Source organism: Micromesistius poutassou (assembly GCF_964030765.1).
Source record: "Micromesistius poutassou genome assembly, chromosome: 7".
Taxonomy (NCBI): domain Eukaryota; kingdom Metazoa; phylum Chordata; class Actinopteri; order Gadiformes; family Gadidae; genus Micromesistius; species Micromesistius poutassou.
Genome location: NC_140277.1, coordinates 10,512,460 through 10,584,548, shown reverse-complemented (window position 1 = coordinate 10,584,548; position 72,089 = coordinate 10,512,460). Strand labels below are relative to the sequence as shown.

The 72,089-nt window shown below is 42.9% G+C and overlaps 5 protein-coding genes across 6 annotated transcripts in view; 2 read left to right on the top strand and 3 right to left on the bottom strand.

Moving 5' to 3' along the window:
- LOC311350188 (uncharacterized protein) overlaps nucleotides 1-2,837 on the top strand; it is a gene marked incomplete at both ends in the record, with an annotated part of 12,195 nt that extends 9,358 nt beyond the window's left edge. The window contains 2 exons of the mRNA XM_084470197.1: nucleotides 1-1,146; nucleotides 1,741-2,837. The exon at nucleotides 1-1,146 is cut by the window's left edge and continues 2,584 nt beyond it. Coding sequence (XP_084326323.1) covers nucleotides 1-1,146; nucleotides 1,741-2,837 — 2,243 coding nt within the window. The remainder of the gene's footprint in view (nucleotides 1,147-1,740) is intronic.
- A 1,207-nt stretch (nucleotides 2,838-4,044) lies between these two features.
- Nucleotides 4,045-12,282, bottom strand: edaradd (EDAR-associated death domain; the record flags this gene model as incomplete). 2 transcript variants are annotated; one of them, XM_084470443.1, is made up of 6 exons in its annotated part: nucleotides 4,045-4,433; nucleotides 4,701-4,749; nucleotides 5,137-5,207; nucleotides 5,965-6,007; nucleotides 9,395-9,453; nucleotides 12,202-12,282. In XM_084470443.1, the coding sequence occupies 6 exons, from the start codon at nucleotides 12,233-12,235 to the stop codon at nucleotides 4,045-4,047; spliced, it is 645 nt and encodes a 214-aa protein (XP_084326569.1). The 2 variants fall into 2 exon arrangements, with proteins under 2 accessions (XP_084326569.1, XP_084326568.1); XM_084470442.1 differs by having other exon boundaries at nucleotides 5,965-6,034; nucleotides 12,202-12,235.
- A 1,917-nt stretch (nucleotides 12,283-14,199) lies between these two features.
- On the top strand, nucleotides 14,200-46,499 carry pdzd8 (PDZ domain containing 8). The gene is made up of 5 exons (XM_084470431.1): nucleotides 14,200-15,186; nucleotides 24,002-24,127; nucleotides 27,148-27,250; nucleotides 40,807-40,969; nucleotides 41,192-46,499. The coding sequence occupies exons 1-5, from the start codon at nucleotides 14,291-14,293 to the stop codon at nucleotides 43,549-43,551; spliced, it is 3,648 nt and encodes a 1,215-aa protein (XP_084326557.1). The 5' UTR covers nucleotides 14,200-14,290; the 3' UTR covers nucleotides 43,552-46,499.
- Nucleotides 46,500-47,703: 1,204 nt separating this feature from the next.
- slc18a2 (solute carrier family 18 member 2) lies at nucleotides 47,704-63,677 on the bottom strand. The gene is made up of 16 exons (XM_084471035.1): nucleotides 63,589-63,677; nucleotides 63,122-63,375; nucleotides 61,747-62,116; nucleotides 58,830-58,888; nucleotides 58,632-58,715; nucleotides 57,500-57,592; nucleotides 57,317-57,406; nucleotides 57,143-57,186; nucleotides 54,667-54,727; nucleotides 53,777-53,872; nucleotides 52,933-53,011; nucleotides 51,831-51,882; nucleotides 51,436-51,499; nucleotides 50,722-50,841; nucleotides 50,240-50,373; nucleotides 47,704-49,271 (listed from the first exon to the last, which is right to left on the bottom strand). The coding sequence occupies exons 2-16, from the start codon at nucleotides 63,252-63,254 to the stop codon at nucleotides 49,164-49,166; spliced, it is 1,587 nt and encodes a 528-aa protein (XP_084327161.1). The 5' UTR covers nucleotides 63,255-63,375; nucleotides 63,589-63,677; the 3' UTR covers nucleotides 47,704-49,163.
- A 3,869-nt stretch (nucleotides 63,678-67,546) lies between these two features.
- kcnk18 (potassium channel, subfamily K, member 18) lies at nucleotides 67,547-70,948 on the bottom strand (the record flags this gene model as incomplete). The annotated part of the gene is made up of 3 exons (XM_084470245.1): nucleotides 67,547-68,403; nucleotides 70,495-70,638; nucleotides 70,738-70,948. The coding sequence occupies 3 exons, from the start codon at nucleotides 70,946-70,948 to the stop codon at nucleotides 67,547-67,549; spliced, it is 1,212 nt and encodes a 403-aa protein (XP_084326371.1).
- Between the last annotated feature and the right edge of the window lie 1,141 nt (nucleotides 70,949-72,089).

Genomic DNA, 72,089 nt, shown 5'->3' with positions numbered 1-72,089 from the left:
TCAAGGGAAATCTATCTACTCCAGACCTGGGGCTGAGTTTGCCAAAAGCTGAAATCAATGCACCTGATGTAGATGCTGATCTTGACACATCTGGGAAATTCAAGTTGCCCAAGATGAAGTTTCCTACATTTGGTTTTTTGAAGCCTAAAGTGGAGGGACCAGATTTGGATGCTGAAATTGATGTCAATTTACCAAAAGCCGATATACAGGGATCTGGAGCAAAACTCAATCTCTCTGCTCCAGATGTCAAGGGAAATCTATCTACTCCAGACCTGGATCTGAATTTGCCAAAAGCTGAAATCAATGCACCTGATGTAGATGCTGATCTTGACACATCTGGGAAATTCAAGTTGCCCAAGATGAAATTACCTACATTTGGTTTTTCTAAGCCTAAAGTGGAGGGCCCAGATCTGGATGCTGACGTTGATGTCAATTTACCAAAAGCCGATATACAGGGATCTGGAGCAAACCTCAATCTCTCTGCTCCAGATGTCAAGGGAAATCTATCTACTCCAGACCTGGATCTGAATTTGCCAAAAGCTGAAATCAATGTACCTGATGTAGATGCTGATCTAGACACATCTGGGAAATTCAAGTTGCCCAAGATGAAATTACCTGCATTTGGTTTTTCTAAGCCTAAAGTGGAGGGCCCAGATCTGGATGCTGACATTGATGTCAATTTACCAAAAGCCGATATACAGGGATCTGGAGCAAACCTCAATCTCTCTGCTCCAGATGTCAAGGGAAATCTATCTACTCCAGACCTGGATCTGAATTTGCCAAAAGCTGAAATCAATGTACCTGATGTAGATGCGGATCTAGACACATCTGGGAAATTCAAGTTGCCCAAGATGAAATTACCTGCATTTGGTTTTTCAAAGCCTAAAGTGGAGGGCCCAGATCTGGATGCTGACATTGATGTCAATTTACCAAAAGCGGATATACAGGGATCTGGAGCAAACCTCAATCTCTCTGCCCCAGATGTCAAGGGAAATCTATGTACTCCAGACCTGGATCTGAATTTGCCAAAAGCTGAAATCAATGCACCTGATGTAGATGCTGATCTAGACACATCTGGGAAATTCGAGTTGCCCAAGATGAATTTACCTACATTTGGTTTTTCTAAGCCTAAAATGGAGGGGCCAGATCTGGATGCTGACATTGATGTCAATTTACCAAAAGCCGATATACAGGGATCTGGAGCAAACCTCAATCTCTCTGCTCCAGATGTCAAGGGAAATCTATCTACTCCAGACCTGGATCTGAATTTGCCAAAAGCTGAAATCAATGCACCTGATGTAGATGCTGATCTTGACACATCTGGGAAATTCAAGTTGCCCAAGATGAAATTACCTACATTTGGTTTTTCAAAGCCTAAAGTGGAGGGCCCAGATCTGGATGCTGACATTGATGTAAATTTACCAAAAGCGGATATACAGGGATCTGGAGCAAACCTCAATCTCTCTGCCCCAGATGTCAAGGGAAATCTATCTACTCCAGACCTGGATCTGAATTTGCCAAAAGCTGAAATCAATGCACCTGATGTAGATGCTGATCTTGACACATCTGGGAAATTCAAGTTGCCCAAGATGAAATTACCTGCATTTGGATTTTCTAAGCCTAAAGTGGAGGGCCCAGATCTGGATGTTGACGTTGATGTCAATTTACCAAAAGCAGATATACAGGGATCTGGAGCAAACCTCAATCTCTCTGTCCCAGATGTCAATGTCGAGGGGCCAGATCTGGATGCTGACATAAATGTGCCAAATGCCAGTATTTCTGTTCCAAAGCTTGATGTCGATTTACCAAAAGCTGAGGTCCAGACACCTGCTCTTAAGTTATCAGGAAATGCCCCAGATGCCAATGTTGGTGCAACTACTGGTGAATACAAAATGCCTCATTTTAATCTCCCCAGCTTAGGCCTCACCAGTCCTAAAGTTGATGGTCCCACAGCTGATATTGGTACACCAGATCTTAGTATTACAGGCCCTTCCGCTGACAGTAAACTAGATTTGTCCAAGTTAAAAATAGATACCCTAGCAGCAAGTGGCAATCTCTCAGAACCCAGTATGGATGTAAATGGAGGAGTAGATTTAAATGCTCCAAGTGTCAACACTGGTAAAGGGACATTAAAAATGCCACATTTCAAACTACCCAAGTTTGGCCTTTCAGGGCATGGATCAAAAACACCAGATGTTGATGTGAATGCAGATATGGACATGTCAGCTGATGTGAAGCCCAACCTCAATCTGGAAGTTGAGGGAGATGCTGTTGCTGAAGATTCCTCAAAAAGTAAGATAAGGTGGCCATTTCACTGGGGGCGGAAGGTTGATTCTGGATCTGGTAGTGGAACAGAAGAAGGCAGTGACAGTGGAACAGAGGGTGAGGTGGATGTTCCAGCATTCACATTCCATAAGCTACCCAAGTGCATTATTAATGACAACATTCTTTTGGACGATAGCTTAGCTCCACCAAAGTCTGAAGGAAGTCTTAACAAAAGCGAACAGGAATTTGTTATGAGCAAGGGAATACGCCTGGCGAAACCTAATACGCAACCAAACACGGGTGAAAAGATTGATATTATGGAGCGGTTGAAACTAGCAAGGGAGAAACCAGTGACTGTTATTACGTCACCTACCGAGGCAAAAGTGGGTGCACTCTTTGCTTCTGCATCAAATGATTCCTCACTGGCCAGAGGAGGAACTTTCAAAGTTAACACACCAGATTTAGGACTAGGCTTGGACCATCCAGTAGTTGGATCATCAGGAAATGATAAATTGTCATTAAGTCTTTCCAATATGCTTGGCCTGAATGTCAAGGACACAGATACAGATTAAACATGCTTGTAAACCGTTCAGGCAGCATAAACACTATCTATGTAAATAGTCAAGTGAAACATAAAACATGAAGGTGTCTTGCATTTGCTTAAGATAGTTCTCTAGGTCTCACACACAAATGTCCAACCAAATGAAACACAATTGCTATGTATAATTCAAATTCCAGAGAGGGAGAGAATCATGTAAAAAAAGAAAAAGTAAATATATTGCAGTTACCTGCTAGTGAAAGCAGGTCCTCTCTGTCCCAGAGCTTTGAGTTTTTTGTCTGGTCTCTGTAGGAGGCACAAATATCTGAAATTGTGAAACTATTTAAATCAGCTTTATCTGAATATTGTCTCAGAATACCTATAATTGCCTCAGTATTTTTATATGAAACACTAATGCCTTAATATGAAAAGGATGCTACAATTATTATTTTTTTGACTATATGGAATTGTATAAATTTGTTAAATGTGTGTTCAATAAATACATTTTAATGCATTCAGTAGTTATTTTATATCTGTAATAAAACATTTAACACAAGAATTACACTTTATAAACATTAACACAAGTTGTATAGTCATAATTCACTATATCTTTCATTTGGAGGGCAGGAGGAAGATAAATTAAATGAATTAATAATTGATGAATTCAAATATCTTATAGCTGGACTGTGCCACAAAAATGCAGACATATTTGACAATTAATAAACACTAACAACTATTTTCAACAAAAAACAAGTGAATATTGTTTCCGGATCATACATCACTGTCTTTTGTTTATTTAAAATCAAGAAGACATGGATACTAAAGAAAAACCTTGGCTTTAAGAAAAATAAGTCAAATTCAAATATGAATATATTGCAAAAAATGTTTGAGATTATTTTAAACTGCACCATTTCACATATATATATTTTTTTATAAAAGTCAAAGAAAACCTCAAGGTCCATTATTTCAAGAGATATTCAGAACCAAGAGATAACGTTCGTAACATAACGTAACGTATCAGCCTGCCTGATGTGACATAACATTGATAAACCTTCAAACAAATACACACTGCAACTCACACACACACGCACATACATACACAACTTTATTCACACACATACACACCACAATTCTACTCACACACACACAATTATATTCACCCATACATACACCCACCTACACACACACACACACACACACACACACACACACACACACACACACACACACATCTTGGCGGATCAGTGTGTCTTCTGCCAGCGCGACGGCCAGTCCTTCTCCAGCCAGTCCTGCAGCAGCCGCAGCACGTCGATGCGTTGGTAGATGCGGCATAGTTCGCTCAGCTCGCCCACACTCTTCTGGTTGTAGCGCAGCAGGAACTCTTGTGTGGGGCTGTGTGACAGCGAGCCCTGGGTCCGGTGCTCCAGCAGGGTGAGCTCGTCGTAGCTCATGCCCCAACGGCTGGCAAAGTTCTTCCAGTTCTTGACAGTGCAGTGGCTGGGGTCCAGCTTAAGCCTCAGGGAGTCCAGCAGGTCCTTGTCGTCCATCAGGTCGCTGATCTTGGGCGCCGGCGCCTGGTAGCGGCACTTCTCACACGGCCCGCTCAGGTACCGCAGCTCCTGGGGGAGGTCTGGGGGAGGGGGGATATAAGGTAAGCTAGGTTATGATGAGATAAGTGTAGATAAGTTACAGTAAATTAAGGTCAGCTAAGATGAGATACTGCACCACTTTATTACTTCAGGTATTACACCAGCATAAAAGGACAGTGGGGTGCAAATCAGTTCACGATACAAATAAGACTGAATTAATAGATAAATAAACAAATGTAATATATTTTTTGGAATAATAGATGCTTTTTTGTAACAATATCTTGTTAATGAAACAAAGACTGCCTCACCTGGGGAGAGTGACGTGGTGCAGATACAGTCTTCACCGTCCTCCACTGGCTACACCAAGGAAATAAAAACATCATCTTCAGTTTGTTTACTTTCATTACTTCAACCTATAGTCCCTGTAGTAGTCTAATAAGAAAGGAACTGTATTTACTTTCACTATATTTTCCTTATTCAGTGGTTATTCGCAACATTGATGAGCTAGTGTGTGTACCTCTGTCCTTTTTTGAGCAGTGCACCCAGACAAATTCCTTTTCCTTTTTGTTTTAATTCCCTACTTGGCTAAGGAAGAGTTATTTAACATGATATATTGCGTACATGGGCTTCAATCTACACAAAAGCTTTGTCTTTGCACATTGACTTAGTGGGAAATATTAACCCACATATATAATATATTTCTATGATGGGGGGCAAGGCGACCATTGCCGGAGTGAGACCGACCTGCCGTATCCGGTCGGCAGGAGGGGTGAGGTACCCGGGGGGCATGGAGGTCAGGTGAAAGGTCACGGCACCTAGAGAGGAGATACGAGAGACCCCCTCAATATCGACAGCATGACGTGTGTGTGTGTGTGTGTAAATTTAAGTTTGTCAGATTCCAAGATCTATATTGTCCATTCCAAGCTATTGTTATGACAGTAGTAATACACATGTTACAGGATATCTGTGTGTCACAGACACACAGCTATCACTGATAGTTCTATTGCTAAAGGACACAAAACCGCCACTCAACTAAAATAGATATTAATTCTACTCCAGTAAAAATAGCAGAAAACGTAATGGGTCATGGTGTGCAAGTGATACATGTTTGAGTAGATACAAATCTTTGCATTCAGAATCTAAATACTATAAAGCTTAAGCATGCTTATGCAGACTTGATGGTTGCATTCACAAAAGGAGAACAGGGCTACTAGAAAATGCAGCTAAACGTTTTATTAAAGAGTAAATGCCCACAAGATAATACTTGCTTTATTGCTACCCCCTATAGGTTGGTTATTATATAGCTATAAACTAAGGCTTTATGCCAAGTTTATTTTTAGATTGTTCATGTCATTAATGAGCAGGTAGAGGTTAGAGAATCTTGCTCAAGGACACTGCAGACATCGGGGTTCGAGCACACAACCTCCGGGAGTCAAACCCCATACCTGCTGATTGATGACCAGGTTGCTTTGGAGTAAATCGTCTGATAAATGGTACAATGGTAAATAAAATAGAATCAAATATGAATTGGTCTGGTCCCCAAGGAAAGAGATATCGTGCAGCTGGACTTACCCTGAGGATCGGTCACTTGTACGGGGTAGTTGGTCTCGAGCGACTGGGTGGGAGGAGAAATAAAAACATCCTTAGTATGAACAATGAAAGATTCAATAGAACATTGTTTATTGTTTAGATTAGCTAGCGTCATGATTGGTTGACGTGAACATGTGAATGGGTGTCATTTGTTGGTGCCATCATTTGCTCATAAATATTAATAAGCAACCTGTGGTTGTTCGTGGTTAGCTAATTTGTCAATCAAATTTGTAGCTTTAATATTTATGAGGAATGGACCAAATCTTCTCTAATTAGGCTTGTGTAAGCAACGGTCATGTAAAGAAATTTTGCACCAAAAAGAAAAAATATGTTCAAATAGACACATTTTTGAATGACACAATGAATCAGAGGGAAATTAAAGGTCTCATTCCACCGTTTTTTCATTAATTTTGCGGTGGTCACTAGTAGCAATAAATTAGCCAGGCTAGCGCCGCCTACTGGTTCCGGCAAATTTAATTTGCCTCAACCATATAGTCAGGGAACTAGCAATGCGTTTCGGTTTGCTCCGTCCGCTCTGGCGGACGGAGCAATCAGCGAGCAGATGTGGCGATGACGGGCGATGACGGGCGATGACGTCGAACTGAAGCGCCCAAACTGAAATACCGGTGTAGTTCCCAAGCTGCGGTAAACAGTTGACGAGATGGATGTCGGCGAAGCTATACGCTCTGTGCTTGAAACTATTCCGGATATTGAAGACTTAAAGCCAGAACAAGAAGCATGTTTGACGAATTTTTTGGAGGGCAAAGACGTTTTTGGACTAATTCCTACCGGGTTTGGGAAAAGTTTAATTTACCAGCTGGCCCCGTTAGTGGCGAAGACATTATGCAAGCCAAACGCTAATGCTAACCCTATTGTCATCGTTGTGTCCCCCCTGCTTGCCCTGATAGAAGACCAGATTAAGGAGGCAGGGATACTGGGTGTAACAGCAGGCCAGCTTGGCGTTAGTGATGACCAGGACATAATAAACGGAAATAAATAAACGCATAGCATACGTCACCGCCAAGCAGCAGCGATTAGTCGAAGCAAACGGAAGCAACCGCCTCCCGGAAGCAAACGAATCTCTACGGCTCGTGTTCAGACGCTATATGAAATGTAATGAAGTAAGCGGCTGATGCATCAGGCTAGCAATAAATGCCCTGTGAGTCGGTTTTGGTGAAAATAATGCTCTGGTGCTCCTGTTTCACACTGTTCTAGTGTGGTAGTGGAGGTGAGCGGGGAAGAACGACCCGATTTTGGCTCTTATTCATGAGATGCAAATGCCTCGCCTCGGATTGGCTAACAGCACTGTCCGCCACAGTAATAATACCAATTCAACTTACAGAGAGAGACACACAGAGAATGGGAGAACGAGAGAGAGACAGAGAGAGAGGGAGAAGGAGAACCACTGGGCTCCTTGTGGGTTTCTGGTTGATTGAATACAGAGAAGAGCTGCCTCAGGGCACCGCGTCCGGGGGACCGTGCACCGATTCCCGCGATCGCCGGATCGGTGCACGGTGACTGGTCCCCGCGGTCGCCGTGCCCCGTCGCCGTGCACCGGCCGAGCTCCCGGACTCCGGCGGTGCACTCCCGCGAGCACGGGGAGCTCAGCTCCGGCCGCCGTGGTGCCCCGAGGCGGCTCTTCTTTCTGTATTCAATCGCCGTGCCCGAGCCGCGTAAATGTTGAACTAGTGGTAATGTCCGATCCAACCATTTGTTCCCCAACTCTTTTTTCTTGGTCAAAAGACGCAACGTTGCGTCTTGTTATAGCCACAAATAGCACAGGCACAAACTCAATGCTGTCTTCCCGTGGGCCGTCGCAAGCCAAGGTTGTGCGAGGCCATGAATACCAACTGACGTCGGTTGGTGAGGCTTTTCGAATCCGCTTGTTTGTGCGTCTATTTTCTTACATTTGCTAATGCAGGCAATCGAGGTAGGAGAACGTTTTCACGTTCAGCATGCATATCTAACTCCGAGTGACCTATCGTATTTCAAAAGGAGGAGTAATAAACGGTTTTCGGTGGAATAAGAAGACCTTTAAGCAGCAACTACGTCCATGTATGAGCACTAGCTCAATCCCGACCCATGAATAATAATTTGACAACGCTACGTAGCAGTGTCACCTTATCCAGATTGGCTAATTTTTTCTGCCTTTTTCTTTTCATTGGCTATTGCATACAGCATAGATTTCAAATTTACCACAGGTCACAAACTTATTCTGACCTATGTTATTTAACAAACAATAGGAAAAATGGGATTTTAATAGCATGGGATCTTTAAGTTGACCCGGAAAAAGTGCAATCAACATACAAATTAAATTCTACAAATCCTTTGCGTGAGTGGACTAAGCAACCATGCATTTATGTTTACATCTATGTACAGAGGAAGAGTAATATACTCCATATAAAATATACATTTACACATTTTATGTGTGGATTGATGTATGGGTTGGCAGGATAGTCTTCTATAAGTGAGGGTGCATGACTCCCACCCTCCAGCTGGAAGGTTCTAGATTCAAACCCAGTTGTCCACGGTCTACCCATCCAGAGCCCTAACGCTGCTCATTCATGACTAAGAAAAAATGCACTGTAAACTGCTAGATGACGAGATTAAAAAGAAAAGATAAAATAAGTCCAAATGTAAAGACACGGTAGGTATAATAAAAGAGTGAGTCAAGGTTGGTGTGGTGGCAAGGAGAGAGAGAGAGAGAGAGAGAGAGAGAGAGAGAGAGAGAGAGAGAGAGAGAGAGAGAGAGACACACACACAGACACAGACAAACAGACACACACACGGGCACGGCGTTGGAGTGTGTAACCACAGAGAAGACTCCAGTGTGTTTGGTGTTGCGGAGCAGTAGCCTGCTAGAACTTGTTCTCCCAGAGCCTTTAGGCTAGTAGGGCTGTGTGATGGTATGTTCTGCTTCTTGGCACTCTACTGTAAGTCTCTTTGTTCATAAGCAAAAACAATAAGAGAGAGAGAGAGAGAGATGATATAGATAATTATATTTTGTTTTATAACATGCTGTTGTCTGTCTGTCTATCTATCTACAGTATCTATCTATCTCTTTCTGTCTGTCTGTGTTGATCGATCGATCTGTCTGTCTTTCTGTCTATTTGTGTGTGTATGTGTGTGTGTGTGTGTGTGTGTGTGTGTGTGTATGTGTATGTGTCTCTCTCTTTCTCTCTCTATCTATTTATTTATGTTGATTTATCTCTCTATGTTGATAATCATTATCCAATACAGATAATATTTTCATGTTTGCCATGTCATGACATTTGGAAGTTTTGAAGTATTATCTTTTTGGAATGAGTTAACCACAAACTATTATTGGATTGTAAATGGCAAAAGAAAACTTCAAAACCCCCCAATGATTCATATCGACTGCGTCTGAGATATGTTAAATAGGGCTGCTTACGATTCCTGCCATGAAGCTGCTGGTGTCTGTATCCTCCACCGGTTCAGAAGTCGTTTGGCCTGTAATGACAAAAGATAAAGCAAACATCCTTAAGGTGTAAGATAAGATCAAGCTATACGATCACTTCCCAAAACATTGATACAAAGGTCTGTACCCAAACTTAGAATCCGAACCACAGATGCCAATTAAAAGGTAGAACAAACAATCTGTGATGTTACCAGAGTAGGAAGACGTGTTTGAGAAGGTTCTGGGGTAAGTGAGTGAGATCCGGTGGGCAAGGCCCTTGCGTTCTGCCTGAGAGAATCCTTGTTTCACGTAGCCGGGAGCAGAAAAGGTGCATTGCTTGGAAGGAAGAGTATTCACGGATGAGTTGCAGGAGAGCGAGACAAGCACGCTCAAAACACAAAGGCACCTTTTCAGCCTGTAGAAATGTACCCTGGACGAGGCTACGCAACGCCTGGTAAGCCTACGTCACTGTGGAGCCATTGTTCCTCGGACCAGGCTAAGACCCCTCCTGACCTTTCTTGGGTTTCACGCTCACGGCCCATCCGACCGGCTCTCTTACCCCCTCAGGGAAGTCTCCTCCCCAGGGTTAGGAGACACACTGATGATGATTGGGTGAAGTTGTTGTCGGTTAGTGTAGCACTCTAAGCTCAGATCCTGGTCTGACGAGGTCAAGCAAGGAGAAGGGCTCCTAACAGGCTGCCCTGGCCTAGTGATGAACTCAGCTCAACCACAGGGGCTTCAGCTGCTGCCCGTGACGCTGTGTGTCGTTTGGTGGGCGGTTTCCCACTCAAAGGGCCTATGGGCGACCCAATACTTTCCATTGACGCAGTGAGGAAGCACTCAAGAAGTAACCGACCGCGGTCCCACACCGTCAGAACTGAAAAGGTTTGATGGAAAGAAAATGGTTTCAAAGAAATTAAGGAAGTCCTCCACATTAGAGGCCTGACCACAGGTCTAGTGTTTTACAGAAATGATTGTTTACTGTAGCGAGTTTCACAGTAGAGGAAGACATGAGGAGGAGCTTAGTAGACGATATATTCAAGGGTTATTGAAAACCACCGACCGACAGTGAGTCCCTGTTATTGGTGAATGGTGAGTCAGCGGTGGTGAAGATGATTAAATGTTAAACCGGAAGAGACACTACATACGTATATATACATGGAGAAAGAGAGAGTGATAGAGAGATAGAAAGAGGTAGAGAGAAAGAGGTAGAGAGAGAGAGATTGAGGGGTAGAGAGGGAGAGATAGCGAGAGAGGAAGTAGTGAAATGTGATTGGGTGTGGTTTGTTTGATTGTGTTTTTTTGCGTGGTAATCTATTTGACGATTTCCTTTAAATAATAATATTAGTAGGCAGTGTTTGTGTAGCTCCCTTGCCATCCATACATGCAGGTGGCCGTTGTGTGTGTGTGTGTGTGTGTGTGTGTATGTGTGTTTGTGTGCGTGCATGTGTGTGTGTGTGTGCTCAAACGTACAGCACTGTACAACACTGAGTCTGTCTCTACATCATTAAGCGTGAAGTCACCCCTCCACATCATTATCCCAGCATTGTCTCTCTCTCTAACGGAGAATGTAGCTGGCGTGTTGCGGCACGCTGTGGATCAGGCGAGGGGGGGGTGCGCGAACAGAAACCACATCACACTGCGTTGCTCGGGGCAGTCCACTCCTCAACCCGGGTGAAAGCAGCTCCTCCTCCCTGTTTGACCGCAGATGCCTCGTGGCCAGGCCGGCCACCTGCACACCCAGGTGGCGTGCACAGGTGGCGTGCACAGCTGGGCCTGCACAGGTGGCACGTTGAGGCTTTTGTCTTGGTCACATGCTTCTCTCTCTCCGCACTCTGTGGCTGAAAGCGGTGGAGGGCTTGTGGTGTCTAGGAGGCCCATGGCGATGTCTAGACTGAAGCTGAAGCTGATGGGGGGGTCTGTGCTGTCCCCATGTATGTGGTGTTAGATGATGCACAACCTGATGGATGGGAAATGTGACGGGTGCTCGTTTTTCTTCTGACTTGTATCCTGCCCAGTCGTCAAGGGTTTTTGACTTTTTGACACACGCATACACGCAAGTACACACAGATACACAAAGGACATATAACACACAAACACCTGCACACACATAGGGTTTGTAACCCACACACACACACACACACACACACAGTACATAGCACACACACACACACACACACACACACACACACACACACACACACACACACACTACTTACACTACTAACAAATACACAAACACACACAGTACATAACACAAACACACACAATGCACACACACACACACACACACACACACACACACACACACACACACACACACACAGACATAGGCACATAGGCTACACACAGTTCATACCACACGCACGCACACACACTACTCACTACCGTGCTTCAAGAACAAACAAGCAGATCTTATGAACAACGGGGACTGTGAAACAAACAGAATTCAGGTGAAGCTGAAAGAAGACTAGTTGAATACGGAGAGGTGTCTTTTGGGAGCCACATGGTGAGAAACACCAATGAAGGGAGAGGTTTCCGGACTTTAACGAACGACTTCATCCTCTCAGACAACGGGACCATTCAGCGCAGAATGTTGATATAATTCCAGTTAGTATATAAATTAATTAAGCTAACAAAACATGCGTTGAATGATTCTAGTTTGCCCCCACCCCCACTTCAAAGCACTTTCACCAGACAAAATACAGTACAACGTCAAAATATCCTAATATTATTCAAACGATAGTGCGAAAACTGTTTTTTGTATGAGGGACAAAAGGGGAAACAGATGCTTTACTCACCGAATGGCTCCTTATACGTCCTCAAGCTGGTCATTTTAGGTGCACATGTAGACAATGAAAAGTGTGTAGCCTATTAACGACTAGTTAAACACAGTATGTTAACTATGCCACTTTGTGCGCCGCGTTGCTCTCCAGCATCTGTATTCGCCAAGACAAGTGATCAACCGTATCATCAACCACAGCTATAGCATATCCCAATCCTATAATAAACTATATGTAACCGTTTTTGAAAGTGCAGAAAAAAATCCTAAGTGCCGGAAGCTGGTAGAAGAAGTGCACAGCGCACACTCTGCGTGGTGCAGGCATGCTCTGGCAGCAGCACACTGAGGCTGGAGACCTGCTGCTGCTGCTCTAGGTGCTCACGGGTGGGGGGATTCCAGCTCATGTTCATGTTCACAGCGCTTTGTGCTCAGCTCAGTTATAATAATAATAATAATAATAATAATAATAATAATAATAATAATAATAATAATGATCAGTATGAACAGTAATAAAAACACAATTACAACAACTACTACTATATAATAATCGTTATCATCATCATTGTCATGTCATCATCATCATCATCATCATCATCATCATCATACTATTAATACTACTGATACAATAAAGTCCATCTAAAATAAGTTAATTATATGCGTGACACAGATATGTTAGCTTGGCTATTGAAATATAGAACATTTGTGATGGCTGACTTTATTGAAAAGGCGTGGGCTAGGGGGGATTTGTCAATTTATATTTAGAGTGTTTATCCGGTGCCGGATGAATTGTATTGTATTGTATTGTATAGTGTATTGTGTATGTACTACACTCTCTATGTAGTTGTGTCTGTGTCTTGTAATCCTGTGTTGGATGGGCCACTTGTGTGGCATGACACGAAAATAAACATAATCAAACAATTAATCAAAAACTACTACTATTACTTACGGAAGAGGATTAGGGCCACACATAAGAAAATAAATTGAGTTCTGACTTTATTCTCAGAATTCTGAGTTTAAAGTCAGAATTCTGATTTTAAAGTCAGAATTCTGAGAATAAAGTCAGAACTCAATTGTATTTCTTATGTGTGGCCCTAATCATCTTTCGTAATTACTACTACTACTAGGCCTACTACTACTAACAATAATAAAAGTATTGATGATGATGTTAACTGTGATGTAACCAACCAACCACCAACCTCACACCCCAGTTTATCACTCCCACTATCAGCGAGGCACCCCAACCTTCCACGGAACGCTGAGGACATTTTAAGAAAGCAGCGACGGAGGGCCCTCTAGCGGTTCTAAATGGGTTTGAAGGTTTGAACTCGTTCTCCAAATCATAACGCAAACTCAAAGTTGCTTTATAGAAGTGGAACAGTGTGGTCGACTCGGAACCATGGACGAAGGGTAAGTCTATTTTAATAATTTATGAATGCAACTCATTCAAATACATCTTCATATACACCATATTTTATGAATTAATAGACACCGAGAAGTTTTGTCAGTTTGTGCAAAGTGCACTTTCTAAAATGAAAAGGATGTAAAAAAAAAAAAGTTAATAGGACATGTATTTTATAACCCTCTGGATATCTTAAAGAGGTAAACTTGACAGAAGTAGCCTCGCAAAGAAGAAAAAAGTATTAAACTCTTAGCTTAATGATTTCCCCCAGGGATCAATGAAGTCGTGTGGATCTGAAAGCTTGTACAGTACTGAACTAGAATCATCAATTATTTTACGGCTTGAAACAAAGAAAAGCAAACACAGCCATTGGTAATTAAGCTTTTTTGTATTTTTTTGACGTGACACCGTAGGAAATACAGTCAGGTGAATACACATTTAATTTATATAAATATAAATAAATGTTAATATGCTGAAATAAATAATTGCCGGTTCAATTAAAGCAAAGAAGCCCTTCCCAAGCGCCGCTTTGCGTCATGACGCAGAGCGCACGCAACGGGCACGTTCGTCCAATCAGCGCACGAGCCTGAACAGCAGGAAAGCAGCAGATGATATGGCAGCTTTGTGAGCGACCAGGTGGAACTTGCTTTGTTTAAAACACCGTGCAGTCTCCTTGCCATGGCCACCTTGTAGCGTTGGGACGTTGAAGATGATCTACTTGATCCTGATATCGGCGATCTCCGGGGCGATCGTCACGTTGATCGTGGAGTTCCTGCTGGTCTACCGGAGGAGCCCTGAGCCCGTAGCCAGGACAGTGCAATATGTCAAAGTAGTGCCCGATCCCGCACTGAGGGATTACTTCAACAGCCAACATGTTGAGACGGGTCAGCTCCAGCCAGACAACACGGCGTCCAGACAGCAAGAGGCCGTGTCGGCCAGGCACCAGGATGCGGCTGTCCCCACCACCACCACCACCACCACTGCTGGCCCCAAACCGCAGCAGTCGTCCCCACCTCCCCACAGCGAACCCCTCGATCCGTCCAAGCCGGAGACGTGTAATTTCCTCAACGCGATCTTCTTGTTTTTGTTCCGGGAACTCCAGGACACCCCCGTCGTGCGCCACTGGCTCACCAAGAAGATCAAGGTGGAGTTCGAGGAGCTGCTGCAGACCAAGACGGCGGGTCGGCTGCTGGAAGGGCTCAGTCTCCGGGACCTGTCCCTGGGCAACTCCCTGCCCGTCTTCCACACAGCCAGGCTCATGAACCCGGTGCAGTTGAACGCGGACGGCATGCCCGAGGAGCTCAACTTCGAGGTGGACCTGGAGTACAACGGTGGCTTTCACCTAGCAATCGACGTGGAGCTCGTGTTCGGCAAGTCCGCGTACCTGTTCGTCAAGATGACGCGCGTGATGGGCAGACTCCGGCTGCAGTTCACGCGCACGCCCTTCTCCCACTGGTCCTTCTCCTTCCTGGAGGACCCCCTCATCGACTTCGAGGTTCAGTCGCAGTTTGAAGGCAGACCGCTACCCCAGCTCACCTCCATCATAGTCAACCAGCTCAAACGCGTCATCAAGAAGAAACATACCCTGCCAAATTACAAAATCAGGTACGTCTGGGTAAAAGGGGCTCACAAGGTGAACTGCTTTCCAATAATAAGGCCATCTGGCTGCCAAAATACATTTGAAATGTTAGTATCAGCAATATACCAACTGTCAAAAGCTTTCAAGGTGCATGTGTTTACAGTCATAAAGTTTGGTGGTATATCAACTGTACATACATCTACTTTGTTTTAAGTGGTAACACCCTCAGGAAATTGTGTTTATTGGACAGTAGTGGACTCCAATGGTAAAGAATGCCCCAACTTTTAAGTGGAGCCTATAAATAAGACGGGACAGCATGCAGGCTGATCACAACAACATAGCTAGTGTTGCTGGTAACAGTTGACAAATGGCCTTGAGAGATCTCCTCACACATTTCATACAACCCATTGCCTACCACACTTAACCCAGACGATGAGGGGGGAACCAGACCTAAACCAGACTGAATCCTGTAACCCAGGACAACTGGTAGGCTTACTTGTTGCCCAGTTACCCAGTTACAAGATTTGGGCAGACTTGAGCTCAGTCCAGTAATGGCTGCCAGTGGGCTGGGTATCCATAGCAACCAGGATGTAAGCACTAGCTACGCCGTCTCTGTCCTGGAACCAACATCCAAGGCACTGAACTAATCCCAGGGTAGCCTTGTGGGCTACATTTCAGCTGGTTGTGATTTTGAGCTAACCCACACTTTCTGATCTGCTGTATTGGTTGAGTTCTATGGTGTGACATAAAGACTCTACCACACTTTGTGGATAGTTAGGTCTAAAATGAACCAGGACACCTCCTCAAACCTTTCTGGCTTCAGTCCTAGATGCTGTACGGTCTCATGGCTCTGTTCTACGATGAATGTGTGGGTATGTTGTTGATCTCAGTGTGTGGGTTTGTGTGAATACATTTCCAGGCACTTGACAATTGTGATTCTATTTTCCAAATTTGTGTTGATTCTCAAAACAACATTGTTTATCTCAGAATGTATAAATAGATAGGAGAGTAGTTTATTGTGAAGTGGATTTGTGATATGTTTGAGTACATTAATCGCGGATTCTGTTTACCTGGTTCGACTCTAGTAGGATTTTACCAGGTTGGGATTGAGGATTGATTAGAAACATTTGAATAAAAGGTTTTGGTTTATAAACCATTAGACTAAATTGTTACACTTAACCTAATAGAAAGCTATTTACAATAAAGCAAAAAGAATAAACTAGTATTTCATCAAATAAATTATTTACTAATGGTTCCAAAAACAGCCATATAAATGAATGTCATACGAACACAGCCTTTAAGATAAAGAAACAATACTGTTGTTTTACACTATAATAACAACACATTCACATTCATTCCCAATTATTAGTGATATATATTAATAAACAAGTGTACAATTGAGTCAAAATGTATGCCCTCACAATACCACGAGTGCACACATGAATGGCCCATTGAACCCTTGACCCTGGTAGAGGTAATTGCCTTGCTCCCCCTGTCGAGCCTGACAGGTTCACAGACCTATTAATTGTCCAGCTCTATTTCCAGGGTAAAGAAAAGGCATTCTGACTAAATAGATTTGAAAAGATGGACACATGTCACACAAGCTCACAGTAATGGAGAGTGAGGAGAGAGAGTGCGTTGAGCAGTTTACTTCCTCTTGCACCCACTTCCTGTGTCCTTTCCAAGGAACACATGAGCAGTGACATGGCCATTTGTTTTATCGTCATTTTGTTTGATTTTCTTTTTTTCCTCTTCCTTCCTGATTTGGTTGTGTCTACTCTACAACACGTTAACAAAGCAGAGAGCTCTCTGCTTGTGCCTCTATCTTTATCTATTGTGTTGTATTCTAGTTTTTAATATTCTGTGATTGTTTTTTTTAATGCATGTTAAAGCACAAGTTTGTCGTTCCCCTGCTAAACAACCAGATGATTGGTATTACCGGCAGACATCAAGGAATGTTGGTTAGTTAGCCTTGTGGTAGTTGGTCTGCCATATTTGCTGTTTCACATCAGTAAGGCCTGGTACAAGTTAAGTCTAGTTTATTATGCCATTATTACAATAACGGTCAGAGGAGCTTCTTGTAGCTGTGGAGAAAACTGGCCTCAGTGGATGTACGTTAACTGCTTGCTAACCGCTTGCTAACCTCTTTTCTCTATCAACAATGTGCTGTAGCAACTTTCTGATCATAGACTGCTTTGACACAGAGAATGAATCCCTAAACCTGTCTTTGTATCTTGTTGTGCTGTTATAACTTATTCTCATTTGCTTGTTGGCCAGACATACTTTCATGAGTCAAAAGTTCTTTATTATCTCATAAGAAAGAAACAAGGCACCTTTTTGAATAGTAAGTTAATAGCAGGTTAAAAATACCACCAAAATGTTTGGTACATTCAATGTCACAGGATTACAACAGGGCAACATGCCAAAGACAAGGCATTGATTTCAGAGTCAATGAAGAAAATTTGAGTTCATCTTCCTAAACAACATCTAAACCATCTAACCACACTGGAAGTCTGGTATTGGGTTTTTGGTCTTCCGACAAAGTCTCCTGTTTCAGTCGGAATTATTCCAGACCACTGGATCTATAATGGACAAAAAAAACAGCTGTCTGCAGTATCTTCTTTCACTGTCAAGTGCGCTGACTTGTGATGTTAGACAGAGCTGATAAGCATTTCCCTGAAATATCTCTTGCAAAATCAAAACATGGAGATGTGACCTGAGAACATGTAATGCTAATTTTGGCTTTGCCACTTTTAAGCGGTATCTCAATTGATTTGGCGTTCTATGGGCCTGGAAGTCTGTCTCTCTCATTAATTATAAAGATACAATATGCTAAGTTAGTCAGATATTCAATATTTCCAATAGCTAGCTTAAAGAGGATGCTGTTGTTCTGTACAGGGCATCAGGTACTATACCAAAAATAACTGGAGAGAGCCCTGAGGGGATTCATTATAGAGGAAGTTTTCCAAGGTATCCGCAAGCTAATTTCACAGCTTTTAAATCTAATATGATACAATTCAACATTATTGTCATGCACTTCAACAAAATGTGATACATGTTTACATGTGTACATTTAATAAATTAGTAGGGGAGTCTTGATGACTATGATGATGATGAAAGTATAATAACAGACATTTATGTAAAGAACGGTCAACCTAAAAATAATTGTATCTCTGTAAATTGCCTCCATGAAAGACAGTCCAAGCTGCCACCAAGGTGAATCTTCTGTACAGTGTACCCCTTTTACGTACGAATGCATCCGTCAGCCTGGAGACAAAACGCTGTGACAGCATGGGCTCCAATTTAGCATCAGTGCCCCCAATTACCCCGCACATCGACCCATACCTCACAGGCAGCTCACCCAGCCATGCTGACCCACGCTGCAGCTCCTCTCCCTGGGTACCTTCTCAATGGGTGGGCCCAGTCCTGAATGATGGACCGCAGACTGGAGGGTCGTGCTGCTAGTAGTAGGGTTGATTTTATATAGTGACAAACATTTTCCAAGTTGTATTTTTGTCTGATGCACTGGATTACTATTAGTACTACTTGAACATTTACGAGGACTAACATTGTCAATACCTGTCTCTAGATGTTTTTCTTTAGCGTGCCACAGTTTAATATGTTAAAATGAATTGACATTAATAAGAAAAAGAAGTGACATATGCTGTCAACATGACAACGCCTTGCATCTTAGTTTCCCTAATTTTTGCAGTGCATGACAACCCGACACCAGCCTGAACAGAAGGGGATGGAGTTTCCTTGTGTTCACACATCATTACTAATTCCACGGGAGTTAGGCTTTTGTAGTTGTGATGATCACACACAGTGCGTGGTTATCATGTGCTCAGGGACGGATTGGAAAGTTGTGTCAGTTCATATTCTAACAAGGATCAGATTGTTTGATGCCAACCCTCAGGAACACCGCACAGTTGTTCCAAAGAGAAGAACAACTCTCTTTTTGCTTACCGTTCAAAGGCTTTTGGTGTCGATGCAGTATCAGTACTTTGAGTCATGCTTGGGTTGAAATGCACTGGCTGCAGGATCATCTAGCAGTGGGGGTGTTTGAATCGCAGCCCAAAGGTGGTAGGGTTCGATCCCCAATTTGTGAGTTCTACTGTATGAAGCCTTGAGGGAAAGGTCATACCTGCTCCTTATCTCTAAGTTGACTAAATGTGTCTGCTTTGATCTTCAGATGGCTTGTAAGCATGTGTAATTGCATGCATGCATGCATGCAATATTACCAAGAAGATATCCATACACCAACACTCATAACAATATTCATTGATACCTTTATTCTAATCTAGCCCTATCATAAGACATTTTGGAAGTACAGTGATTCTGTATTAGCTCTCTAACAGTTTATTTAAATTTATACAGTAAGGTTATTGCATTTTTAGGCATCATCAACTAACCCTAGTCAGCTCATGATGATTTTAACTGCTGTCAATCAATAGTTTGTATTGAATCACGTCCCAATGCTACGTTGCCAGGTTCCTGCAGATCTCCAATTCTGGTGTCAGGCTTCTCGCTGTGCGATGATGTAATGCTGATGATGTAAAAACTCTGCCAGCCATCACATGACCAAGCAGCTCTGACCAGGCCACTGCTGCTATAGGCTTTAGTGTGTGTGATATCTTCATCCTTCCGGAGATTAACCCCAATATATATAAATATATATATATAAAACATGGAAGTATCCTAAATCCTAAACTGGATACAAATAAATTGATAGTCAGATCAGCTATTGGATTTCAATTTTTTATTGTATTGTTGGGGGAAGATGCAACGAAAGGAAACTTATGTGGGAACGGAATCCACTTTCCCCACACACACTCTGCTCCTCACATCCTGGTGTCCAGGGTTGTTGCATGTTACATAAGGGCTGGACATCTGCTTACTCTCACCCCTGCGACCCAGCCTTGAAAATCCAATGGTTGACCTTTTTAACATGATGCACACGATGTTTATCAAGCTCTTCATAATTCATTTGTTTTTGTGTTAATATAATGCAGTTTGGGAACAAGGTACATCCTGCCACCTTTTAGCTTTGGTGTTAATACTTTAATATATATGTCTATGAAGGTATCTTGGGGCGTGATACTTTAAAGCCCAAGGGTAAATCAATCAGTTTCCAATGTTTAGTATTGAATCATTTAGTGTCCAACGTTTAGTTGTCTCATTGCCCTTCACCCCCCCTGTGCTCCACATGTGGTCATGAGGATTAGCGTCTGAAACATTACTCTGCATCTCTGTGCCAGGTCCCTCCATAACGTTTAATCCTCTACCTCCGACTGTAGCTTGATTAAACTGGGATTCAACCCATCTTCCATAGTTAGCGAAACACAGACATCTGGGAAAATCTCTCACAGTATGTTTTGTAGTTGAGCTTATTATATAACCGTTAATTAGTTGTATAAACAACTAAAATGATAGTCCACCGAGTTTTATATTTATTAGAAACGCGTATGTTTTTTGTTTGGTTTATTCTTTATCCAATGTGCGTGACCTGTATGGATGTTTTTCTGCTCTTGCTTTAATCCCCGTGAGCAGGCTTAGTGAGCCGCAGCGGTCACTCCATCATATCCCACTCTGACTTCATCACAATATTTCTCTGCTCCTCTAACATAAGGGTGTTCCTCCTCCTCTCCTTCTGTTCCATCCCATCTCAAACACCACAACTTCTGACCAAGTCGAGGGAAGATGTAGTGGAGGATGACAAACTTCAAACTCCTGAGGGGGGGGTTAATCGAGTTTAATTTTTACAGTTTAATCGAGAGCAGAGCAATAGTGACAGAAAGGATTCCTCAGGATTCATTTAGTCTTCTGAGTCTGTAATGAAAGGCAACCTGCTTTTTCTTTTCACAAACACAAGTACAAAAATGAAAACAACTTGAGTAAGACCAGATTCTCTGTATATTACTCTTGTATGTGCCAGCAAGTCTTTTTCCAAAGTGTTGACAAGGGGGTGCTTATCTCATCAGAATGTTGTGATTAGAAGCAGGAATGTCTGGCTCTTTGTCTACTTAAACCCCCCCCCCCCGAGTCTCATTACTAAAGCACCTGTAAGCCTGCTCACTACGGGACATAAGTCTGCCTTTACTCCTCTGAATAAATCAGAGGAGTTGGGTTCACATGTGTTGGGGCCACACTTTTAACCCACACTCCGAGTAAAAGGGCATGGTAACACAAGCTAAAACCTTGTTCAGAATGTCGTAAATGGGCACATTCAATTTTTATAAGACAAGTGTTATCCCCCTTGTTTGAAAGGTGAAGTGGTGCCGTGTTGCTACAGGGTGTGATGGGTAACTTAAAGACCAGCATTGAGGACAGTAAGTAAGGTATCGTATGGTGTGAGTATAGGGGCTGTGGCCGGGAGAAGGCTGCAGACAGCCTGTGGAACACGCGGGCCAACGTGCAGGGCGCAGAGGCGTCCCAGAGGAGGTGTCGGCTAATCCATTTTTAATAGAGCTCCGCTGGCCCGGGCTAATGGTGTCTGAGGAACGAGATACGTTCCTGTCTGCTCGCTTGTTCTGCAAAGCGGACAAAATGCAAGCTTGTTCTCCAATTAAGAAGACTTGACAGTGTCAAGGGTCTTTTGCTTACAAACTACCTTATCTGGTTGTTGGCAACACACTCTTTTCACAAACTTATTTATTTATATTGGTACCTGAACTCCCAATGACCTGTTCTAGCACATGACGGGATGTGAATGAAGTGATCTTGGTTGGCCTATGACTCTCTTGTCCTTTTTGTCAGCTTTTGTCGGCTTGACCTTTACGTTCTCTAAAACACTAACCAGTTTGCCACTGAGGGTCAAATATGCATCATCATCCAGATACATTTCCATACAGTATGCACTTTCAAGAGTTATGTGTGTGTGTGGTCACTCAACTTTTTAATTGATTGGGTTGTACCTCACATTGTTGAGGTACAACACTTGTTCAGTGAATGATGAATGTGTTTATGAATGGAATGTGATACGACACAAATGACTTGGTTGCGTGGGGATGCAGTTTGTTGGAATGTAGCCCTGCTGCTGCTTGGGGCCTTTGTTTGTCTTCACAGCCATGCAGGTAAGGATAATGAAAGGTGTGTTTCCACCTCACATAGTTGGCACCAGGAGCCCAGAACTAGCAACAGTTGCTTTTTTCTGTAGCGGGGGGGGATCGAAAATGCTAAAATTTAATCCGGGAAGGTCAGTACCTCTTTATCTCCTCTTGTCACAAGATGTCCTTTCTCTATTGACCCCAAAGAACGTGGATTCAGTACTGCACTGTACCAGCAGAACAAGTAGATGTTTGTGTGAGGGGTCAGGGGGGTAAAGTTGAGTGTCATCTGCTAGGCAGAGATACCGGGAGTTAGACAATAAGGACTGATTACTGCACAGTTGTGAAGCGTTCTGTTTTACCCTCAGAACCGACAAACATTTATGCTCATTCAGAGCATTTCATTTTCACAGTTATAATACTCAAAAACATATATTGTTTGATACTCTTATCTTGTGTTGTTCTATTTTCAAAACATGAGCAATAAATGTTCTGTATTTGCTTTATTAATTTACAATTTCAAAATTGAGCATAAGTGACAGAATAGCTCCCCTTTATATTTTGGCAATAAGCTTTCACTTTCTGAAACTTTATAGACACCAGGCCGGAGCAAAGGTTATCACACAGATAAGTGTAATGGAAATAGGGCTGGTGTACATCATGAGCTCCAACAGTATGCTGGTAGGAGAACAGTTTTCTCTCAGGCCTTTAGGGCTTCATGTTCCACCCTAATCCTTATTGCTTCCACACCCACTGAGGACCCTGGCTTGGCCTTTTGAAGTCTAAGTCAACATTGACTGTTCACTTGATGTTAGACAGACTGTTAAACTTTGTTGATTGAATTATAGTCTATAAGACTACTGGGTGAGAATAATGTATTCAACACTTTTTTATAAATCATAAATTTAAGAAATTTGTGCTTAACTGGCATTTCATGCACTTTTGAGGCATGGCAGAATAGTTCTGTTACGGGGGGTGGGGTGGCCTTTTGGGTGTACCTTGATACTTGCTAAACGTGTTTTGTTAAAATCTGTGTCTCTTTCTCTTGACAGAACCGCCTTGAAACGTGTTGCCTGTCTAATAAACGTAAAGAGTGTTAAATGGAATGGGGAGGGCTGGAATCCTAAAACTGGTGTCGCAACCTTCTGAGCCATCCAAACATGTGCAATACTAATGAGTGCTGCACTGAAACAGTTGGAACAAGTACACAGGGTGTGTGTTTGCTTGAAAAACTGAGAGATTGCATGTATGTGGCCTTGATGGGTGTGTGTGTGTGTGTTTGCTTCCATAGAAGATCACATGTCTCAAATGTTTCTCAACAACCTCACCACACCATCATCTTGGTGCTCCTGTCTGACTACGAAATAGTCATATTCTCCCCTTGTTCTCTCTGATACTTCTGATAAATGAAGCATGTTGAGTATTGCTGTTGTATAAGATTCACTAGAATCAAATAAGGTTACTCTACATACAAGGTCCATATCAGGAGTCTGCCGAGTACTAATTCTGTGAGGGTAGAAGTTGTATTCTTTCTGACCCTGAAGTCTGGTCTTTTATCGTCTGACTTTTATCGTATTTTTATCGTATGTAGCCTAATTCGAAGTGGGTCAAAAGTGTCTTCTGTAACTATTGACACCATGCCAACAAATCAACTTAAATTGACAAACAAAAGTGTTTATTTTGTAGTGGAAAAGTAAGCAGGTTTAAGCTTTTGTTTAGGTTATGTTCGCTTAGGAGACAGACTAGCCGAGTGTTAGGCTTCCCTTAACCTCCTTCTCTCCTCCTCCTACTCCAGATACAAGCCCTTCTTCCCATTTCAAGTCCAGCCGCCCCTGGTCCCGGCCTGCGACGCAGACCTGTCGGTCCACGATGACGCTCTGGTGGAAGGCCGGCTCAGGGTCTCCCTGATCGAATGTAGCAGGTAAACCAACCCTGACCGCTGACTCGATGAACTTTAACCTTCTCATTTTCTCTTTCTGTGTGACAGAAATTCAACTTTTTCAAATTCAAATATGTTTTCAGAGCATTGTCTGGTGTATCACACAACAGAGATGCCTCAATGAGAGAAACAGATTTTTAAAGTGTCTGGCCCTTCTTTCTACCTATTATATGCCAGTATAGCAAAACGTTGTCAAAATGATCCATATTCAACTTGTGGGCTGTTTGGTCTGGTCTGTGACATATGTTCACTGCTCAGACTGTGCGATGGGTTCAGATCCCTGCATAGGTCCTGTCGTCAGACCTTCCCTACATGTTTCTCCCCAAGAGGTGAACCGGATACAGGCGATCTGGCAGACCTCATGGGAGTAGCCCTGATCACAGCACTCTTCTCATGCAGTAAAAGAGGAAGTGAAAGAGACTTTATTATTAAATCTGTGTTCAATCTAACACATCTGGAAATACGTTACTGCCCCACTTCACTTTCACTATTAACTCCGACACATTTATGGATTAACATAATCTGTCGGTCTGTCTGTAAACATTTGAAATGGTAGCAGCTGCAGGTAATAGTAAATGTGTCCCGATATCTGGTGACCCGATTGGATGGCAAGTATTTTGAATCAAACAATGCTTTAATGTGGTCTATTCAAAATACAGTCACTGCATTGCTAGCTCCTCACTAATTATATAGCTGATATTTTTTCAGTAGTTATATGTTGATTTGTGTAACCATGCTGTTCTTTAAAGCCCTTGGTCGCGTCCAACGTATGTTAAGGGAATGAATATAAAGAAAACATGCATCGGTACACTTTTTTAGATTTTACGGTTAATACGCACAAAATGCAATTAAAAATGTACATAAGATATGCATATACTTTAAATATCCATAACTATACAGTATGTAGACATGCTACCACTTTCATATACGAGCATTTCCATGTCTGTCCTTCTTAAATAGCTAGCGCTGGTGCTGCAGGCCTCTTACAGCATCCCTCAGAGTAACCCAATCCACAAAACACAAAGCTGCCCGTTAAAAAGCTCAGGCTGGGCTACCGCCACACTGTCTCTGATTCTCTGATGGACTGTGCCCATCCTCGCCCGCCTATGCACTCTGGCACGCACACACACACACACACACACACACACACACACACACACACACACACACACACACACACACACACTCTTTCTCTCTTTTATATGGTTAGCTTATTAAAATTTAATCCTGACTGACTCCACACTATCACAAACCATGTGAGGCCATGTCTGTGGTGGCAGACGGTGTGTGAATAGGGAAGTGAGCCGTGTGTGTGTGTGTGTGTGTGTGTGTGTGTGTGTGTGTGTGTGTGTGTGTGTGTGTGTGTGTGTGTGTGTGTGTGTGTGTGTGTGTGTGTGTGTGTGTGTGTGTGTGTGTGTGTGTGTGTGTGTGTGCATGTTGGTGTATGTGGTTCATGGACCAAATTTTTTTTCGGTTGAAATGCATTAAATATGTTCTCCCTTGGTCCCTATCCATCTGTCTTTATTGTCTGTGCATAATGCAGAGGTCATAACATTTATTAAGAAATGCCAAAGTACACTAGGACGTAAAATAATTTAACTTTAAAATATATTTTTTGCAAACTTCCCTAATATCTTTTAGTATGTCGTCAAATGTAGTCACAGTAGCTGCAATTGTCAAACACCAGTAGTCTCCAACAGAGGGAGACACACTCCGTGTTTGTCTCAGCAGTTGATTGGTGCCCTGCAAACACCAAACAAGCACCTTACTGAACAGAAGAAGAGAACAGAAGGTATTACTGACATTATAATCTTATCTCAATTAGGGGCAAATAATTGTAAATGTTGGGAACATTTTACCATAGGGTTTGTATTACTCTGGACAGGTGTCAAAAAGAAATAGAAAACTTTTGACTTTTTGAAAACGATTGGTCCTTTTGTATATTTGTAGATATTTTTTGTGCACATTTTATTTATTTACATACTTTTTTTGACAAATGCCTATTTATTTTATGTTTGCATATCATCTCACAGTAGTAGCCTACTACTTTCTTTTATTTTGCACTTATATTTATGCTTGTTTGATTTGATTTTTTATATATATATATTTATCTTATATATATATATATATAAGATAATCTACCATCAAACAATTATCAATACAGTAATTGGAATCTAAATGGAGCTAATTCAAATGAAATCATAAGATAGATCCTGTGTGACACCAGACTAGCTGCAGCTGAGAAGGAGGACATGATGACACACCTTGACAGTGTGGGTTGTGAGGAGCATCTGTGCAGCAGTGAAATCTATTGATGCTTACTGTTTTGAGTTTTGTCCTTTCTCAATCTCCATGCATGACTGATTGAATATGTATTTAAATACTTCAAGGGGATGTCAAACTTTACGCCTTCTAACCCTGTTATTGAGTAAAATAACCACATGTTTTGATATTTATTAGCATATAATATTTTGGGTCTCAATAAATGACAGTGCAGTGATGCAGTAAATGCGACTGACATTTTTAAGGTGTGTAGCTATTTCATTACTTCCAAAAACATTGCATTGGATGTAATACATCGGCCGCTAGAGCAATCTGTTTTAGTCCAGCAGGGCGCGCCAGTGATCCGTTTCTGTGTACCTCATCGGTTTGCTCTGTACCGGAGTTACAACACTTGACACATGAATTCTGTCCTAGTTCATAAGGTTTAAACAGAAGCTATGGCTGCCAGAGTCCTCCATTAATATTGTGATTTCTGAGGGAAATAGCTTACTTATTAGCTATTAATATTAGATTATTTTCCTCAGATCGTATCATGTTTATGTGAAGTTGATGTACGATGTGTACATTGATTTTGTGACAATTTGCAGGTTATCTATGGTGGCCTCAGACGGCTATCCGGCTGACGTGAGACCACGGCAGCTGTTTAATACAGAACTATAACCTGGACTTTAGATTCACTAGGAATCCAGTGGTGTAACATGTTCGATCTCTCCTCACAGGCTGTTCATCCTGGGCTCGTACGACCGTGAAACCTACGTCCACTGCACCCTGGAGCTGAGCAGCTGTGAGTGGAAGGAGAAGACCAGGAGCTCCATTAAGAAGGTGAGTGTGTCTCCTCCTCCTCCTCCTCCTCCGGTCTATTGTTCTACCTGTCTTGTGTAAAATGTCCCCAGACACTCCCCGTCTAAACTCAACCAATGGTGCTGTTGAGTCTTGGTTCACTGTAGTCTCATGTGTTAAAAGGCCCCCATGTTATTTTCCCACTAGGTGTTCTCATTGTCATCAGCCATTTCAAACAATGTATACGTTAATGACATCTCATGTGAGTGTGAGTGTGCACAGAGATGTAGGATAGCTAGAAATGTACCAGCCTATCCAGTGGTCTCTACCGACTGGGAGGTTTTCTCTATCCATCAGGCATCAGAGAATATGACTATATTATTTCTAATCTCATGTGACAGTCAACATTGGATTGTGCTTGTATTCAACAGAGTACTATTAATAGATCTGGAAGCCTTACGTTCAAGTGATCACTTAAAGATCCTTATAAGAGATATAGGAAGAGAACATTTATGTAATGTCTACCTAAATGTATGCCTGACACACGGTAAAATCCCACATTTAAATTCATCCAATTTTGATGCCAATGATTTTGGTTGAGGAGGTGAAAATGAGTTGAAAAGGTGAACAAGCTAATTTTCATGTGTTGTCTCTAATCAGCAGTTTGATATGATAGAGAGTGATACGCCATGACACCTGTGACGGATGCAGTAGTGTCTGAACGTAAATGTCAGCTCTGTTGATTAGCGGAAACAAATCAAAAATAAGAATTATTCCCGACCCCTAACTCCCCACTTACCCTAGCAAATTGGATTCCCTCCATGTGGCATTGCCATTTTAAACCGCTAAGGAAACCCAGTAAACCCGCTTCTAATTGCAGCAATTTAGAGATATTAAAATTACAACTTCGGCTTGGCTAGGAAGTGACAACCATGCTAAAGTGAAATGTCACGACTGATTGTGTCTCTACAAGAAGGGGATGTATCTTTTAATCTTTTGCCTGTGGCACTTTTGTGAATGACATTTGTATTATCCACATAGGAGATTGTGAAATTTGAACCACGGAGGAAGGCATTGTTGCGGTTTGACAGTCGTTTTGGGGTGCAGTCTGCTGTTCCGTCATCAGGGGGCAGTTATGCTGCTTATTTTGATTCTGCCTTGTTTTGCTGAGCTCAAGATGAACTCTAGTACTACCCTCTCTTACATGTGGCATTATATTTAATACTAGGTTTGATTCCACTTTAATGAAATGCATTTTGGAGGCACTGTGTAATATCAGAATGTTTGTATTAGATATTAGAGTTTCATACAAAATTCTTGGTTAATTTAACTCTGTCTGATATACTAAATCTAATAAATTGAATTGCCAACAAAGTACATTAAATAATTGCTTGACTCAAAGCTTTTTCTGGCGCTCAGATTGAGGGCACATTTTGAAAAACTTTTGCGTGACTATAGAACCTCCCACTGTCCTTCTCTGCGTATATTGACTGAAATGGAGGTTACAGCTCCGCTCTGAAACCCTCACTTTGAGCTTCAACTGTCGCTGCTGCTTGGCGACCAACATGGCCACCGCTTCTGAAGGACGCTCCCCCACCCCCACCCTCCTCCCACCCTCTCCCCTCTTGAGCCACTTCAAAGGTGTGTGTTATTGGTGCAATAGATGCAGATGCAGGCTGGCATTTGGGGGTGGTTTACCAGACCTCTCCAGTCCACTGTTCCCTCTAGAGCCAGGATTACAGATACTACACCGGCCTTAAAAAGGTCACCCCCCTCCCCCATCCACCGCTCCCTCTTGGACTCCTGTCTCTTAAGTCCCTCCTCCTCCTCCTCTTCCTACTCTGTCCTTCCTCCATCCAAATAAGGTTGATCAGCAGGTGTGTGTGTGTGTGTGTGTGTGTGTGTGTGTGTGTGTGTGTGTGTGTGTGTGTGTGTGTGTGTGTGTGTGTGTGTGTGTGTGTGTGTGTGTGTGTGTGTGTGTGTGTGTGCACGTCAAATGTTTTGTCAAGGTTTTCTTTGTATGTTTTGTTTTTGAATGGAGAAGAAAGACTTGCAGCTGGCCAACAGGCTCACTCACTCCCACACACACATGCGCACGCATACACATACACGCATGAACACACACACAGTTGATAATGATAATATTGGCTTTGAATGGACGATATAGGCTGTGTGTGTGTGTGTGTGTTATTGTCTGGGTCTGTGTTATTGTGTGTCTGTCTATCTGTGTGTTTTTGCGTGTTAATGTGTGTGTGTGTGTGTGTGTGTGTGTGTGTGTTTGTTGTTAATGTGTGTACAAAGCTATTGAGTGTGTGTGTCGTCTTGTATTTGCTTGGTGTTATTACTGATGGCCATCTGATAGTGCGTCTGCCAACCTTATTGGACGGAGGCTGATAAGACACACACACACACACACACACACACACACACACACACACACACACACACACACACACACACACACACACACACACACACACACACACACACACACACACACACACACACACACACACACACACAGTGTCGTCCAATGACTCAATATCCTCATGGTATCCACTCCAAATGAATACATCAATCTACACATTATTCAAATATATAAATATATATTGTGTTTTACCCTCTAGAGAATAGTGTTGCAAAGATTTAGTTAAAAAAATGGTCCTGGTATGACGTATGAAACACGGTAGGACATATCAATAAGCATATCTGCCAGCTTCATTACCATATGGAGCACTCTAGTGAGGATCGGGGATAGTGAGAACATCGATGGTATTACGGGGTGAATGGAGCAGTGTGGATCAGTGTCTGAGTGGGGCATGCTTGGTATTTCATGAGCACGGCATCTCGATTAAGTTATTGTATCTCCATGGAGAGACACACACACACACACACACACACACACACACACACACACACACACACACACACACACACACACACACACACACACACACACACACACACACACACACACACACACTCTTCCTGTCTAGTATGGTCTTCAGTCCTTATCTTTTCTATGAATTGTTTTCAATGCAGAAGGATTCCCTTTATTCCTATATTTCCTATTGGCTTGTTTGCTGTTTGCTTAGAGTACGTCACTGTATATTTTGTATGCGTGCGTGTGTGCCCCATTTCAGGTGGTTGTGTGTGTGCATTATGTTTCCTTTTTGAGCTGGTTTATTTGTGTGTGTTGTTTGCACATCTGCGCCACTGATTCCATCATTAACCTGAGCGTTGATGTCTTCTGACAGCTTGTCAGAGCGGAAGTGTGTGTGTCTATGTGTACGTGTGTTTCTGTGCTTTTACCCGTGTGTACATGTTTGTGGGAAAAGATGAACAGTTCAGTTCATGTCAACCCTTGTAAATATCTGTGAGTCTGGCTGAACAATATTTCAGATGGAATATACATGTATATAAAAATCTAAATATAGCCAAGACTTTCTGATAGTGAAACCTGCAATGTTGCCTTTTTCCGAAAATGTATCATTTGCATGTATACATAACAATGATAGGGCTACTTAAAAATGTTAAATGCATCATAAGTAGACTTTTAATTAATAATTACAAATTGTGATATATATATATATGTATGTGTGTGTATATATATATATATATATATATATGTTGAAATATAAATGTTGGCTGATCATAGGGTTAAGATCACAATTGTACACATTAGCGTCTTCAATTTTAAAAGCCTCTTTGTCACTAAAATATTAACAATGATACTTATTGATAATAGCATTATATTAGTTCCTAGGTCACTCAAATTTTAATTATGATACTTAATGATAATAGTATAATATTAGTTCCCAGGTCACTAAAATATTAACAATGATGCTTAAAGATTATGGTTTAATATTTGTTCTTGGGCCACTACAATGTTAATATTTGTGCCAGCTCAATGGAAAAGACTTGTGATTTGGCGAGGATGAAGGTGTGGTGTGGACTTTTCCAGGGTCCAAGCCGTGGAAAGCTAAACATGGGAGCTTCCTGCAGGCCCTCTAGAAGACCCCCTGTGGTCGCAAGGTCTCAGCGTTGAGATGAAGACGCACAAACATCTTGGCACCCAGGGGAACTGAGCCGTCCTTCCAGATGTTTATGAGTGGACTTCATCATGCATCTACACGTGTCTTTCTACATGAGCAGGCACGCAGAGTTTTAAATACATCAAGTTGAGTTGTTGTTATTCATAATTCATGAATGAATTCATCATCCTATCAAGTCTTATCATCTTGTCATAGCTCCAGAAATGCAAATATTTATCTACTTCCCCCTTAGTTTTTTCTTGGCTCACATCAGACATAGCAAGAAAGTATGAGCGCTGGGTTAATGTGTGACGGCTATTTGTCATTAATGACATTTTATAGACTAAATCTACGATGCCATGAACGAAAAAACATTTGGGCTAATGAGCAGTGTTTAGTTGTTAATTGCCCACCCTGGTAAGATAAGATAACACTTAATTTATCCTATGAGGCAAATTTGGCTTAGGGCTGAGCCATATGGAAGACTAACTGTGAGATACTCATGGGGGATCTTTAGATGAGCTGATGGCTTCGCTTGTATTTCCCCTGGTCTTGGCGGAGGTCCACAGCTGAGCCATCCGTTGCTGTTCCAATACATTCAGATCTGATCTGATGTCGCTCCAATGGCTCTGTTGGAAGAGATTGTGAGTTTCTAGGATAGGTGGATTAAAGCAAGCAGTTAAAGCAGGCCCAATCCCCGATACACAGTATTGTTATCTGTTCTCAGTTCACAGTCCGAGCATAACCTGTAGCCTTCCTTGAGGAAGCTGTACGCTTATCTTCTCCTAAACATCCATGGTATGGGTTCCTGCCCCGTCTAGACAAGCTGCAGGACGGTGGGTTCTGTAGTGGTGTTGCTTTGAGTTTGAGAGATTTCATTAAAGGGTTTGAAATCTGAACAATCCTCCATTGTGGTCTTCCGGGAAACGATTAATTATCTCTGATCCTGTTCATTATCTATTATCATTAACTCTATCACAGCTGCAAACATTTCAGTCCCTGGGAAATAATAGTTAATATTACAGTGAGCAGGGAAACACTTTACAATAAGGGTGCATTAACTAGTCATTATATAACATTAGTTAATACAGTCATTTGTTTTATTGTATGGCATTATTATAGGGGTTAGGGTTACGGGTAGGGTTGAGGTTAGCGTTAGGGTAAGTCGGTTAATTAATGACTAGTTAATTCTTATTACTGCATTAGCTAATGTAAATTAAGGGTTCATCAACGTGCCTAATGTGCCTGAAGCCTAAAATATTAGAATTCAAATATGATTACATATTTTATTACTTCAGCTGAATATTAAGTTCTTAACGCTTTATTCGAGTCAAGTCAATTTGATTTGTACACTCTCAATCACATGATATCACTGCAGTTACAGTCTCAAAGTGCATGAGGAGACGCATCACATACCAAAAGGATATAGAATCCTGCATGAACGTGGGATTTTAAATATGCTACCATGTGTACACACCACTGGTCCTGAGAGCCCAGACTGTCTTCTCCATAGCCCGGTCCCACCAGGGGGCTGCGGCCAATGGGATTGTCTAGAGCATTATCCAATAACGGCTGAAGCAGGCCATCAGTGCCAAAGGGTTTCACCCTTTTTGTTTAACGGACTAAATGAACCTCTAATAGCCACTGGGGATGCCTGGCCACAGAGCAAGCACTGAGTGGATGGAAGGAAAACGCAAGGAGACACCTGTGTGTGTGTTCACCTCAACAACAATCAATTCCTCAGGATTGTCAAGCCAATACGTTCATGGCGCCAGCACCGCCCGGGCAGGTTATGTGTCTGGTCTGATGCTATGCTGCTAACGCTCATTATGCTAACCATTTCCTGCGAGGGGTCTCCAGTCGATGCTCATCTCCTCCACGCCGGGTCAGCTAACCATCGTGGGGGGCTAACGCGGCTATGCTTATAGTAAACGGATACTTAGCACCGCCGTGTGTGTGTGTGTGTGTGTGTGTGTGTGTGTGTGTGTGTGTGTGTGTGTGTGTGTGTGTGTGTGTGTGTGTGTGTGTGTGTGTGTGTGTGTGTGTGTTGAGACGCTGTTCACCATAATTTAATTGCTAGATGTTCCTGAAATATCTGTGATTATCTAATATCTGTTTCGATACCTAATACGTTTCTAAATGGGTAAAAACAGCTCAATACTAAGCGCTTAGGGAAAACATTTATTGGCCTGGTGGATATTGGCCAGCTTTAATAAATGTTATCAGCCACGATCTGACAGCAGGCCTGTGTTGTGTCAGTTTCCAACATATAAATTTCATGTAAAGCAATTATCTCTGACGTGAACATTAATGACACTGACGTCTGTACGGTTTGTGTTTTTGGAAAATAAAGCAGCAAACAGAAAATACAGTTGATTATCAAAGACTTACTGTGCAGGGGCAATGGTAAAACCAGAGCCAAATAGAATACAACTCAATTTGTTGTCCCCCCCCCCCCTCCTCCTACACACTCTGGCTGATGGGGGCAGGGTCCACGGCTGGTCTAGAAGACATGTTCTGTACAAGAGCAAAGGCTGGTTGTTACGTCCTTGGTCGCATCTGATCGAATTGTTTTCTGTGTTAAACTAACTAGATGATAGTTAGTCAATCATCTATAAAAGTGGATCAGCAAAATTGCAAAGAAGTGTGAGACATACATTTTGGGAAGTAATCAAACAAACAAAGTTAGGCGTTTTAGAGTGATTTAGACCGGGAAAGGACCTCTGCCCCATCGACATTCATTCAGGTGGGTGGTTACCCCGCGGCAAGATGGCAGCATTGTTGACGCATGCTTAGAAGCCAAATGCAATATCTAGTCAGTATATATATCTATGAACTTGATGGACAACCCGCTAAGGTGCTAGCAAGCTGGGCTCAAACAACAACTTGATGGACAACCCGCTAAGGACCTCGCCAGGTTGAAATGCCAACTAGATAAGGGAAATGGTTTCCTGCTATCCTTCAGAACGTTCTGTGTTTGTGTTCCCCAATGTCGTCCTTCATTTCCTTCTATTTTTTCCTCCTCTTGCTTCACTAGAACAGGAGGAGGTCGTCACGGTGCCGATAACGGAGTGTATGCTTTCCAAGGAAAACAGAGGAAAGAAAGCCCCACACGACTGACTGCTTGGGCGTTGTGCGGTTTATACACCTATTTACAAGTGCAAATTAGGCAAACTAGCTTTTGTGCTCAGTGCTCTGCGGCCGGCGTCGTATCCATAACAACTCCTTTGCCTTTTTTTTTTTTTTTTTACTGCTTTTGAAAGCCAGTCTCTCAGGATGAAAGCACAACTTGAAATCTAAAATCACAACGAAACGCCACACACACACACACACACACACACACACACACACACACACACACACACACACACACACACACACACACACACACACACACACACACACACACACACAGAGGAGTTGGAGACACGGAGAGCTTTGTCTAAAATAAATTGGAGAATTATTCGAGGCACAGAGGTTCATTCAATCATGTCTTTGATCGTATTTGATCGCTGGGACGAGGAAGAGAAAAATTGCTGTCTTCTACAAGTGGGAGGTAAAACATGGGCTGGAAGGTAATGAATACACACTATGACGACTGAAGAGTCAATGCCTGCCAGACATCCCTGCTGTTGCAGTCTGCATCAGTAATAACAACTAATGTAAAAAATGACATTTTGAAATGTGTAGTCCGTAAGCCGTGCCAATTTTTCTTTTAAATGCAACGGGTTGCAACTAAACGGAACATAAACTGATTATATAATCACATTGGGTTCTGATGACCGATGGGCATTTGCCATGATTGATGACATTTTATACACTGAATGACAAATTGCTCATTTAATAACACCTTTAGCTGTTGAGTGTTTTCTTTGGGCCGGTGAACCCATAGGATAGGAGTTTATGTGTTCCAGGAAGAGAGGCAGAGTTTTTAAACCCCTCCCTTAACCTCTTTCTGAACACTGAGGCCACCATCTGCTCTGCCACAGTCTCTGTTCTATTGGCCCTCGAGCTCCATTAAAACAATGAAGGACTTGCCTCATGTTTGACCAGGGATGGTTACAAGTGGGCTAGGGCTGCGTGTGTAAATATATTGACACACACAGACACATAGACGCGCGCACACACACACACACACTCAAAAAGAATAATTAATAGTATGTCAAATCCTTACATTACATGCAATCAAAGTATTTGAAAGCGTTGGATTAAAAGTGATTACAGTCCATGTCATTAAAGGTTACCGTTTATCCAGAGCCGTGGGGGCAGAGGAGAGGGAAGGTGTGTGTGTGTGTGTGTGTGTGTGTGTGTGTGTGTGTGTGTGTGTGTGTGTGTGTGTGTGTGTGTGTGTGTGTGTGTGTGTGTGTGTGTGTGTGTGTGTGTGTGTGTGTGTGTGTGTGTCTACATCTACTGTTGATCATCCTCCGCACTCACACGGTGATGATTCTCCTTCCTCTCGCCCCATCCCCCTCCTCCTAGCTTCTCTCCTCCCTCTCCCACTCCTTCTCCTCCCAGCAGCAGAAGCACTGGTGTCTCTAATTGAATGTGGCAGCGATTGGGGCCGTGTGTTGCCTGTGGGGGACTGCTACCCTATAACCATACACAAATGGATCTGACATGTGCTATTAGATTAGATTACCGGCCTGCGCGGTGACAGAGGGAAAGGATTTTCTCCTCCGTCCAGTGGAGAGGCCGGCCATGACTCCGGCCAAACTCAGTCCTATGTCCAAGACCTCACGCTATCATCTTCCTCCTCCCCTCTCCTCCTCCTCTTACTCTTCTTCCTTTTTTCTTCTTCTCCTCCACCATCTCTTATTCTTCGTTCTCCTCCTCCTCCTCTCTCGCCCTCTCTCACCCTCTCCTCCTCTCTCCCCCTCTGCTCCTCCTCTTTCGCCCTCGGCTCCTTCTCCTCCTCCTCCTCCTCTTTCGCCCTCTTTCCCCCTCTGCTCCTCCTCCTCCTCTCTCCCCCTCTGCTCTTCCGTCTCTCTCTCACCACCTATTCCTTTTTCTCTGCCTCTCTTTTGCCTACTTTTCCTTCTCTCTGGCCCTGAGATGAGCTAGCTGCAGCCAACTAAGGCAGGACTCTCCTCCCTGCAGCCAGAGGAGTGTCTGTATTCAGGTGTTTACTAAAGAGACGTTTCTACTGGGGCCAGGGTGTTCAGGTGTTTGAAGAGATGTTTCTACCGGTGCATGGGGTAAACTTCTTGTAAAACCCCATTTGTTTATGCCAGCCAACTACAGAGAAATCACCTGTATGTCCTACTGTGGGTTGCCATTCGTAGTTTCTCCATGTTCACTCCATATTTAGTTATCTCTTTATCGTGTGTGTGTGTGTGTGTGTGTGTGTGTGTGTGTGTGTGTGTGTGTATGTGTGTGTGTGTAGGGAATAATCTTGCGGTTGAGGTCGAGGCAATGGGGCGCGGCGCAGCCATTGGAACACATTAACCTTTCATCTTGCTCTCTGCTCCCTTGTTAAGATCAAAGCCCCCCAACCTCTGTCCTCTCTTCCGATTGGTGGTTGCTACGCAGCGTGGTGTTAGTCCAGCGCTCCCGGATGCCGAGCCACTGCCGGGCTGCCATGCGTCTCCCGCTCGATCGTAACCACGTTAGCGCCCCTCGCCACCGCAACACGATGAAGCACCGCCATTAAAGAGTAGAACAAGCTCATTTAGGGAGGGAGGGGCAGGGCAATCAGCTGGGATGGAGAGAGAATGGAAGTGTGTGTGTTTGTGTGAGTGTGTGTGCAGTTTGTCACTTGGACGAGTTGTAACAAACGTGATTCCATTTGCTTTGCCATCTCTGGATGCATTACATAGGTAACTTCTTAGATGTATGTATGCAACAGAGAACGTACGCGTATTTAACAAGGTACCTGGGATGAAGTGGTGAAAGATGGCTTATGACGGCGTAAATAACTAAAATGAGGAGCAAACTGAAACCCTGGAGAGAGAAAGAGCTGCTCTGGAAGATCTGTGAGATCTACGCTCTTTAATGCACACCTGCTGCAGAGAGTGTGTGTGTGTGCGTGTGTTGGCTTGTGTTCACCTTTTTTTCCTCTACTTTTGTGTGTTTGTGTGTATCTGTATGTGCGCCGTGATTGTTCCTACAATATGTGTGTGTGTGCGTCCAGTGTATGTGTCCGTGCAGTGTGTGTTATTCGCGGGTAAGGGGACAGGCCCTCTATTTGCACATCAGAAGGACAAATGCGATCACTCTCATATGCTAATCACACACGGCCAGCGTGGGTAGTGAGACATTTAGAGACCACACTCCAGGTGCACACACACACACACACACACACACACACACACACACACACACACACACACACACACACACCTGCTGACACAAGCACTGTCTCTCTTTCTCACACATACACACACACCTACTCACCCACATCTGCTGTCATCACCCCCTCAATGGTTTCACTGGCTGTCACTCATTACACACCAACACGCACAGTTCAACTGCAGGGTGTCCCACTGATTCACCACTGGTCAGGCTGGTGTGGGTTATGACCTATAGAGCAGCGATTCCCAGACCCCGGTCCCTTATTTTATATTATTGCTTTGTTGAAGGGAGCCTGAGACTCAAACATTTCATTGCTGTTGCTTTAATTGTTGTGAATATGACAAATAAACCATCTGGAAAAACAGCCACATCCTTTGTTTAAAAATTATGCATCTTAAAATGAAGGCATTCAAATTGACTATTGTTGACCACATATAAATAGTAACCGTGCTTACTCATCATAACACGGGTTACATAACATATTAGAGATATCAGTTACACAACGTGGTTAAAGGCCACAACCATCCAGTAAAACAAACCATTAAAATGATCACCCCTGTGATTATTATCCACAGCTCTCCATTATGAAGTGATCTAAAGACGACATCCTCAGACAGACAGGCTTTAGAGTGGGACCTGTCTGTCTCTGTCCGTCCCCCTCCCCACACACACTCCACTATAATTGTCCTCTAGTGGGCGTAATAGCTGCTCTGTGCTGCCATTTTACGGGTGTGACAGGATTCATCCTTTCCCTCTACAACTTCTCTCTTTTTCTACTCACACTGGCTGGGTGGGTTGGTTTCTTTTGGCTATTTGAGAGCTGGGGAGGGCGATGGTGGATACCATCACACATCATTGTGTGATGTGTGTGCTTATTGAGTCGTCGCTGTGATAGAAAGCTATAGGAAATCTGTTGACTTGAGTTTTGTATCAGTTTAGTTTTTGTTCAACTGTGTTAAGGGCCAACGTCACTGAACGTCATGGTTCATTTCGTACTGTTAAAGTATTCCAGTGCCAAACAACGCGTATAACTCGTAAAGTTCCCCATGCTAAGAACAACTTCCTGTAGTTGATGCACTTGGTCACATTGTTGAAACGTTGATCAAAAATCAGTTGTATTCAAATGGATTTATATAGTGAACAGAATACTAAGCAGCTTTTTCAAATATTTCATAAAATACAAAAAAAAGAATATAATAATGACGATACTAATTATGCCTTGATGATGACGTGTGTGTGTGTGTGTGTGTGTGCGCGTGCGTCTGTGTGTGTGTGTGCGCGTGCGTCTGTGTGTGTGTACATGACATTTGTGGAATTTAGCCTCTTGCGCCACTTTTATCTTTTTGTTCCCTCCAACCTCTCCTCCTCTCATCAGAAGGTCAGAGCCCATCCTTCAAGTCGCTCTTCTGCTGCCCATCATCTGCGTATTCACTGCTGAGCCATAACACCCCCCCCCCCACAAGCACACAAAATGGCACTGGAGGAAATTGCAGTCGTTCATCTTAGTCTGCGTGCGTAATCTCAAGCTGGGTCTGCAAGGATCTTCATGCTTCAGACCAGAAACGCCTTTTCTTCTTTTCATTGCTCCCCCTCTCCCCACACTCTCTCTTTGTCTCTCTCTTTTTGTGTGTGTCTCTGTCTCCATGTCTCTCTGTACCTGTGTCTGTCTTTGTCTTTGTCTTTGTCTCTGTCTCTGTATCTCTCTGTCTCTGACTCTGTCTCTTATCTATCATCACTAACGTCTCAGAGATGGTTTTCCCTCTGCCTCAATATCCCGGCTCAGTCTTCTCCAGCCGTGGTTTTTAATTGGGTTTCCTCAGTGTGTAGATAGTCATGGGGCATGGTGCTGATACTGGTATCAGATTGATCCAGTACCAATGAAATTTCAAATGACACACAACCATAACCAACCCCCAAGTATGTAACCGAAGTGCTCATCGATGGAAACTACATAGAAATGGGATAATTATTATTATATTCCACTTCTGTTGAACTGACCATAAGATTCCACTGTGAACCCCCCATGCTTAAGGTGCATTCACTTGGGATATGGTAGGACAACATACGCTGACCTACGCTAGGTCAGGCATTGTTTTCTCGAGCGTGGCAATGTTTAAAACACATAAAATCACAGACATGTTAAAACGTTCTGCCTTTTTGCACTGTGCTGCAAACCTATTGGTTGGTTTAAGAATGTAGGCCCTTACTTTACCAAAATACCCTTTTAATCTAGGCAGCCTCCTTTGCCTGGGCCACATGAGCCTCACATGAGGAAAGCGTGGCTTTGGAATGTATGGCCACCGCATCGGCTGAGTACCAGAGCACATTCAGGCTAGTGGCGCCAGAGCCCAGAGCTAATGCAGCCCTACGCAACCTGAGCACCCATAAGGGCTTCAACGAGAAGCTTTGTTACGGAGACATCACGTTGAACTTCTGCTACCTGGCCGGACTATTCATTGAGAATGGTGCTATAGATGAAGGCGTGACATGACAAATATAAAATTTAATTTATTCAAATTTATGTCTAGACGTATAGACTTAAGAAAATAAGTCTATACTCTTTAGTACAACTAATAAACCTGTCAGTGTGGAAGTAGAAACTAGCGTAAGGGGTCACCCTAACCCACCACACTACTTTCATTTTGAAGTTGGTCTGATATTTTCCTAGACGTGCGTTGGGTGATATGTGACTCCAGTTCGTCATGGAAACATGTTTTTTGAGGCAGACCTCCCTTGTTGCTAAATCAGTCCTTATTGTTCTTCTGTGTTGTCGGAACACACAGTGTGGCTATACAGGCTCACCTCCGGGCGTCACACATCGATCTAATTTAGTTATATTTACTCTGGGAGGCTTTTTCAGGCCATATTAGGTTGCTGTGAACACAGATTTAGAGACAATAAGATGCTGATAGGCTATCGTTTAATCTTTCCTTGAACGGTACGTCATTACATTTCATACACTGATAAACAATTATCAGGGAAGTGTAGTGGCTAGTCCAATGTGCTCAGTCTACCAGCAGCATCCTTAAGCCAACTGCCCCCACCCCTATCTGGTCCTCGGTAACATGTATCACAGTTCACTCGTTAAAGTCGGTCTCAAATATAACTGAATATGATCTAAAGTCTCCATGGATAAATGAGTCTGCACAGAGATTAAAACTGCAGCAATTAAAAGTATTTTTGAACGTCGGCTCCATGTGCACTGTACTTAACCTGCTGTAAAGGCTGGCTGACAATGACTCACTGACTCTCCCTGTGTGTGTGTGTCCTCAGACAGAGGTGATCAAGGGGACGTGTGTCAGCGTGGGCATGTCCTTCCGCCACGTCCCCGCCAGCGAGGGCGACGCCGTGCACGTGAGCATCGAGGCGGTGACGCCCAACTCCCCCGCCGCGCTCGCCGACCTGCAGCGGGGCGACCGGCTCATCGCCATCGGAGGTGAAGGAGGTTTTTTTTTTGTCCTTTTTTATTTTGTTATATATATATATATATAAAAAAACTAACTTATTTTGTTTGGAAAATTCCCATTCTCAAATGTAAAATATGATTTCGGCTTTTTGGTAAAAGTTTATTACCCCTTTAGCAATAAGCTTGAACTTATTTCATTGTATGGTTGTTTGTGTTGCTGGAAACTCAGATCTCCTCTTTCTTCCTCCCCAGGTGTTAAAGTGACATCCTCTGTACAAGTGCCCAAACTGCTGAAACAAGCAGGAGAAAGGGTCGAGGTTCTCTATGAAAGACCAGTCCGCCATCAGAGCCACCCACTAGGTAATCTGGGGCCCCTGCATGAGGGCCTGAGCCATCTGGAGGACCCGACCTTCCTTGGTCCCCAGGGGCCATCGGGATATGAAGAAGATCCGGCCCCGATCAGCACCGTCCCAGACATACTGGACGGCAAGGAGATTGACTCTGAGTTTGAGGAGTTGATGGTGGACTCCAAGCCGAGCCCAACCAGCAGCCCTGGTGGCGCCAACCCCCCGGACGCCAGGGAGGACTTCCTGCTCACAGTTAACCAAAGTCCCAAAAGGGCCGTGGCCAACCTGGCCTCAATCTCCCCCATCCTCAACCGAAAGCTCCTGCTGGTGGGCCTCCAGTCTCCTCTGAAGCCCCAGCCCAAAGAACCACCGAAGCCCTCGCTGCCCAAGAGCAGCGTGGACTCCTTGGAGTCCGGTCCCCAGAGGCCCACTGTTCCTCCCCCGCCGCCCCCCACTCGGCCTCCGGTGCCTCCTCGACCACAGATAAAGTTGACCACGGCCTCCTCTGAAACCAGCCTGTTGGAGGTTACTGATCTGACACCAGCTACCAGCTCTGCTTTAGCAACTGCAACCACCACCTTCTCTATTGCCAGCACCCCCTGCCCCACCACGTCAGAGAAGTCCCCCGAGAAGAGTCCCGTCCACGCAGCCCACAGTGAAAAGGCCTCCGCGGAGAAGAGCCAGGTCAAGGCGACAGAGCCGAAGCCAGCCATGAAGCAAGCAGAATCCTGCGAGGAACTCTCCACCCCTTTGGCTGCGCCCAGTGGCAGTAGGCCTGACTCGATGAAAGACAAACATTCAGAGAGCAGCTGCAGCATACGAGACAGCCTGGAAGACAACTCCTTTAGGGAATGCCCAGAGACCATGTTCCGCAACAAGTCGGGCCGCTGGAGCAACGCCTCGCATGTTTTGGAGGTGGAGAGGAACCATCGCTACCTTAACGTGGCACTGTGGTGCAAAGACCCTTTTAAGCTAGGCAGCCTCCTTTGCCTGGGCCACGTGAGCCTCCGACTGGAAAGCGTGGCCTTGGAATGTATGGCCACCGCATCGGCTGAGTACCAGAGCACATTCAGGCTAGTGGCGCCAGAGCCCAGAGCTAATGTTAGCCGCACAGCCCTACGCAACCTGAGCACCCACAAGGGCTTCAACGAGAAGCTTTGTTATGGAGACATCACGTTGAACTTCTGCTACCTGGCAGAAGGGGAACCTGACTATTCATTGAGGATGGTGGAACGGGAGCGAGAGGGAAGTCTTCACGAGGAGGACCTTAAGGACCGGGAGAGGGAACACGTGCATATGGCCCAGCGCGACGACATGGCATATGGCGCTCTGCAGATGGCCGAGGTGCGCCACAACTTCCAGGACACCCAGTTCCAGAACCCCACCTGGTGCGAGTACTGCAAGAAGAAGGTGTGGACCAAGGCGGCCTCACAGTGCATGATCTGTTCCTACGTCTGCCACAAGAAATGCCAGGACAAGTGCCTCGCCGAGAATCCGTTTTGCGTGGCGGCCACGGATCGCCGCAGCGCAGACCCAGAGGCCAAATCCACCATTAACCGAGCAACCAGCGGCATCACTCGGCACATCATCAACACCAGCTCCCGCCTGCTCAACCTGCGGCAGGTTCCCAAGACGCGCCTGGTCGAGCAAGTGGTCGACATGGGGCCCGGCACAGTGGAGCCCTCCCCAAAACACACCCCTAACACCTCAGACAATGAGAGCAGTGACACTGAGACGTATGCCAGCAGCGCCAGCCCCTCCAAGCAACCCTCCGGTGGCACGGGCATCTGCAGCGGGAAGCTGGCCCGCCGGGAAGGAGGCCTGGACGACAGCGTGTTCATCGCCGTCAAGGAGATCGGAAGAGACCTCTACCGGGGGCTCCCCACGGACGAACGGTCCCAGAAGCTGGAGCTGATGCTGGACAAGCTCCAGCAGGAGATCGACCAGGAGCTGGAGCGCAACAACACCCTGCTGTCGGAGGAGCGTGAGGCCACGGACGCCCGCCGCAAGGCCGCGCTGGCTAAGTCCGGAGAGCGGCTGCAGGCCCTCACCCTGCTGATGATCCACTACCGGGCCGGCATTGAGGACCTGGAGTCGGTGGAGAGCACCTCGCCGTCTGAGCCACACGGCTTCAAGGCTAAAGGCGAGGAGGAGGAGTCTTTGACGGCAGCTGAGATTTATGACAGTGACATGTGCAGCCCAGTGGAAGTCCCGCCTCTGGACGACATCACCGAGGAGCAGATCTGTGTGGAGGCCCTCCACTAAAGAATGCCTTTTGAAGGGGTAGAGGAAGGAGACAGTAGGCTGCAGTCCGGGCTTCTGGCCCCTAGAACCAGTTAAAGATTCAGTTTGGTCAAAGAACTGTCCCTGATGGAATTGGCAGGTTATTACAATGACTGGTCATCATCACATTTTTGAGTGAATCAGAAGCAGCAGTTGAAATTACCTGCTGTTTGTCTTGCACTGTCCCTGTTGGTTGGTTCTAGAGTTTGGTTACTCTTTAATTTTGGAGGGAGTTTCAGTGATACTTGAGGGATATTTCAGCTATACTTGATTAAGATAAGAAGGGTTCAACATTTGATTCATACTTCTTCTCACTTGATCTCTGTGGGCAGCCTGCTGCAATTTTACATAAACCACGAAATCCCTTAAAGGATTGGTGTATGTGTTTCTAATGATAATGGTTTCATTCATTTTGTTTTTGTGAGATTAATGATGGATTGCTTTTAAAGTAATTTCTTCAGAACTCATCGCTGTGTGGATCAATGTCAGCAGAACACTAGGAATCTTCTGATCACCAATAACTTCTCTCTTCATTAACCGCTAAAATAGCTTTATGTCCTGAAAATGTGGTTATTGATAATTATGCTGAACTTGATTATGTTCACATCATCTGTAGTCATTTTATATTTATTCTTTTTACATATATAAATAATATACATATTGAACAAACATGAAGGAATTCTTAATTGATTCATAAAGGTTTGTATTTTATTAAAAGTTGCAATAGGTTATAAACCACGTCAGTAAAGGGAAAATTATTGTCCCAATTATTTGATCATATCGTTTGGTAATCTGGAGATAGTGATGAGGAATGGCTATATTAGTTGAGTAGCCTTACTACCTTCCACCATAATAGTGTGGAAGTAGGCAAGTAAATGATTAGCCCAGCCGCTCAGGCCCATCAGCCTCATCATAATGGATAATGTTTAATAAGAGAGAAGCGACTCTGATCAGGATACTGTTGTTCTTCTGACTTGGATCTAAAGTCAGAACATACCGTAGTTGACCGGATCAGTCCCTGGTTCCTTACGAGCTTCCATAGTAAATCAAAGTACACTCAAACATACACTGAATTGTAATTTCTTAATTTTGGACAATCTAATGAGGTGTTGAGTTTTCTTCAACTGAATTTGGTTTTCAAAGGGACATTTTAAAGTGACTCATGGTATCATCCCTCCTCATAGTCATATGGAAAATGGCACATTTACATGTGGTTCAACATTATTGCTATTGCTAACAAATCTTTGTTAAAAAAAGAATACAGCAAAAAACAAAGTGTCTATGTGATTATGAAATGGCAGCGGCTTGGATGTTTTAAGCTAGCTCCTTAGAGACCATTAGAGCATGGCCCTGCCGCCTGGTAATTGGCAAATTCATACGTGCAGATGAATTTAGTCAAACCTCCAATCCTTGGAAGCACCCGGCTCATCGCAAATCTGGAGTGTCTAGAAAAGGTAAAAACAAAACAAAGTAGGGGCCTAAAGCGGTGGACGAAGAAATCCTTCTCCACCACATCGTGTGTCAGGGCGTCCGTCCAAAAAGCCCTAAATATCCGTTGTTCTGAGCACTTTCTTGATGACGTTTTAACTTTGACAGCTCCTAGGATACCTTAAAATGCTTGTTGGCTTTTGAGCAATGTGTGGAACAGGCATAAGATTAGATTTTTTAACGAAGTAGATAAGTTTGTTAGGTGAGGAGCAATGCTAGTCTGCATCGGCCCGGTCCGTTTCCACCCCGTTGTAGGCCGGCCCGTGTAGCACATGTGCGCCGAGCTTCTTGGTTCCTAGAGGAACACCTGCCACGCCTCATGTATTAGTTAGTCCTTTATTATTATTATCGTTAACAATCGAATCATTTAGTTGTTGGTGTGTGCGTCTGAAACCCAGCCTGCTTTCTGTGGCGCAGATATATCACTGACAACTTAGTTTGTAATAATAATCACTTCTGAACGAATGGACTGATGTTACATCTCCCGCCGTTTGCGGTGTGTGTGTGTGTGTGTGTGTGTGTGTGTGTGTGTGTGTGTGTGTGTGTGTGTGTGTGTGTGTGTGTGTGTGTGTGTGTGTGTGTGTGTGTGTGTGTGTGTGTGTGTGTGTGTGTGTGTGTGTGTGTGTGTGTGATATTAATGGACGGACGGATGGATGTATTGTCACCGGTTATGAACCGCATCAAGTTGTTTTGGATTTAATTGTGGGACCTCCAGCAACCTTAACGAGTTGTTGTCATATCAGGACGAATGTATCCCCTGCTCCTTTGTCTCAGTCTTCTTCTGCTAATGCTGCTTGGCGCCTTTCCCCCATCCACTATGTAGAAACCACGTCCGCTCATGTCGGCTGTTTCAGTGAAGCTTTCATAACCAAATATCACCGTTCCCCTAAACATCCCCTACCAAATCGTAACTAACGTCGTCGTTTGCTTTTTAAGACCGTCCAATATCGTCGCTACGGCAACGTACGCAATACTGACCATGCCGAGGGGCTTTGGGAAGCGTGGGGGCGGGTTGTTCGACTTCCTGTTCCTCCACCCCCCCCTTGAACGTCATGGTGCTTCTCTCAATAGATCCTGGCTGCGCTGTTTGTCGATGTATCTCCAATTAACCCTGGTTTCGCTATTGTCTTTCAAACAACTCCACCCTTGTACTACCACCTATTTTTGTGCGTGGTGTTGTGGATGAGCGCCGCTTTTGACGCTGCTATTGAAGCAAAATGTGCTCTTATTTTGAACATAAAGAAACCCCATTGCCATCGCCCCCCCCAACCCAATTTTCACTGACGAGTGACTTCTCATGCCATTGCTTCCAGCGAGTCATTGGTGGCTTTTGTTTTCTTTCTATTTGTGTGTTTGTCCATTTGAGGGATGTCTTGCATCATTGTGGACATTGCCCATGTGATGAAGCTGTATTGTACATAGCCTAAATAAATATGCTCACCCTCTGATCCACTGGCTGGGTTTTTTTTGTTTTTGTTTTTAGGCCTCAGTAGAGGAGATACAATGGCTTTAAAACTGTAACGTTGTCCCCTCCACCACCACCATCACAACACACAAACAGATGCATATTTTTTAGGAAGGAAAATATTGTTGTTCATGTCTGATTCACTGCAGGAAGCATGGTTGGACAGATCCTTGACGGAGAGATGGGGGAGAGAGAGATGGAGAGAGGGGGGCAGCATTGTTCAAGCATCTGCAAGGTAATTGGGGCCCGACGGCGAAGATGGACATGCTGATTATAGCATGGCTGCTCCTACACGGGTGGATTTATAGTGGAACATTTCTCCACCGTCATCTCCCTCTCATTCTCCCCTTCTCTCTCCCCCTCCCTCTCTCCCTCCCTTTCTCCTGTCCCCCTCCGCAAATCACGAGGCATCACGTACCAATCTCAAAGGGAAGGGACTGATTCGTTGATATGTGAATATTCACGTTTAGCCGCTGAGTCTTTGAACGGTTAAACCGATCCAGACTACTCAAAGATGTCTGGGTTTGAAAAACACAAACAATAAGATGTATACAGACAATGAATAGAATACCAAATCCAAGAGCTGATAGTATTGATATTCAGGTATTGATCACATGTAAACTGTACTGTGAGAAGTGTCTTTACACTTCGTGAAAAAAACAAATCAAAATTACTTTTTTCCAAATCTGTCACACTTTTTTTTTTTTGAAGCATACAACATTTAATTGAGATGACAACATCCCCGTAAGTATCAACATATATTACACATCGGCACACCTCACAAAGCCACCAGGTCATCAAAAATCAAAAAATAGGATATAAAATATAGGATTGTTGTACTGTTTGGTCCCCAAAAGTATGTATTTGAATAAGGTAAACACACAGACCAGAGAAGGCAAGTCAGAGAGCGTTGGGTTTCAAAGGCTAAAGAAATAATTTTCTTTAATAAACACATCTTCTAAAACTGTGGGGAAAAAATTAACAATAGAAACTGCCAAATAAAAATCTTACAGGGGAAATTTTAAACTTGATGATCTCCTCTGTTTTCTTTTATATTCTATATATTATCTTATAATACTGGCCAGAAAATAAAGACTTTTTCAAGTGAGAAATTATAATTTTTGTGTCATCATACCACTTACTTAACCAATAATTTTACGCAGACGTCCTTGTGCAACTGAGTGAAATATATAACGATTATTGTATAATCTATGAATCTATTCTGACAAATAAAATACTTTTTAAGTGACTTTTCAGCACAAATTCTTTAATAATTAATTACAATTTAAATGAAAGAATATCAAGAAATATAAGAATTTACTATTTTAACAGAATCTGTATATCGAATTGATTTATGCTTAGTGTTAATGTATGTCACAATATTGTGATCTTGAGACAAAGAAGATGAATAATAAGCCTTTTTTCAATTTCCTTTCCTTCCATCAACATTGGCGCAGTTCTTCAATGTTCAAAAACTGCAGCCATGACATAATTTATCCATAGATAAAATCACATTAGCTGCTTCATGATGTTTGGCTCAATGTACTGCATGCGACAGCTGGCCAGTTTACGTCTATTCACTGCAACAACCTATGTACATGGTACTTTTTTATGTATGATATATTTGTACATGTAAATGAAATATCACAGATATAAAGTAATAGCAGAGCACATCTTCAAAATGTGTAAAGGGCTCGACTGCACTGAACTTAACTATTTGGTTATGCATTTATGCCTACTGTCAAATACGTTGTGATTCCTTTTGAGGAAATATAAATACTCTGTACACTACATAGGTTTTTTCTCAAATAAATTAGGTGATTAGCTCAGTAAAATCACCTACTTGCCAGAATTTGTACAGTCGCTGAAATTTGCTGTTATAACGAACAACATTGGTTACTGGAACAGATTTGTTATCTTTTTTTAAATAACAAAGCCAGCCTACACTCAACCATGGAGTCAAAATAAATATTTTTAAAAACAAATTATCAAATTTACCTGATTCTCAATTGTTTTGACATTTGACATTGGTTGATAATTTGTAAACACTGATAAAGTTAAAACTGATAACGATGACCTAGAGGTGCAGTAAGACAAGTTTGTGTTTTAAGGATTATTGAAGGAGCCAATTCCTCCTTCATGAGTGACATCACACCACTTAGAAACCCCCTTAGAAACCTTAGACAGCTCTAGAAAGCTCTTTAGGAACCTCTTTAGAAAGCTCCATAGTAGGCTCCTTGGGAAGTGCCTTAGGAACCTCCTGAGGAACCTCCCTAGGAACCTTCTTATAAAGCTCCTTAGAAATCTCCTCAGGAAGCTCCACTTCTGACCTGCTCCTCCTTGCTGTAAGGCTATTGGCTGGACACTAACACACTGCGCGGGCCACCGGCCAGCACCCATGGGCTTTTACACTGAAGAACAACTTTGGTTTGGTCCGGTATGGGCGCCTAAACAGGACACAAAACAGCAACGACAGACACGCAGACATTCACATAGAAACGGCTTTGCAGAGTAGTGTGAACAGTGATTCATATCGCTTATCGATTGTTTCCCCACGTTGTGTTCTTCTTCTGCCTTCTGAGATTTTTGTACAACAAAATATAGATCCTCTCTGGAGTGACCTGGGACCCGCGACCTGCTTTTAGTCGTAGTCGTCGCACTCCAGCTCCATATCATCCCCCTGGTTGTGGCACTCCTGCGTGGAGTATGACCGCGTCTTCATTGAGCAGTTACTGTCCATCAGGATGGCCTGCGGAGAGGAACGCAAGGGTTTTAGAGGTCAGAAGGTCATTGGGAGGTTGAACCTGAGGTCGTTGAAGGCCCTTTACTCCCGTGACACCCGGAGCCCTAGTGACGGGCAAGGATAGGACACCCCTACAGAACCACAATGCGGGATAGAGGAATTAGGGTGGACCATAAATTATTTTAAAGGTCCCTGTAATGAACAGACTGGTAATGATGTCTAGCCACTAGCAAACTAGGACATTGATATAACCGGCAACTTGAAGTTGAACTTGCAGTTGAACTTGAAGTACATTTACTTTAACTTTAACTAACTCTACCAGAGTATATATTATTTTTTATCTGGAGATTATTCAGCGTCTGTTAACTGTAATTCTCCTCTTGTTCTTCCTTAAATTCATGTTAACGTCCAAGATTAGTTAATATACACTCACTCACACAGATTTGAGCTTAAGTGCTGGGTGTCGTGTGTGTGTGTGTGTGTGTGTGTGTGTGTGTGTGTGTGTGTGTGTGTGTGTGTGTGTGTGTGTGTGTGTGTGTGTGTGTGTGTGTGTGTGTGTGTGTGTGTGTGTGTGTGTGTGTGTGTGTGTGTGTGTGTTTAAATAAATTATTTTAAAGGTCCCTGTTATGAACAGACTGGTAATGATGTCTAGCCACTAGAAAACTAGGACATTGATGTAACTGGAAACTTGAAGTTGAACTTGCAGTTGATCTGCAGTGCAGTGCTCAGGATCCGTTATGCAGTTTCTCAGTTTCCTCTGTGGAATATTTGTTCAAGACAAAAATGAGTTCAAGAAAACAAACCTTGGCCAAAATCACTTTGATGCAACCCTTTTTAAATATATGGGTTTTGCCAAGACACATTTTGAAGTTGTACGTGACTGTGTCCTTTCAAAAGTAATCAGTCGTTTGTGTCTGGGGGTGAACTGCTAAATGAGGTGTTTTGTGTCTGGGAGTGAACGTTTGAAGTCTCACTATTTTCTCCTCCTGTCCTGGGGGATTCCTGAGGAAGATGCAGAGAGGTGCGAAGAGGATGTCGATTATTCCGATAATGGTCATCAGCCAGGGGAAGCCGATGTTCTCTGCAATGGAGCCTCCGATGGAAGGACCTGGAAACACAATGTTCAGAGAGGTGGATCAGAGCAACGTGCAGGCTGGTACCCCTCAGTTCATTCAGGTGGGGAATTAAAGGATTTAGAAAATCACTGCATCATATTTACTCTATGTCACAGCTGGACTTGTTTGTGTAATGCAACGTGAAAGCACAGACCTATGGTTAGATGATGGGGTTAGTGTTAGGGCTATGGTTAAATAATAGGGTTAGTGTAAGGGCTATGGTTTGTTAATAGGGTTAGGGGCTCTTTGTTAGTTCTAGGGGTGAGGGCTAGGGTTTGATAAAAGGGTTAGGGGCTCTTTGTTAGTTCTAGGGGTGAGGGCTAGGGTTCGTTCCTGCTCACCCAAAGCGAAGCCCATGCAGAAGGCCACGTCAGCGATGGCGTACACACTCCCGTACACCGACACGTGACGCAGGTCTACCAGGTATCCCATAATAGGCATCATGGAGGAGTCCACCATGCCTGTTACCCAGACATCATCATCATCACTAGCCTTAACCCATTGACGAACAAAATATTCATCATATTTGTATTGTAATTCTTGTTTTCACAAAGCAAAATTAGTATCTTTACAATATCCCCCTGGATAATGCTTACATACCCGTGGTATGAAATTACTGATGTACTGTATACCTCTGAACCATCTAGCTCACTATAGTATACCAGCGTACCATCTGTATTCCATTTAGCCCACAATAGTGTACTACTGTAGCATCTACTTCAATATTACTATACCAGCGTACAATCTAGCTCAATTAAGTAGACCACTGTAGCATCTAGCTCACTATAGTATACCAGTGTGGCTTCTAGCTCACTAGTAAATCCCCAACCATTTAGCTCATAGTATACTACTCTACCGTCTGGCTAATGATGGTATATGAGTGTAACATCTAGATCAATATTAATATACCAGTTTACCATCTATCTCACTATCCACTGTAGCATCTAGCTTACTATCATTGTACCATATAGCTCACCATCTAATACGACTGTACCATCTATAGCTCACTCTCGTATACCACTGTACCATATTACTAGATCAAATGGGGTACTCACCGATGGCAAAGCCCACCCCAAAGTTTGGAAGGATCAGCCCATAGATGTTTGTTGCAAATGGTACCTAGTGACATTGGCATTCAATTAATCCCCAACACTAGATACTTTTTCATGTCACATCCTATCCAAAGTCATTTGTATTTCTGACTAGTGTATATCACATTATGCCAAATATTATGACGTTATTTGATATATGATATAATATGAGTCATTATAAAATCCATCATAAATTATGCTGTGTGTCCAGCTACGAATATGATGAATTTAGACAGTGGACATGTGCAGTAATAATTACCTTTTTAGAATATAATTAGCTGGATTTTTTTTGGACGATGTGTGTGACGATGAGGTCTGACATCATCCATCATTTGGTGATAATCAAGTTTTGTACTTACGCAGATTACACTCAGCCCCACCACGAACATCCCGATCATAGCACAAAGCCATCTGGGCGGGAACACAGGGTCATCCTGATTTGCATATCTCAAATACATAACTTTACATAACATAACATACATTTTTCTAATTCATAACTTAATATAACTAATCCATCACTCAATATCTCTAATCCATAACTAAATATAACGAATACTTAACTTCATATCTATAATAATAAATGTTCATATTTAATACTTAACTCCATACCATATCTCCTACCTTATCCATAACTCAATATCTCTATTCCATCACTCCATATCTCTATCAATCATTTAACAAAACAAATACATCAATTCATATCTCAAATCTATAGCTCTATATCTGTAATCCATAATTGATCATTCTTAATACATAACCCCATCTCTAATTCATAATTTAACACCCTTAATACATAACTCCATATCTCTAATCCATAACTTAACACATTTAATACATAACTTTATATCTCTAATTCATAATTTAACACCTTTAATACATACTGTAACTCCATATCTCTAATGCATAATTGAACATGTCTAATACTAGCTTTAGAGTTGTCTGGCAACCGGGGGTTGCTTGTTGAATCCCCTAGTGTCCCTGAGCAACACACCTATATTAAGTGCTCCCGATCAATGGCTCTTGCCTCTTGTCGGTGTATGGGTGAATGTGAGGCAATATTGTTAAGCGCTTTGAGGTGCTACAGGTTGGAAAAGTGCTCTATAAATGCATTCCATTTGCCGCTTACCATTAATCTATCATCATCAGTCATCTTCCATTGAGGTAATAATTAAATAGCTCTAATCCATAACCTCATCTCTAATCCATAACTCCATATGATTAAGACATATTTTATCAATAAACTAGTTCTAGTAGTTTTGTAGCAAGTTTGAGAGTTTGTAAAACAGATACATGTCCGAATTTCTAGCAGTGGATTAGCGCCAGCTGAGAGCGAAACAACGTATTTTCACTCTTAAAGAGGAACTAAGAGCAGAGGCCCGCGAGCTGAGCCACGGCAGATAAGTAAGACTAGTTAAAAAAAAAAAACAATAACAACATCTCAGAGTTAATTTCCCTCCTCACCTCCCAATCTTGTTAGCCAATGTCCCGAAGATGTTGGTTCCAATAAGGTACGAGATGGACGCAGGCAAGAAGGCAACACCTGGACATAGGACAGATACGCAGATAGATCAGGTTGTGTGTGTGTGTGTGTGTGTGTGTGTGTGTGTGTGTGTGTGTGGGTGTGGGTGAGGGTGAGGGTCCTAGATACGTGTGCCCTGCTATCGGGGGCTTCATCTCTAGGCTGCGTGAGAATTTCCCGCCATTTGTAATAAAGAGCCGAGCGCCATCCCCCTGCCAGCACGCCTCGCTGTAATATCCTGTCGAAGGAACGCCATCGAACGACCCCCTCACTCCCCCTTCCCCTTCCCCCCACCCCCACTATCGCTCTATCCACCCCCACAATCACTAGCACCTACCCCATGGTTTGTATTTATTTACTTTATTTACTTGTAGCTTCTCTCTCTTTAGATAATGGGCTGAGAAATAAAAATAAAAAGCGTTTAAAAGCTAAAAGCTGCACCAGGCAGGGCTCGGCTAGTGTTGTAGCGTTATTAGATGGTAGTAAAACATTATTTCCTGAAAATAACACTTTAATATTGTATTAAGTAAGTCTGCATTGCAACAATGATTAAAAACCTTCACTGAGGTGATGCATGTCAGCTCTACTGTATAAAATATGTAATCTATATCTATCTAGATGTTTTTTAAATATATGAAATATCATAGCCAACATAAAGCATTGGTATAAATGTGTGGGTTGTTCAGATGCTTCATATATAGCGTAGTACTCTTATAATTGTCTTATATTTCCAGTGAAGCACTTTGTTAAGCAGTGTGCTGTATAAAGTTGGATTGAATGATATACCTAGCTGCCATTTCCGGGCACACATGGTCTCCATCATCCAGATAGGCAGGGTGGGCTCCATCATGGCTATAGCCATATTCCCAAAACAGATTGCCCCTGCACACACACACACACACACACACACACACACACACACACACACACACACACACACACACACACACACACACACACACACACACGTTATGGACCGACATGTAAAGGATGGACAGGGTGCACACAGACTGGTTATAGCTGTGATCCTGGAGAGGCACAAATAGGAGATAGAGAGACCGGCAGGTGGTGAGAGTGATCAGAGAGACAGACGGGCGTTAGAGAGACCGGCATGTGATAAGAGAGAGACAGACCAGTGGTGAGGGTGATCAGAGAGAGACAGGTGGTGAGAGTGATTTGTTTCATCTTCTGTTCTTCAATTCCTCCCTTCCTCCCTTCCTCCTTTCCTCCTCTCTCCTATTCTGTTTTCTCCAGCTCTTTCCATTATACTCTTCCTCTCATAGCAGAATACACACACACACACACACACACACACACACACACACACACACACACACACACACACACACACACACACACACACACACACACACACACACACACACACACATATATAAATAGCCCGACATGTATGCAGCCTCACATGACAGCTACAAGGATGACAACACATACACACACAGCTCACTTCAGAAACCAATTCCACACACACTCATCTGCTCTAAATCCTGGGATCAATGGCCGGCTCACACCCTGGTTTTGTTGTGGTCATATCCCGGTACATAATAATTGCCTTCCACTTCTTCTACATTAACCTCACTCTACACCCCATCTTCATGTGCTTGGTTATATTTCTGTACATATGTAATCTGTGTGTCTATGTAGTTCTTGTGTCTTACCAGCTGCGATGATAATGTAGGGATCTTTCATGAGGTTAATCAGCGAGGTTCCTTTCTGGTTCTGTATGGGACGAAGAACATTTAGGGCTACTTTAGTCTAGGTATAGCGTATGGTTGTTTCCTTTACAAGAGAGGCTCAGAACTATCCAAGCATACAAGAAATTTTGGAGCAGCTTCAAAAAATATAAGTGCTGCATGAACACAAAGTTCCTAAAAAATCTCTGAAAATGTGTGCTACATTTGAGATGCAATTTGTACTCTAGCTCTGCTCCTGTCTCTGTTCACAGCTGTTGTAGCAATACAGAGGATAGGTGGGGCATCACCTATCCTATATCCTATAAAATCTATATTCTGATTGGGAGAGTGACTCCATTATGCTTTTGTCTTTAGAATCTCTCTTAAGTTCTGATTAATAGAGCTATTTCACAGGCTTCTGAACCACCTCAAAACCCATTCACATGGTAATCCCCTGTCTCAATCATTCATTAGAGTAACATGTAGACCTCTGGGACATGATCATCTAAGAAATCCTAATCCTTAATTAGCTTACAGGTTATTCCACTGAGTCAATCTTTAATTTCATTAATACACAGGATCAGATGTTATAATCCCTTGTGCCAAAATCCAAGGAAAACACATATTCAGAAGCCCCTGTCCAAACCAACCTTACAAGCACGCTGGCTACCAAACTACCAACCAAAGGTGAAAAACACGAGACAACTAGCCCAACTAACAGCAGTAAATACAGCAGTAAGCAGAATATCATTGGGGTTATCAAGTGGGCACCCTCTTCCACAGGTGTTTCGTTAAGTTAGGCCCACTTAATATAGAGATAAGAAAAAAAAGATAAAGATAAAAAAATAAAAAAAAGATACAGATAAAGATAAAAAAAAAAGGTACAATATACCTATCCTAGCCTATGGCTATCACAGCCTAAAAACAGCAATGCCACATTCACCTTCAGGTGAAGCACCACCTTCAACAGTTATTAATGTAATAACACCAGGGCATGTTGGATTGTGTATCTTTTATTCCTGACCACAACATCTTTAGTGCGTATACACCTGTCGAAGGGCTAGCGTCATGCAGATTGTTTGTGGGCTAATTAGTGAGCATTGCAGGACTCCTCTTAAACCCAGCTGGTTTATAATGAAGAGGTTATTCTATTGGAGTGGAACTTTAATGGAATTACACAAGGGTATGGTGGTGGGTTGTGTACCCTTCCTGATCCTACGTCGCAACATACTGGAACTCACCAATTAGCTTAATTAGCCCACAAACAATCTTCATGACACTCGCCCCTCGACTGGTGAATATGCACTAATGATGTTGTTCCCTTCAGTTAAACCCTCACGCTCTTTGAAAGACGAACATTCCTAGAAGTCCACCTAACAACCAAACTAGCCAGGGCCACTGATGTGACTGCTCCACAATAGTGTGTCTACAAAGGCTAGTGTGTCACACAACTTATTGTTGTGTGAGGTAACACACTCACACAACATTAAGTTACTTTATGTTTTGAGAGATTTGTGGCTATCATCTCAGCGTTGTAAATCCCTACGTTCCAATGAGATTACCATTTTAGGTAACGCATATTTTCATTTCCCCTATATTGCCCAACGCCTCTTGGCTGCAATCATTTAAGGTCCAATGTATGACATGCGATTGTCCCATTTACTATCAATATTTGATCATTTATCAGACTGTTTTTTTTTTTTTATACCAAATGACTCCCAGTAACTTACTATAGTGTTTTAGTTTATGTTTAAAATAGCAGGTAGGGGTTAGGCATCTTTCTCAGGGATCCTCATGTAGCCAATGGGATCTGAACCTAGACCCTTTTGTCTGAAAAAACGAAAACATTTTAGATGGCTTCTAGGTTGCAGTATAATTATCAGGAACATTTAAGCCACAGTTTTACTTAAGCATTTTCCCTGTATTTAATTCAAATCATTCACCAACGAACAACACAAGTAAAGCGAAATCCAGCTGCCTATAACTTCAGACACACACTTCAAGTCATATTTTCATGTTTGAGACCCCGTGTTCAAACATTGAGCTGTTGATTCACACTCGCTGTGTGTCCATCAATTCACAAATTACACACCTGTGTTGACAAAGCTTGATCCCTTAATAACCACACTTGAAGGACCAAGGTCTGTCACAGGCCATGCATGTGCCTCAGCAGGTTTGCAGTCAACAATATACAGTATAAGACTGTACATTTGAATCATCTCAAATGGATTGATGTGATTTACTCGCTAATCCATATGGCAGCTGCATTGATTTTCCCTTTCTTTGTTGAGTCGGAAAATGATGCTTTTGTATGTCCAAATAAGTATTTTAGTGAATCTTGTGGTAGTTCCTACTAGCGAAACTGTCCACTGCTGGAAATACCTTAATGCAGAGAGAAAACACAAAAGGCCTTCAGAAGAACTAGCTCTGACTAGATGGAGAACTTGGGAGGATAGCTCACCTCTGGCTCCACCTTGGTAGGTTGTAGAATGAAGAGCTGCAGAGCTGAAAATGCAGACAAACACACATTTGAAAATAACCACCCTTGAAGACAAAATCCTGGTATATTTGTAAAAGAAACCTGACTTACAGAGATAATTAATATTCTGCAAGAAGGAACCCAAAAATATCCTACCTCCATCAAACAGTGCCAGAAAGGCCAAAATGAGAAATGGGGCGGTCTTTCCGACAAACTCGTACATCACGCTGCCGAATGGTGGCCCAACTGTGATATAGAGAGAGAAGTGATGTTCGTCAATTGGGCCAGGCTTTTAACATGTATTTAATTTATTTAAGCCTGCCAGTGTTGTATACACACCTAGCACACCTAGTGCCAGACCACCCAGGGCTATCCCAATAGCGTGACCCCTCTCCTCGTCGTCCGTGTAAACACTGGCCAGCATGCCCATCCCTGCACGGCAAACAGGCAGACAGCCGTCAGGCATCACCATGGAAGAGATCAGGCAGATCATTATGCGATTATATTAATCAATCATTGTTTCTGACATCTACTGCAACAATAGATAAATTGGCACTAGAATAATAATATGTAAGAATAGACGTGTCGGCCTCATTATAATACAGCCAATCAAAAGACAGCCTCTCTGTGAAGCAGTCCCCTGAGAAGGGGGTCTGGTGTAGACTGACCCAGTGGCCAACACTCAATCTCTCAGTGTCAGGTTCTGCATTGATCCAGGACCGACACCTCACTAGGCCAGTGACCTCCAGGATGAGACTGGGTGGTAGGTAAGGACAGCAGCTGGGGGGGGGGTATTTGGAAAGGGTGTCCAAACATGGACATGAGACATTGTTTTCCTGGATACAGGTTTGAAATGGAAGGAACTGTGTCTCCCCTTAGTACTGGAGGACAAATTAGGAAGAGTGCCACCTTGAAAATACCTTTCCATACTCCTGCAGAACCAGTGCTTCCAACAGAAACATGGGGCAGGAGCTCCAGCAAGGTCTGACTACTGTGGACATGCTAGAGCTGCCAGGCGTGTTCAAACTCTGGCTTGGTCCTCCAAGAGGCGGACCGTTTTCTCGAGTGAGAAAACAGTAGTATAAGAGGAAGCCAGTATAAGAGGAAGCCAGGGAGGAAGTGGATAACAAGATGAATGACCCCACACGCCTTGGAGATTAGGCTGTAGGGGTCAAGTCCCTCCCATAATTGGTGCTTGTAAAGAAATGTTCGCATAGCAGCCAATTCCTGGAAAGGAAGCTTGGCCTTCCAGCCATTCACCCAGCAGGAGTATGAACCAAATTCTACCAAGTCTAGCCCGCATGTGGAAGAAATCCACTGACAGGTAAATTGTTTTCCATCCCAGGTGTTTTTTGATGGTGTGTGATAATGTTTCTTTGAGAAAATTTGTTGACAATTTGGAGTAAAATGCCAAATGGGGCTCTTGTACTGTTGTGAAACTGAGATGATGAATGAAGGAGATGTTTCTCACCAGCCACAGAGGAGCAGGAGGAACCCACCCCCTGCAGGGACCTGGCCAGGAACAGCAGCGTGTAGCTCGATGAGAAGGCAAACACTAAACCAAAGCACACACACAGACAGACAAATCAAAGGCATTGTTGTCAATGGCCCATTCATTTTGTCGTTGATAAAGGGTTTTGTTTGTGAAGAGATTTAGCGGCAGACTTACTAATAGTGGAGAGGAACATGATACAAAAGCCAATGAAAATCGGAAGCTGGTATCCTATTCTGGAAGGACACAAAAATATATATTTTTATACATATGGCTGAGGTGAAAACTAAACATGAAATTCATGCTAAGTCCCTAAAAAAACACTTGGCAGATTTCAGCTGAGGCTTTAAGTATGAGTCATACCTTCATAAAAAAAAAACATGGCAGAGAACACAAATCTTTCATTGAAATCGGATGTCTAAAATGAGCCAATCTCCGAGCAAACATGAGTGTTTGATTTGTACGAGCTGACATGCATGAGTTGGCTTGCACTGCCCTTCGTCAAGAGAGAAAGACGCTACAGGATAATAGGATTCTATTTTGTGCCTCAATTACAGCATATCTGGCTGACTGGGACGTAATGGCTGCTTCCAGGCTACCTCTATGGAGGTATAGTACCTTAAGCCATAGCATTCTCTAACTATGGAACAATATAACGTACACCCTTAGCACTCTATAGAACTACAGAGCCATAGCACCTTTAAACAAAGCACTCTTTTGAACTTTAGAACCATCACCTGTAGCATTCTCTAGAGCTACAGAACAATGTAACATTATTGAACTCCCTCAAATCATTTAACCTTTAAACATAGACTTATCTCCCTAATATAACCACAGAACATAAGCTATAGCACTGTCTACAAAATAGAACCAAATCACATTTAGCCATAGTATTCTAATCACAATAGAACCAAGTCACATTTAGCCATATTACCCTAATCACAATTGAAACATCTCACATGTGACCAAAGTATTCCAATCTCATTAAAACCAAGTCAGAATCACCCACAGCGCTCTCTTGAACTACACCACACAACCATATAACATTTACCCCCAATACTGTATAGACCTATGAAAACCCCTGCCAACCATAGCACATACTTAAACTATAGGACCTAGATCTGTTAGCCATCGTATTCTGTAGAACCATGGAACCTTCCCCCAAACTCTCTAGAACTAACGAGCCTAGATCCATTAGCCATCATATTCCATAGAACCATAGAACCTTCCCCCATAGCACTCTCTAGAGAACTATAGAACCTAGATCAGTTAGCCATCATATTCCATAGAACCATAGAACCTTCCACAATAGCACTCTCTAGAACTATAGAACCTAGATCTGTTAGCCATCATATTCCATAGAACCTTCCCCCATAGCACTTTCTAGAGAACTATTGAATCTAGATCAGTAAGCCATCTCATTCTATAGAATAATCTAACTTTTACCTATAGCATTCTAGGACTATAGAACGTAGATCCATTAGACATCTCCTTATTTAGAACCATACAATATTTAACCATTGCCCTCTAGGGCAATGGTTAAATATTGTATGGTTGTGGGCACCCCGGTGGCGCACTTGGCTAAGGCGAATAGCATATATTAGGCACAGTCCTAATCGCAGAGACCCAGGATCGTATCCGACCTGGGTCATTTACTGCATGTCTTCTCCGCTGTCTTCCACACTTTCCTCTCTGTCTCTCTCTATAATAAAGCTGAAAAATGCAAAAAATAAATCTTATATATCTTATAATAAAATATATATATTGTATGGTTGTAACTATAGAACCTGTATTTGTTAGCCGTCTCATTCTAAATAACCTTAAAACCTTCACTCCTAGAACTATAGAACCTAAATCCTTAAGCCATCTCATTCTATAGAGCCATAGACCCTTCACCCATATCACTCTCTTTACATAAGGCATGACTTATGTCTTTTGATAGACAATCTATCTTGCTTTTGCTATTCAGAATAGGTGTTTACTGTATATGACAAAAGTGCTGTTGAATATTGTTTGTTGTTTTAGTTTCCTAATATTAACTTGCTATGGATAAACTGACTTAATCCTGAGACAGTGCAGTCCTTTGTCAGTAAAGCAAGCTTTCTATCCTATTTCTGCAGAGTTCCTGTTCTCATTGTACAGAACAAAAACTACATGGCTCATCTTGTGACTTGTGTTATTAAAAAGGCTGCACGGAGACATATATATGGGAATATGTAACTGTATATAAAATATTTCAGTGTAAGAAGGCGGTACATTATATTGACATTTATGTTGAAGTTCAAATATGTCTCAACATATGCACGCATGCACAGGCTAAGAATGAACACACACACATGCACATGCACTCACGCAAGCGGACACACACACACACACACACACGAGTCCCATGATTCACTACAGGGAATAATTTTGGGAATAATTTTGCTCTGTTTGATTCAGTTGGATGTCTGCTGCTGAAACAGACATGACAGTATATGGACACAGAATAACATTACACAAACATTGTTATCATACACAACATTTGATTATCCTAAACAGAACATAGAGAATGGAGTCTGTTGTTGCTCTTTCGGTCCAATTTCCTGTAGATTTGCTTTTTGATAAGAAGTTGTACAGAATACTGTAAGGACCTCTGACGGGCTGACTGTCTGGCTTGGATGGAGACGAATCAGAGTAAACCTTCTTGTTCCGTATAGTTGGTTATCAAGTCTCTTGCTCTGACTCTAAGCTACAATTTCCCCTCTGGGCTACTTTTTTAGTTTTCTTTTTTAAAAACATTGTCTGGAACACACTGCTGTGTGTGTGCGTGTCCGCGGAGTGTGCATGGATTAAAGTGAGCGTAGTTTGACATCCTGCCCTGGTCGTTGCCAGTTAACACCTAGTAGACAACTGTCATGTTCCAAGAGCTTGAAACATGTCTCAGAGTCGCCATAACCTATTCCCACTACACAGGCAAACTGTGTTACTAGTAATGAATGTCACAACACACACACAAAACAGGACGAAGACTAAAGTAACAGGTTTATTCATGTCATTACTCTTTGTAAACCGTTTGTCACAGACACACAAGCCAGTGTAAAGTAAACCCTACCTATTGGTCAGCGGCCCAATGAAGGGGTTGGTGATCAGCTGTACGGTGGCCTTGGAGGCAAACAGCAGCCCCACCTTGACATTCTCATTGAGTAACTTCTTGCTAGAGTTGGGGCAGTCGTCACCAGGCTGGGGTGTCCAGGCCACTGGTGTCGCTGGCGCGGCAGTGTTGGAAATGGAGAGAGGGAGGTTCCGGTCTGAGGAAGGCTGGGCCGTGGCATTCCCGCCAGTCACCCGGACGGTGTTGTCGTACAAGGAGACGATGCTCTGGAAGCTGCCGGGGGCGCTGCTTTGGGGCGCCGCCGTGCTGTTCCTCACCACAGGGACGGGGGTCTCGTCCATGGTGTACAGGTAGCTGGGGATGATGGGCACTGGCGAGGCGGGGAACACAATGAGGCGTTCAGTTCATGGCTGTTATTAATGTTTAACGCTTCAGGTCCTACATTTGGTGTTGTCTTTATCTCCTTCTTTCTTTCTTTCTTTCTTTCTATGTATTAATATCAAATACTTTATTTGATATTCATAACGAAGGAAATTCTAAATCAGCATAAGACTTTCTATGACGAGAATGAAAATATTTGTTTAATAGATTCATTGGTTTTGTTCAGTTTATTTGCACAATTACGCACATTTCCGGCTCTGCAGTCACTGATTGGCTCTACGTGTTAGTTTGTGTTGATATAATAAAAAATAACATTCCAGTCTATCATACATAATAACTATTAGTTGAACCGGGGAACTGGAGAAAATAATCCAAGCCTTCGGCGCCTTTTGATAGAAGCGACGACCCCGCTCTGTCTAATTACACCGCATGCGTCCGTGCGTAATGGAGCGTGCATCAGATCGGGCTGTTTCGGTTGATTTGTGCGGAGAAAAAAGCACAGACCATCATAAAAACGTTCAAGGTTAGATTCTAAGGAGGCTGTGTCTAAAAATAAAATATATTTATATTTATCACACCATCAAGGCCATAGCTATCGCTGTGCGTAGACGTGCGTAATGAGGCTAATACTTATAATGCCTTACAAAAATATTCCTAATGCATCCATGTTTTTAATAATAAGATAAATAAAAATAAATAAAATACCGAATCATAACAAGATGGTGCTTACAGATAGAAAGCATGGGTGTCCTAGGCAGATAATGACTATAAATGAATAAATGCAAAACGAGCAATACAAAAGAGCCAGCAGCAGTGGGGACAATTAATGGTCCAATTTGTTGCACAATATTCATTTAGATCTCGCTTATGGTGAACGATTTTTACCATTCTAAGTGATTAAGACTTCCAAGTTCGCTTAATATTAACACCAGCGGTCATCTCAGTTAGATGACGGTATATCGAACAGGTGAATAAAATGAGGTTCCCAACGTACCGACCACTGTGAGAAGCATGTTGTCCAGAAGCAGAGCGACAAAAACGATGAAGAGAATTAGTTTCCTCGATTGCCTCTCTTCTCGGAGCCATGTTATCAACTTGAGCTGCCGGACTGCGTCTAGTATCCCCATGACTGCAGTCCCCACGGGAGAGAGCGAAGGAGATGTTCGCCCTTTGGAAATCACACGCGTGTCCGCTTCTTTTGGAGACAGAGGGCGGGAGTCAGTAACCTCATAGAGAGAAACACACCACCTGTAGCACAGCAAACACCATCAGGACATCTATTCTACCTTAGCCGGATGAAAATGGATATCATAACCTTTGCTCATGAAAAAATATTGAATGGGTCTAATAATAGGCCTAAAAAGTTGTGCGCAAAGTCCACACAAGTTCACAGATTGCAACAAAACATTTGAACGTATAATTACAGAAACCTGAGGATTTTTTGTTGAAAAAAAATCTTACCTTACATGCGCACGGGCTAATTCCCTTTTTCCTCTGTTGCACTGACGAGAGACGCATCAGAAGCCGTCCCTACTTGACGGGTCCTTGACGTCATTCAACCTTTGTGTGGAGTAGACTGTTCCCGCTACGCAGACTGTAGCACAATAATAAGCGAAAATTGGCCTTTACGATTGGTCTTCTAGACATAGGCCTACACTGAATAGTTTCTACTAATTTCATTGCCCTCCACGTATTCAATACGAGATGTTAGATGCGCAATAATGATATGTTGTCGTGTCAATATCAGATGACAGCTTGAATCTCTATTTGAAGTTGGATGAATATTAAAAAGTACTTATAATTACAGTGGGAAGAGGTGAGAGATAGATGCAGCCAAGATAGAGAAATGTAGATCAATTGGCAGTAGCCTAGTCTCTTATTTCTTCCCTCCAATATATATATATTTTTTTCCATTCAACTATCAACGGACCAACATTTGCCATTAAACTTGATGTTTTTTTGCTTTCAGAAATCCGAGTTGGAAGCTTGTGAAGAGCCTGCTGAGCCTCCCACATCATTCAATGGCTCCATCTTGTGGTAAGTTATGGTCCCTACAACTATCGATTTGTTGTCTGGACATTTTTTTAATTGGTCTTGACTTGCCTATCAGTAACTCTTAGTCACAGTCTTAGTCTCAGCCTCAATCCGACTGTTCATTGCCCAACTCATGTGCAGGACTTGTATACAGCATTTCAACTTTGATCAAACATCAAAAGAAACCATGACGGTAATCTGCTAATTATTGAGGACTCTGCTTTTGTGGTGCTCATTGCAATATCTAAAAGTGGGTAAAGCCTAGGTCTCTTTAACAAGAAGACAGGAAAAGCAAACTGAGAGGAGCATGAGTATCACAAGGAGTATGTCCCTACTCTGTGGATAGTCTCCTGATGATTTTAACAGTGCATTATCTACAGCCATGAAATATGTTGCTCCACTTGTAATTAAAAAGCAAACAATGAAAAAAACAGCACCCTGGTTCACTGAAGACACTAGCACCCTTAAGCGAAGCTGCAGAATACTAGAACGCAAATAGTGCTCAAATAAAATTGAAGTCTTTCATCCTGCATGGCATGACAGCCTGCTCATCTACAAAACTGCATTAACTACTTCCAGGAACGCCTACTTCTCCAGTGTAATCAACTTAAATAAGAACAACCCTAATTTTTTTTTTTTGACACTGTAAAGAATCTGACTCAGAACGTGGGCTCCTCCCTCTCAGCATCCAATTCATCAAATTATTATAACACAAAATCGAATCCATTAGTAAAGAATTGATGCCTGCCAAACTCCTTGTCATCTCCATCTGACGAAGCCTGCACCAAGTCTCCACCCTGAAGCAACCCTCCTGCAGTTCACCAAAATCTATTTGGCTGAACTCCCTTTGCTTTCTAAAGTACTGGAAAGGATTGTTGCAAACCAAACCATCAGTCACCTGATGACAAATTACCTATTTGAACCGTTTAAATCTGGGTTCAGGACTTTCTACTCTACTGAAACTGCTGTGACAAGAGCGGCAAATTATTTTCTACTGACTATGGATAGCAATAATAGCTCTGTGCTAGTGTTGCTTGACCTCAGTGCTGCCTTCGACACAATTGACCACAGCATTCTTCTTTATCGTCTCGAAGACCATGTTGGCATCAAAGGTTCTGATCTTCGCTGGTTTAGATTATCTCTTATCTCACAGATAGAAAACTATTTGTTCTCTGTGAAGGATCAGAATCAAAATATTGCAACTAATCTTTGGTATCCCCCAAGGGTCGGTCCTTGGTCGGTCCCCCATGGCAATATTATCCAAGGCTATGGAATTGGCTGCCACTATTATGCTGATGATATTAAAATATATATTCCTGTTTAACTGTTCTCTGGTTTACCTAGTTTAGCTCTACCACGAGAAAACTCCAGCTTGTATAGACCGCTGCAGCTAGAGAGACTACAGACTAGAATGAGAAGATCTGAGCACATAACTCCTATTCTCACCTCTCTACACTGGCTCACAATAACTGTCAGATTTTAAGGTGGAACTGCTTACCTATAAAGCCTTGCACGGATTAGCACCATCCTAGCTGAAGGATATTATTCCTTATTATTCCTTATAGTCCTTCCTGGCCCCTCCGCTCTTAGGGAGCTGGCCTTCTTTCAATACCAAAGGTTAAAAATAAATGAGCAGGAAACGGAGCATTTGCCTATCGAACACCTTATCTATAGAATAGTCTGTCACCTGTAATCAGGGAGGCAGTCTGCCAAGATATTCAAAGCAAAGCTGAAGACCTACCCCTTCAATCTTTCGTTTGGCACCAAACCTGTTGCTGGGACTGATGCTGAATGCATGGATGGGTTTCAGTGTCTGTATCCTACTGTGTGAACATTTCTAATGGGGTTGATGCATGTTTGTGTAGTCACTAAATTAGCAATTGTCTATATTTGATGTGCACCTTACCCTTTCTCATTCATTATTCTGTTTGTTATAGCCTGTGGTTGTGGTGACAAGGTGACGAGTGGATTAACCAGCATCCCTTCACCATAGACACTATTTATTTTAATATGTAGGCCTTCTTTTGCTTGTATGTATGTTATAAATATATGACATGTTAAGCCCTGTGAGACTGTACCTGTGATTAAGGGCTATTCAAATAAAATTAGTATATAATATAATAAGAAATTGAAATTGAAACTTGAGTGTGAGAAAGTGAAACCTTTCTCACTTCCAGCGACAAGACGGTTCGATTGCTATGTTTGAAATGGTCCCCCCTGACACATGGTATGGCCTAATGGGCCTTGATTGGTCCACCTGTGACTAATTAGGTGGCCTATTTAAGGTGGCCTATGTCACATTGTTTGTTTGGGAGGGTAAGGAAGAGGTTGCTTGATGTGAGGCCACTACTTACACCCGCCTGTTAGGCTAATTTATGCTGTATTTCAGCTAGAAAATTGTTAATAGCTTTTCTTTTATTCTTTGCAAAGGTTCATTTGTATTTTTGGAACCATTGATTTATTTTGTTTATTGTTTGGTTTGTGGAAGTGAATAAAACTTCTCTTTTTGGAATTGCACTTGTCTCACTCTCCAAACCAGTTGACCACATCCCGAAGTGGAGTGAGCCGAGAGGTTCATTTCCACATGGAGAGATAAACTGACATCTGCACAACTCATGATAAAAATACATGTAGAGACCAGAATAATCGACCTCCAATGAAACACAAAGGAGCTTGGACTATTAGGACATAAGTTTATTTCAAATGTTTCAAGTATCCTCGAGGAACCTCAGGCAGGTATGCAGCTTTTGACACATGCAAAACGTGTGTACGTGTATGTGTGTTTGTGTCCGTCTGTTTTCAACTCATGCTAGTTACATGTCAGTCAGCAGTGGAAACAAGCCAAACAGTGTTTCAAATCTTGCACTCAAGGACCTTGGGAGACCTTGGTTCTTGGCTAAACCATGGCACAGATCTGCGGTGCTTCAGCAAGGTTTACACACAACCAGGGCTCAAGCAAAGTGCAGTTATGGTCCAACTCATAATGATACGATTAACCTACATTGGAGATGTCGTCATCACATCCCAATCAAGAAGTATTTAAAGAACCATCTCCCTCCAAATCCTCATTAATGGCTCCAAACATATTTGACCTAACCCTGACCCCATTTTTATGTAACAAAAGGATTGTGACCCTGTTGTTTGTCCATATCCGCGCCACATGCATAGTTTTAACCCAATCAACATCTGTGATTGATATCAATGTTGTTGTGTATTTAGCAATGGATTGCTTATGGCTACATATCTTTAGTTTGCATATAAGCAGCTGTAATATACGTCGGCACTCTCTGGTGACCCCAGATGCATCTCAAATGACCCCCCCCCCCCCCCCCCCCCGACCCCAGTGCTGGGAACCACTGCATTTCTCCATTTGCCAGTCCGTAGACTAAAGGTAGCTTTCTGAGTGGTCCATCATCTCCTGGTCACGCATGGTGACCACATGGCCCCGGCTCATGGAGCGGATGCAGGTGCGGTAGAAGCTGACGATGCGCGTCTGGCCCAGCTTAAAGGCCATGGACATGATCGCCATGCCGACGATGATGAACAACGAGGTGATCATGAAGTACTTAGGGTGCTTGGGCACGATGTCGCCAAAGCCGATGGTGGTGAGGGTGATGAAGCAGAAGTAGTACGGGTCAAAGCCCTCGAACTCTGTCTCCCACAGGGGCAGGATCAGTCCTCCGAGCAGGATGTACGTCACCACCACCAGCAGGATGAGCACAAAGGGCACGTCCAGGCCGTCCATGTTGGTCCCGATGCCCGAGAAGTCCCACATGGCACGTCCCTTGGGTGGTCTGGGCATGCGGTCCAGCTCGGGGCAGGACAGGCTCCGCAGCAGCGGGCCCTTCTGGAGGAAGTTCTCCCGGGCCACGATCTTTTCGAAGATCTCCTTGTTGCTGTTGAGCTGCATCAGCTTCTGCTTGAGGTCTTTCTGGTTCTGGAGGACCTGGCAGATGTCGATGGGCTGGCGCACCACCACATCGTGGCTAAACACGAAGGTGCCGTCCTCCAGGGTGTGGTGAGTCTCCTCCCCCGCCTTCTTAGAGGCCTTGTTGGGGGACCAGGAGCGGTAGAAGAGGGCTTTGCCCAGCTTGTGGATGCGTCGGTAGGCACGGGACAGCAGCACAGCCAGGACATCACCGACGTCGCTCATGACCAGAAGCATGAGAGGGATGCCCACCATGGCATAAAGGATACACGCCACTTTACCCAGCAGGGTGACAGGGTAGATCTCTCCATAACCTGAGGTAGAGAGGAGGGAAACATGAGTGGACGGTATTAAGACTAGGGACTAGAGACCACCATGTCTAGGTAGTCTTATGTTTAAAGGCAGACCCTTCTTTGTTAATGTTTGGTCATCAATTGTTAGAGGTGATCTTCTTTTATTATTTGGTATTGCTGCCACCTGGTGGTCAATTTTTAGACCTCACCAGGTCTTGCATATGTTCAGAACGACCCTACTGTTGTATATTTAAAAAAGTTTGTTTGCACAAAACGGGTCAGAAAATAACCTTGGCCATTTTCTTTAATGAACACAGAATGAATGGATCAAGGAATAAGCAATGAACTATTTCATTGCTTATTCCTTGATTCCTTGATGTCACAACAAACATCGTTACATCAAAGCAAAACTTTTTTTTGAAGCTATGCATACTTATTTTTGCACAAGAAAAATACACTGAACTGAAATTTCAATAAATCAATGATTATATAAATAAAACACAATGAAATAATTAAATGCAATAGATTCCGATTCCGATTCGGATTAAGATTACCCTATATTTATATATAGTTCCCGAGGGGCATTTCGGTTGGTTTGTAGATTAGATAACGTCAAGTGTCTTCCGGTCCAGAGTGGCTTTCTCTGGTCGCCAACCCAATACCCATTAGGCTGTTTCCTACCAATATCATGCAGCCAACTAATGCATCATTACAAGTGGTTGCACTCCTACATGAGTCATCGTGTCATGTTCTTCCCAAGAAAATACCAATTCGACACTACATATCAACCATTTCAAGGTTTGCATTTCCTTTCCTTTTTTTTCCTTTTCCTTTCCATTTTTAGCTGCAAAATGTATGGCTATATACATATATTATTAACTTTATTGTAACTTTTTATTTTTATTTTATTAAATGACAAATTATAATAAAATCGAACGGGTTTATAAACAGCTCACTTCCTTTTTCATTAAAAGCCACAGATCAGATCCAACTTTCTTTAATCAAAATCCGTTGTTCTGACCGCGAAGTGGTGGGCAAGCTAGCTGAGTGATCATCTTGATGTATCATGTTTACACAGCACGTGGCGTGTGTTCGGTTCACTCTGTATCCACAACAGACTATATATCTCTCTCCGTCTTTTTTGTCGTCTTAGTTGCAGACTAGATGCTCTAGCGAGGTCAGGGCTGGTGAAGTGAACGCTCCGTGGTCACCAGCCGGCAGGGAACAGCCGCCATCGGCAGACCGACCCTCCCACGACAGCTGACGGTACTGACACACAGATGAAGCTACAGGACACGTCCAGGCAGGTTTACGGCTGGTGTTTCTAATTCGGGACAATTATTAACAGACTATAATAATAGCCGATTGCTTTAACAAACAAACTTGCAAATTGGTGTTATTGTTGCCTGAAGTCTGAGGAAAGTTTGCTCTGTTTATCCCCGTGTAGAAGAACTGGGCCAAGCAAATTTCTTTATTTCCATATACAATATTCGTTTTGTCCATTCATTCATTCATATTGGTGGTTTGTTTCTAAATCTGAACAAATAATGACCCCGTTTTGTCAGTGAACTCCATCTGTTTGCACGGTCCAAAACGTTATAATTGACGAACAGGGCAGTGAATACGCGCGGTTAGAGACCGCAAAGATCACATAGTTCTTCTTTTTTTACCAACAATTGCGTTGTTAAATTGTAGCCGAATACATAGTATCCTATTTATTTAACAACTGGAGAGACACTTATTAATAACGGCATTATCAATTCCAAGGGTCCTGTATTTAATGTTCTTATACCCGGTACATCATCGATAGTGTGTTATTCAGTTAAATCCCAACCAAGCGTACCTCACCCAGGAGGCTTTCCTTAACTAAATAATAGATGGATCCAGGCGGACTTCATAGTGATTGACAGTTATACTTGCTTCACACATTTTACACACACTCCAGCACAGCATCAATCGTTCATTTAAACTGCTTACTTTTCAGTGGAATGAGAGAAGGGTACTGTGCGAGCCACATCCCATGTTTCACTCAAAGCTCATTTACTTTTATTTTGTTAACGCTTCGACTAGTCTGAATAAAGGAAACGTCTTCATTCCATCAAACCTACTTACCAACTGTTGTGAAGACAGTGCAGCAGAAGAACATGGAGCCAAAGAAATCCCATCGTTCTGGATATTGCAGCCAGATGGACTTGAAGCCTGTTTTGATATTTTGTTCTAGTTCCACCACCAACTCGTCTTGCGTCTGCTTATTGTCTGAAAGGGATGCACAACCAAGAGTAATAGCAAAACAATATGCATTATTATTTTTGTATTGTATTTTAAAGGGTTCTAGCTATGTTTTAGGCTACTTACTGGTGATGTTCTGTACAATCTGCCCCAGGAACTCGTGGTATTCGTCAGTCGAATTGGGTTCCTTTCGGCCTTCAATGTTCTTAAAAAGCAGCGCTCCCAATGCTGCATATCCGACCAAGGATAGGCTGAGAAAAAGGTGCGGGCAGATCTTCCAGAGAAGCACACAGCATGGAGCTTCTCTGTTTTTGCCAGCCTTCCGTGGGGCCGACATCTTCTTGTGTCTTCTAGAGCCAGATCTTCCGTTCACTCCCTGCTAATGGCTTTCTGATCATGGCCAAAGAGACCTATGTAATGGGCTCGGCACAGCCCTCTCTCTCTGGAGTCACTAATGGTCTGGCTTCCCAGGATGCCGTGGGCCTCTCTTAAGGGTGTATAGACTCCCTATAGACTAGATCCACAGTGGCTGCTCTAAGACGTCCTGCTTGGACTTGCTGTAGTTGTTGTTTCGATTTAATGTTCTTGTTTTATTATCGAGAGATTGGCAAAGCTATGTGTTTGTGTGGTTAGGGGGAGGGGAACAATTAGAGTGACAGGTGCAGGGGGGGGGGGGGCGGGGTTGTCTCCATAGTTCCGATCCAGAGTCATGGGCAACAGAAGTCAGTCTGACAGCACATGGGCTGTAACTTTTGTTTGTGTGTGTGTGTGTGTGTGTGTGTGTGTGTGTGTGTGTGTGTGTGTGTGTGTGTGTGTGTGTGTGTGTGTGTGTGTGTGTGTGTGTGTGTGTGTGTGTGTGTGTGTGTGTGTGTGTGTTTATTTTCCATGGCGTTGAAAAACTGCCATACCTTTACCCTAGACTGAGGTGTAAACATCTTCCTTACTGTCAGTAGCCTATAGTTGATCTCAACTGTTTTTAATGTTTGCATTAGAGTTTTGCTTTTTGCATTCATTGATAAATTTTCCATACAAAACAATTTTTGTAGTTCTACAACAGAATAGATGACTTTATTATTCCTCTTACTGTCCTGCACCTTCTGCTGTCACAGCAGTAGTTCCCTGTTCAAAATTAATATTTTTGTATAATCTATAATTCAAAGATCATCTCTTTGAAATACCAAGATCACTTTGGTCCTGGACGCAAAGGGATGCAAAATAAAGATTGCATCAGCTTAGAAGCAATCTTCCATTGCACCACATTGCTATAAGATTGCTATAATGCAAGTTCTGTACTGCTTTCAACTTATTTTACTTGAGTTGTTTGAAAATCAAACATGAAGGCCTAGTGCGCCATGTGGAATAATCTTGACACGTTACAAAACATTTACACTCTCCAAGATAATATGCTACAGCGTATCGACGTGTTCAATTAAAACACTTGCACGCAGAATACCCCCCCCCCCCCTCGTTCTCATCCT

Coding starts and splice junctions, on each gene's coding strand:
- pdzd8 (XM_084470431.1), top strand. CDS start 14,291: ATGATCTACTTGATCCTGATATCGGCGATCTCCGGGGCGATCGTCACG. Junction 24,128..27,147: donor TCCCTGATCGAATGTAGCAG/GTAAACCAACCC, acceptor CTCTCCTCACAG/GCTGTTCATCCTGGGCTCGT. Junction 27,251..40,806: donor CCAGGAGCTCCATTAAGAAG/GTGAGTGTGTCT, acceptor GTGTGTCCTCAG/ACAGAGGTGATCAAGGGGAC.
- slc18a2 (XM_084471035.1), bottom strand. CDS start 63,254: ATGGGGATACTAGACGCAGTCCGGCAGCTCAAGTTGATAACATGGCTC. Junction 50,842..51,435: donor TGGGGTGGGCTTTGCCATCG/GTGAGTACCCCA, acceptor TCTGGGTAACAG/GCATGGTGGACTCCTCCATG. Junction 50,374..50,721: donor CTGCATGGGCTTCGCTTTGG/GTGAGCAGGAAC, acceptor TTGTGTTTCCAG/GTCCTTCCATCGGAGGCTCC.